Source organism: Raphanus sativus, chromosome 4 (assembly GCF_000801105.2).
Source record: "Raphanus sativus cultivar WK10039 chromosome 4, ASM80110v3, whole genome shotgun sequence".
Classification (NCBI taxonomy): Eukaryota; Viridiplantae; Streptophyta; class Magnoliopsida; order Brassicales; family Brassicaceae; genus Raphanus; species Raphanus sativus.
In genome coordinates, this window is record NC_079514.1 from 49,347,302 (window position 1) to 49,408,249 (window position 60,948).

General features: G+C 34.6%; 6 protein-coding genes, 1 long non-coding RNA gene and 1 pseudogene across 16 annotated transcripts; 3 read left to right on the top strand and 5 right to left on the bottom strand.

Annotated features, from left to right (window-relative positions):
* Positions 1-4,770: 4,770 nt before the first annotated feature.
* On the bottom strand, positions 4,771-6,461 carry LOC130510990 (protein STRICTOSIDINE SYNTHASE-LIKE 8-like). Its single transcript, XM_057007765.1, has 3 exons — positions 6,134-6,461; positions 5,629-5,883; positions 4,771-5,489 (listed from the first exon to the last, which is right to left on the bottom strand). The coding sequence occupies exons 1-3, from the start codon at positions 6,418-6,420 to the stop codon at positions 4,901-4,903; spliced, it is 1,131 nt and encodes a 376-aa protein (XP_056863745.1). The 5' UTR covers positions 6,421-6,461; the 3' UTR covers positions 4,771-4,900.
* A 381-nt stretch (positions 6,462-6,842) lies between these two features.
* Positions 6,843-9,642, bottom strand: LOC108829416 (protein STRICTOSIDINE SYNTHASE-LIKE 10-like; annotated as a pseudogene).
* A 14,905-nt stretch (positions 9,643-24,547) lies between these two features.
* Positions 24,548-27,697, top strand: LOC108836498 (uncharacterized). 5 transcript variants are annotated; one of them, XR_008945285.1, is made up of 8 exons: positions 24,548-25,022; positions 25,288-25,446; positions 25,777-25,832; positions 26,348-26,647; positions 26,735-26,861; positions 26,953-27,031; positions 27,120-27,344; positions 27,386-27,696. It is a non-coding gene; the product is annotated as an uncharacterized LOC108836498 (long non-coding RNA). The 5 variants fall into 5 exon arrangements; XR_008945286.1 differs by having other exon boundaries at positions 24,549-25,022; positions 26,950-27,031; positions 27,120-27,697; XR_008945283.1 differs by having other exon boundaries at positions 24,550-25,022; positions 27,120-27,696.
* A 3,480-nt stretch (positions 27,698-31,177) lies between these two features.
* On the top strand, positions 31,178-32,713 carry LOC130511775 (two-component response regulator ARR9-like). Its single transcript, XM_057009357.1, has 5 exons — positions 31,178-31,581; positions 31,690-31,775; positions 31,849-31,926; positions 32,001-32,071; positions 32,148-32,713. The coding sequence occupies exons 1-5, from the start codon at positions 31,476-31,478 to the stop codon at positions 32,503-32,505; spliced, it is 699 nt and encodes a 232-aa protein (XP_056865337.1). The 5' UTR covers positions 31,178-31,475; the 3' UTR covers positions 32,506-32,713.
* A 322-nt stretch (positions 32,714-33,035) lies between these two features.
* LOC108831221 (cystathionine beta-lyase, chloroplastic) lies at positions 33,036-35,778 on the bottom strand. The gene is made up of 12 exons (XM_018604782.2): positions 35,569-35,778; positions 35,301-35,478; positions 35,084-35,199; positions 34,944-35,014; positions 34,770-34,861; positions 34,574-34,661; positions 34,382-34,493; positions 34,204-34,300; positions 34,026-34,107; positions 33,813-33,930; positions 33,510-33,720; positions 33,036-33,416 (listed from the first exon to the last, which is right to left on the bottom strand). The coding sequence occupies exons 1-12, from the start codon at positions 35,629-35,631 to the stop codon at positions 33,241-33,243; spliced, it is 1,404 nt and encodes a 467-aa protein (XP_018460284.2). The 5' UTR covers positions 35,632-35,778; the 3' UTR covers positions 33,036-33,240.
* A 236-nt stretch (positions 35,779-36,014) lies between these two features.
* LOC108831228 (condensin-1 complex subunit CAP-D2-like) lies at positions 36,015-51,308 on the bottom strand. 6 transcript variants are annotated; one of them, XR_008944519.1, is made up of 8 exons: positions 37,981-45,062; positions 37,691-37,882; positions 37,375-37,504; positions 37,233-37,290; positions 36,994-37,145; positions 36,653-36,880; positions 36,406-36,571; positions 36,015-36,331 (listed from the first exon to the last, which is right to left on the bottom strand). XR_008944519.1 is itself a non-coding variant. In XM_057007394.1 (7 exons), the coding sequence occupies exons 3-7, from the start codon at positions 50,417-50,419 to the stop codon at positions 37,265-37,267; spliced, it is 396 nt and encodes a 131-aa protein (XP_056863374.1). In that variant the 5' UTR covers positions 50,420-50,457; positions 50,540-50,644; positions 51,031-51,308; the 3' UTR covers positions 37,233-37,264. The 6 variants fall into 6 exon arrangements, 1 of the variants encoding a protein (XP_056863374.1); XR_008944520.1 differs by having other exon boundaries at positions 36,406-36,560; positions 37,981-45,061; XR_001946315.2 differs by having other exon boundaries at positions 36,406-36,548; positions 37,981-45,056.
* A 1,934-nt stretch (positions 51,309-53,242) lies between these two features.
* Positions 53,243-54,861, top strand: LOC108831222 (uncharacterized protein At5g39865-like). The gene has a single exon (XM_057010069.1). It carries the CDS (start codon positions 53,440-53,442, stop codon positions 54,496-54,498), a length of 1,059 nt encoding a protein of 352 aa, XP_056866049.1. The 5' UTR covers positions 53,243-53,439; the 3' UTR covers positions 54,499-54,861.
* Positions 54,862-58,187: 3,326 nt separating this feature from the next.
* Positions 58,188-58,763, bottom strand: LOC108831227 (beta-galactosidase 14-like). The gene is made up of 2 exons (XM_018604789.2): positions 58,404-58,763; positions 58,188-58,301 (listed from the first exon to the last, which is right to left on the bottom strand). The coding sequence occupies exons 1-2, from the start codon at positions 58,761-58,763 to the stop codon at positions 58,188-58,190; spliced, it is 474 nt and encodes a 157-aa protein (XP_018460291.2).
* Between the last annotated feature and the right edge of the window lie 2,185 nt (positions 58,764-60,948).

The following is a 60,948-nucleotide window of genomic DNA, read 5'->3' on the forward strand; positions in this document are numbered from 1 at the left end:
CGTGTCTATCCCTACTTATTATGCTTGTCAATAATAGATAAAAATAGTGACTCTATTTTAATAGAAAAAAATGTCATTTTATCAAAAGAGAGCACATAAATTTTCTATACAGTTTTTACTAAAGAGTATGACAAATCCGGATATTCGGGAAATTTGGGGTATTCGGATTTGTTGGATATGTGGATGTAGTATCTGGATTCGGATTCGTAGGCCAGATATTCGGATTCCGGGTATCCGTCTATATATCATATTATCCGCAGATATCTGGATCTGGATTTGTAAAAATAATTAATAAAATATTTTTTTTTTAAATATGAAAATTCTAAAATAATAAATAAGTTAAATATTTGTACAAGATTTATAATATAAATATGAATATAATATAATAATTTAAAATTAAAATATAATATTATAAAACTTGTTTTATGAATAAATATTAATATATCAAATATAATTATTAATAAACTTAAAAAGTCTAAATATACTTTATAAATACGGATCCAGATCTATATATTCGGATTTAAAAATTATGATATCCAAATGCAAATTTGGTTTTGAAAAATTCTTGATTTTATTAGCAAGAGCCGGATCCGAAACGGATCTCGATCAAATTTAGATCCTGGATAATAACTCCTTGATTAGACGTCGTTGTTTTTTGGACAACGTACACTATGATTATTCAAAATACTGTAATTTCATAGCTACTATATTATTTTGAGAAATAAACATGCAAAATATTTATTTACAAAAAAAAAAACATGCAAAATATTTAAAGCTGGAAAAGGGGAAAGGGCTGGGCGCTCCCCCTTATTCCACATGATCACATCAGCGGATCCTCGTACATCTTTTACAGACATGAATCGCATTAAGAAAAAGATCTTTCTCCACTATAAGTTTACAACTAGACGAATGGCCATTTTCATTGTTAATTACAATTTGTTTGGTTTTTGATATATATTAATCCTTCTGTACTAGAATGATATTTTCTTAAAATTTCTTTAAAAATATCTTTTATGTTTGTATATATTTTTATTAGTTAATAATAATAAGTTACAAACTTCAAAAATATTAATTATACTTACTAAAACTATTAACGTAAAATAATAATTACATAAAATTATATATTTGTTATTAATATTTAATCTATTTAATATGTATAAAATCAATTATACATGCATGTTTTAGAAATAGCTAATAGTTAAATAGTCCAAAAAATAGGAACACTAGAAAAATGGGAACATACAAAATTTAAACTGTCATCTTTAGTTTGTTTGCAACCTAGATCTCAGCCAACAATTTATTAACTTTTTCAGACGATGCAGATTTTAAGCAAAGATGCAAACAAGAAGCCTACAAATACTATTCATACGCTGAACGTTTAATTGGTCCGCTAACATCAATCATTATAATCACTTTTGATATGTAATTAGAAGAACATAAGGAAAATGATAAAATCAGTTCAGGTCGTCCAGAACATCGTGGCCCAATGGTAAGGACGGACTCTTTCCTGCATCCAGATTGTGAGTTCGAACCCTGCTAGAGGGAACTAAGTCATGATTTCTGGACACCAACACGGATATGGACCTATGCTTTATGGCTCATTTGCATATCTGGAGAAAGGATCTATCCGTGGGCTGCACCTCCCCTTGGGGATTAGTCTGAGCCCTTCCATAAGTCCGGGATACCCCAGGTTAATCAAAAAAAAGAAAAAAAAAATCAGTTCAGGTCTTCGCATGGGTAAAAATGTCAGAAACAAAACTGACCATCAAAAAGTTGCCAGAAAATTAATTCGACCGTCAAAACCTCAGCCCAACCACTGATTATGTTGTTACTAAGGTTAATAATTAATTCTTTTGAATGTATTGTTTTCTTTCACTGATTATGCAATTTAAAATATACTCTATGTTTTATTATTTAACAATTCCAATGTAAATTATAATTACTTTCAGCTGAAAATTAATTGTAAACTGCATTGATTTTATAAACAATTTACATATATTTATGTCACTTTTTTAATCTGTGTGAAAAATGTCAAAATGAGACTTATTTAGAAACATATGGAATATCAGAGATAGGCTTTAGCATTTAGCATAACTTTTTTTTTTCGAACTTTTAGTGGTCCATTAAATTTAAAAGTGGCAAGAACTTAAGTTGCATTTTAAACTCTAGTACTAATTCATATTTAGCAGGTTAGTCAAACCAAACTTCAGATCAGAAACCAATTGAAGTAGAGTAGTGCTTAATTATAAGATTCCAGCAAAAAAAGAAAAGTTAACCAAGAACCCTAACCAGATGTACATCATAAATGATTGTAAATCATTATATGAAAAATGGTTAAAATGATTAACAATAAGAATATTGTTTAACAAATCTTATATATTAAAACAGAAGCCATGACTTCTTTCATGTGTGATTTTTTTTTTTAATTTAGACCATCCTATAGTTTTTATTAAATGTATTTTATTAACACTAATAATATATATAATATTTTAACTACTTTAATTATAATATCTTTGATATTTTTCATTTTAAATATCAATATATATTTTAAAATTCTAACAAATCTTTTTAAAAGATTTTAACAAGATCTTAACTTTCAAATTGTAAATATTTCCACTAATTTCAAAATTGGTTATGAAATATTATTATACATTAATATATTTTATAAAATTAAAATATAAATTTATTTTTATTGTATAATCATAATCAATCATTGTAAGAAAAAATATTATATCGAGGTAAATATGATAAATTATATTAAATTGTTAAATTGTTAAATTTTATTTTCTTAAGTATTTATGTTCAAAATATAATACGTTGGTAAAATGGGTTAACATTAGTAAACTATATAATACATATATAAAATTAACATGTATTTAATTAAATCTAATAATATAAGATTTTAATCATGATATCTTTTCATTTTAAATATAAATATTTATTTTAAAAATGTGTTGAAAATATTTTAACAAACTCTTAATTTTCAAACATTTATATAAATATTTCAACTAATTTCGTAATTAGAAATGAAATGTTATTATACATTAATATATATTCAGCTATCATTTATAAAATGAAAAAATAAAAATTTTTATCTTATTTTGTCTATTTTATAATTATAATTCATGTTAAAGTAAAATTATTATATTGAACTAAATATGATAAAGTTATATTAAGTTGATAACTTTACAAATATAAATATTTATGTTAAAATATAATATGATTGTATAACGACTTAACGTTCGCAAACTATATAATACATGTATAAAATGAATAAACGTAAAAAATATTATTAATAGGAAATTCAGTTTTGAAGGTTGGCGGATCAAAATAAACATAAATTTCATACAAAATAGTTTTGAATATGTTGTTTAATGCATATATTAATTTGTTTTATAAATAAATGAAAATACAATAAGATAAATATATAATAAGAAGCAACAAATACATGTTACATTTTTAATTAATTGATTAATTATAACATGTAAACTATAAAATTATTGTATTTGAAATAGTTATATAAATATTTAGATATATGATTAATGTTAAAAATATATACCGCTAAAAGTATACAATAAATATATATTTATATAAAACTGAAAACAAACACTCGCGCGGTTGTAAAAATCAAAATCTAGTATATAATTAAATCAAGTAAAATCAAATCAAATATAGCAACTCGTTTTCGTTTTAATCACTTGAAAATTTATAAAATCCCACAAAACTCCATTAAATTACTCAACTGAACCAAATTTCTTACAAACATTTTTTTTTTGGCAGACGGATCTAAGAAAAAGAACATAAGAGAGAGAAGAGAGAGAAAGTAAATCTAGGATTGGCTCCGGCGGTCGGTCGGCGCGTGAGCATCCGTGCCGTCGCCGGAGCCGATCTTTCTCACACAGCAAAAACTTTGGCCTTTGTCTCCTCCTTGTCTCTCCTGACTTCAGCTTGTCGGAGTTCTGTTCAGTCACCAAACGTGGTGGTTCTGTTCGTGGACTCATGACGCGGTTGCGGAAAGGACGGCGCGGTGAAGATGCTAGTAGATCGAGTTCCATCTCCGGGAGATGGAGGCTCCCACAGCTCCGTCGCCGCCGGTCTTTTGTCTCCGTGACGGGGAAACTTCTTCAGTTCCGCCGTGGTCGGCTCTAGTTTCCGGGAAGTGAAGGCGTTCATAGCCTGTCGTCGCCGGATTATGGCCCCTAGTCTTTTAGGGTTTAGTCTATTTTCTTTTTAATTTTTAGATTGCGCTTTTCTTGGTTTGTGTTCTCGTCGGAGGAGAAGGAAGCTCTCCGATGGTAAGGGTGATGTGGGTTGCGAAGCTATCTCTTGGGCGTGTACAAGAAACGGTGGTGGGTGAGATTTTGCCTCGGTGGCGATGGAATCTCTCTCCGGTTTTAGAGTCCCACAGTTTGTAAAGATGCTCGCGGTGAAGATCGACGGAGACATGGAGATCCGGTGTGGTCCGGTGATCTGAAGATTGAGTCTCCGGCGATGAAGAGACTACAAGCGGTGCCGATGTGATGCCTTCGCGACATGTGCCCCCTCGACGTCGAGGATGTCACCACGTGTCCACGCAACGATTAGTCTGATTTGCGAGGCGGCAGTGTGCATGCCGAGTAGAGTCTAGGGTTTTCTCAAGTTGGGCCGCAGGTTTTTAGGCTCAATTGAGTAACTATTTTGGCCTGGTTTTTTGGGCTTCGGTTGTAATAGTCATGGGCTTGGCCCTTTTTCTTTTATCATTAATAAAAAATAACCTTGACGGAAAAAAAAAAAAAGAACCAAATTTCTTCAGAATCAAAGTCCACTCACACAACAAGAAGAAAATACAAAAGAAGATGCACGTCTCCTAAAAAGAAGACCATACCACCAAATTATTACATTTTTGTTAGCAATCGCTAACTCATTTGAGACCGTAAACAGATTTATCAAGCACCCAAACTGCCGGCCAAAACACAGACCCAAACCATAACTTGCCATCTTTTGTCTCATAAGCTTCACTAACATACTTCATCGTCTTCCCTTCACTGTCCTCAAGTATCTCAAGAACCTCTCCTGTCTCTCCAGAGAGTTTCATGACAATTCCATGAGGTTTCCCTCCATTAACGAGATGAACCGCAGTCTCCATCTTCAGCATTTTGATGAAAAACTTCCCAACCAAAGAGTGAGTGAGAAACACACGAGTGAACAAACTGTCTTTAGAATGCAATGCAACCCAAAAATCTCCGGTAGGAGTGCGCCTGATATTGTCCGCAGGACCTGGGACCTTGGCGAAAACCTCGTTGGTTCCGGCTTTGGGACCCTTGACCCATATTCTATGGATAATATTTGTACCACCTTCGCAGGTGAGTACAAACGATCCGTCCTTGCTTAGAGCTAAACCATTAGGTAGATGAAGTTTGTCCATTATAACTGTGGCCTCTTTCTTCTTCATATCGTATCTAATTACTCTTCCCGTCTTCTCCCCGGACATATACACGTAGAACACTTGCCTGTCCAGCAAAACAAACATAAAACATACACGAGTTGGTATCTAATTACTCTTCCCGCTTCCACGTTTTGTTAATGTTACCGACCAGATAAAATATTAAGACCGTGAATTTAAATTAACGAAGGTGTAAATTTAATTACTCGAAGTGGTATTTATCGCTACTATCATTGAAGTAGAAGACCTCTTCCTCTTCGTCTATATCCATTTGGTTCGCAAACATGACTTTGCGACCTTCGGCTTCATCAACAACTACCTCGGCCAAGCCTCCCTTTGGTCCGACCTTCATGACCCCAAAGTAACCATCACAAATGTACAGATCTCCTGTTTTCTTATGGAAGCTAAGTCCCAATGGCCTCCCACAACTTGGAACTACTTTATGCCTCGAACAATTATCTCTTCACGCACCAAAAAAAAACGGGTCAGATTCATTAGCAAGGTTAATGAAAATCAATGTTCTAACAAATCGGTCATAAATAAATTAGGCTTAAGCGAAACAACATCTTAGAACTACTTCTCAAAATCGGTTTAGACAGCTTATATGCGTCCACCTATACACTATTAATCCCATATAAAACGTGTAATTACTATTAAACATAGAACAATGAAAACATAGGAAAGTTGGCAACTTTTTGTTAGGGATTGAACCTGTGAGGAGAAGAGTAGGCGAACTCGACCCAGCCTAGCTCTTCACCGCGCCATTTGAGAATACGACCGTCAGTGACGCCAACGTAAGGGCCTTCACCTTGTGAATCAAATTCTAAGCTCTCTGGCCCATCGCCCGGGAGAGGGATGGTCTTAGCCAGTTTGAGGACATCTTTGGTGCCCTTTAGGCGGTCTGACGCGATGAGCGATGACCAGAAGAAATAGCAAAGGATGGCTACGACAACCGGAGCGACTGCAGCCTGCTTCAAAACTCTCTGGCTAATCGGCATCTCTCTCGTCCCTCAGGAGAAAATGTTATGTGAATGATGATAGTGCACTTGAGCACTCTATTAAATAGATAAACACATACATTCTTTTTCAAGTGTTTCCGACAAAGCACACGTTAGCCACGCTGCACAGGTACATTCTCAGTGTTCTTTTTTTTCATTTTTTTTTTCATTCTCAGTGTTCTCTTTAACCAAAAAGGCGTACATGTATCATTCAATGTTTCTACCTTTTGTCTTTACGTGCCAACTGCCAAGTGCCTTTATACTGTTTCTTTTCTGAACAAATCTTTCTTGATCTTTGACCTTACAATCTTTTCTAGGCCACTAGTCTCGATAATACTAAACTATTCTTCTCAGTTAAACAATCAGAACATGGGACCACTAACTTGGTTTTGTTACTGTCCAAATAGGAAACACTACCGACATGAACTTTGAATACAAACAGGACGTCCCAGAAACAGAGTTAAGGTGCACATGACGTAGTTCACCGCAACTATGTCACATATGCATAGTTCCGACAACGTGATTCACATGTATTTAAAATTATAACGATGGAAAGACAACTACAAATCATAAACACCAAGAAAAAGCATAAGAACAGAACCAATCCAAAGCTTGCCATCTTTCTCCTCCACTTCACTTATAAACCTCAATCTCTTTCCTTCTTTATCCTCAAGCACATCTTAAACCTCTCCTGATTCCCTCAGCTTAAGCTGTTGCATGAGGCCTTCCTCCAGTGAGGAGCGAGTGCAGGTGCTCGCCACTGACAGGAATTCTCAGCACCAAATCTCTGAACCAAGTCTGAGTGAGTGAGAGTTTGACGAAAAGACCTTTCTTTGAGTGTAAAGCGACCCAGAAATCTCCATTTGAGTTTCTTCTGATGTTGTCTGGGAAACCCGGAAGCTGAGCAAACATGTTTTGTGTTCCTGCGTTAGGACCAGAGAGCCAAAGCCTTAGGATCTTGCAAGTGGTTGTTTCAGCTAACAATACAAAAGACCAGTCTTTGCTTAATGCAACGCCGTTGGCAAATGCAATGCCTTGAAGTAAAACCGTCACTTTTTTGCTTGATCTGTCATACTTGATCAACCCTCCCGTCTTGTCAACATTCAAAACAGCAGCCAAGAATTGCCTGAACTCGACAATTGTTTAGAGTTAAAATCAAGGCCAGCTTAACAGTATAAACGGCTTGGCCAAAAAAAAAATTTAGACCCCCTATAATTAATTTATTTTAATTTTCTTATAAAATATTATTAAAATATATACAACAACTTATGTAAATTTATTCATTTGTTTTCATTTTGTAAATGTAAAAATTTTAGACTATTATATTTTTTTTTGTTATTGTGTAAATATGAAACTAAAAATGCTAAAGAAAAGATTAGGCCCTTTATTGCAAAAAGAAAATTAGGCCCTTGACTATTATTCTCTCTTTATCACAATAACTGGATTTAAAGATTTTTGCAAGTCCAAGGAATTACAGATTTTTATTTAGTCTTTTTCATTTTTATAAAAACATCAATAATTATAGTAAATTCAATCAATAAAAATTTAAGCCGCAGAATACAAATGGTCAAAAACATCAAATTACATTTAATTTTTGTATAGAAACTTGAAAACATCATTTAATTTAAAATAAAAAAATTCTTAAAAAATCACTTAAAATAATACGGAAATAATATACTTTTTGTTATTTTGTAAATTTTTTTGACTTTAGGCGGGTCTCGGGCGGGTACACTGCTTGCCCCTGCTACCTAAACCGGCACTGGTTAAAATTTTAAGCATCAGAGTAAGAAAGTTCATAGTCTTTATGAAGAGACAAAGCCACATGATGAGAATTTAGTGTGTCTCTATTTGTGTTACCTTATCTGGAATCTGGTGCTGGTATCAGTGAAGTAAATCACATCTTCATGCTCATTAATGTCCAAATCATTAGTGAAACGAAACGTTTGCCACTTTGCCCCTCAGTTTCTGTAACCAAGGGTTGGGCTTAAACCACCAGCAGGATCAACAACAAGAAGGCTAAAGCAGGCATCCACAGTGTAAAGATCACCGCTCTTTTTATCGAAACATAACCCTAATGGCCTTCACATACATGACATGCTCCAACTCTGGTGCAAACAAACGCACATCTGCCTAAATCATATTCACCAAAATGGTAAAAAATTAGAAGAAAGAATAAAAAAACTAAATGTTCAAATATTCTATAAGAAAAAACAAAACCCTAGATCGAAACCTGAATCCATATATGTAAATAAAAATCCGAACTGATCATGTAGGACGGTATATATAAAACATATATGAACCAAAAATATTATTATTGGAACTGAACTAGAAACCTGAAATATCCCCAAAAAGACTATTGAAAATCCGAATTAGTATCCTATCCATATTATCTATTGAATTGAACACAATGCCACGGATCAAATAAATCCGGTTAAAACTTACATATTTTACCTGATAGAAAAACAGCAACAACGAAACAAATGCAAATCATAAAATACCTAAAAAGTCGTGGATATATTTAATATCCCAGATATCAAGTCTCTGTTTACCTTTATTGTTTAGATTCAGGATAGTGATACAAGCAGAGGCGGATGGCAGGTGCCACATGCTGAATAGCTGGTTTGGTATATGTATGCAGTATGCCTTTTAGTATTTACCTCTTTTGGCTGAAAAGACCACGTTGTGCCCCACTTAACACTGGATCGAGTTCCTAAGATGTGTGTTTTAGTTCTTCTAGATTTACTAAACACTACTATTATATTTTACTTGTCTTTTTCATAGAACATTTTTTACTCTTATCTTTTTGTTTCCTAAAAATGCTTTTTATAATTTGTTTTCTTTTCTTCCTAGATTTTCTAAAATAAAAATATAATTTATTTAAACGTAGTTTCAAATATTTTTTTTATTAAGTCTGTTTTTATTTATTTTAGTACGTATATTAAATAACATATGTCATTTTATAGTATTACAAAACTAAATATTTAGAATATTTAACGTTTTATATATATAATATGTGCCTCATATTAATTTTTTTTGGTCAATCCATGGATACAAGCAACCTATAAAGGTACCACAAAATATGATAAGAGTTCGAACTACATGGTCACATACTCTTTGAAAATATGGAAATATATATTACCTGTTAGCTGATGTGTAAGCGAAGTCTGTCCATCCAAGGGACTCACCGCACCATTTCAAGACCTGACTGTCGGAGACACTCATGTACGTACGGCTTTCCCAGCTGGATCGAAAGTTACACTCTCCAAAGGATTGCTATGATCGCAAGTCGGGGAATTCATGCGGTAGGAAGATACCGTAACTGAATTGGCTACTCGGGACAAGGATTGCTATGATCGCTACAATCACTGTTCTGAACGCTCAGTGAACATCGTCATTGTGGTCATGATGGTAGTTAGTGGGATTTAGATACTACACTGTAAAATTTTTGCACTTTAGAACATTTTCAAATGCACTATACTTTTTATTTATGCCTATTTAGCTCAATATCAAAATTGTGGGTGGTAATTACAGAAGTGTACAATTTTTTTAATAATTAGCGAACCATGTCATTTAAAGCACATCTTCCTTATTATGTCCTTGACAACACACGTGACTGAAAATTATATGTAACCTGCAACCGAAAGTTTTGACGTTATATCAGTTTTTTTTGGCTATTGAGAAGGTAAACATGTTTTCAAAACCGGTTATTTTCGAGATGTCAAGTGAATAGAAAAGAAGAAGATATTTTGATGAGGATAAAATACTTTAGAAAAGGAGAAGATATTTTCGGGTGGGATAAGATATTTTTAAAAAGGAGTTAGAGAAGATTTTGTTGCAGATGGTGGTGAAAAAAAAAAGGATGGAGGAGATGGTGAGGAGCCACGGCGAGCTTGCAAAGGATTGGCGGAGCTTGGCGCCGGAGCGTCGTCGGTATCTGATCGAAATCCAAAACGGTGGCGGAGGAGGAGGGATGATGGAGGAGATGGTGGTGGTGAAAAAAAAAGGGATGGATGAGATGGTGGTGATGGTGGTGATCCGAGTCGCTGGAAATGGTGGTGAAAAAAAAGGATGGATGAGATGGTGAGGAGTCACGGCGAGCTTGCGAAGGATTGGCGGAGCTTGGCACTGAGCATCGTCGGTATCTGACTCGGCTCGTTACTCAAACATCGTATCGTCTTTCTCCATCTCCATGATTATAAGTTAAAGCTTTCGAATCAAGATCTGTGTGGTAGGTGCAAAAAAAATTGTTTTGTATGAGATTCAAAATAACCGGTATTGTAGGGCATTACTGCCAGTTTTTGTGGTCAACCGACGATTATAAGAGAAAACAGATTTTGCAGAAACGTATAAAAACGATAACTGGAAAAAACAGATTTTGTAGAAATTAATAAGACCTGAGATTTTATTTCGAAAAACACATACATTGGAGATCTAAAGTTAAAAGGGAAAAATCCAGGGGTTTTTGCATTTTTAAACAAAAGAGATACTCAACAGTATGTGTTCTTTGCATAATAATTAAACTTTGCGTGTGCAACCGTCTCGACCTGCTGTGACGTCACCTACTTGACAGCCCCTATGCTACGATTTCTTACCCAAAACAGGGACAGTTTTGGACTACCACAAAAGCTACGGTCTTTTTACTACTTACCTAATATTATGTAGAAACTTTGTTATCTAGTGCAAATTCTCTTTTACTTATAATTTACTTTAAAATTTAAAGTAATTATTATAGAGTATCAAAAAATTTAGAATAAAAATGTGAGACATTTCTCTATATTTCAATTTATAATAAAATAATACCATTGAAGTAAACTTTATTTTATTATAGAGTTATTTTATTTTAGAATAAATTATAGAAAAAAATGGAGTATTATTGGATATAGTAGAAGTTTAAAGGTTTTGAGAAATTAAAGAACCGACCTCGTAATTATACTTTAAATTCGAATTTAGCCTTTTTTATTTACTATCAGTTCTCTCCAGCAAAACTGAAATGATGAATATGAAGCTACTTGTCAATAAATTTTACGTAAGCCCTTTACTTAGCCCAAATGTATAATAGATAGTATAATAAGCAGCCCATTAATAGGAAGTGACTCTAGATTCGAGAATGCTCGTGGACTCCTAAATACAGTGCGTCCAAAAACAAAATGATTTAAAACTAACTAGATTTTGATCCGCGCTTTTTAAGCGCGGGATTTTTGAATTATAAATAAACTTTGATACCAATTAATATTTTGAGATTATTGTACATTATTGTGTTCTAAAACCGTATTATATCAAAGAAAATTTTTTTGTTTAAAATAATATAGTTTATGAATTAGTTTATTTGAGATTTTGTATATACATTTATATAATTTTTTCTTAGGTCTTGGTATTTTACCGGACCTGAAAAACCTAACAAAAACGACTTGAAAATACATGTGCAGTTCATATCCGAATCTTTTATAAGTACCTATTTAATATATTTTTTGGATCCGTAGGTCTCTGTTTGAGCTCGGGTCTTCCCCGAAATCCGATTGGGTGCGCAAAGTATCTGAAATATTTTGTATATATTTGGTATGGGTATTTGAGACATGTTTTTGGTATTACATATAAGTTTCAAGTTTGGGTTTTCGGGTAAAATTTAAATTTAAAAATATATTTCAGGTTGGTAAAAATTTTGGGTACTTTTTAGTTTCATCGGTTAGATTACGGGTAAATGTTAGGATATTTTGGGTATTTTTTCGTGTTTCGGATACATTGAGTTTTTTTCTGGGTCCTAAATAGACTAACCAATAGAAAGCCATAACATACCCAAAATTATATTTATTTTACAAATATTTGACCGAACCAACTCAAATATAAAAGAAACCAACATATACAATATGAATATGTTTGCATGTCACGTAATTGCAATAGGAGGTGGACCTGAGATGTTATAATATCTCACGTCTAACTTGTTACATAATTAAGAACATTATAATATTTAATAGTTCTCATGTGATTATTATATATTCTAGATGTCTCACCATTTTGTAATGCAATTGTATCGTGATATTTTTTTTTTTTTTTATAAATTTTTATTTGTTTTCTGTTTTAAGTGGTCTATATTTTTTTTTTATATATTTACAATGCAGATGTATCATGTATTTGTCATAATAAATTTATTAGTAATTCTTTTATTGTTTCCATATTTAAAAGTAAGATATTTTCTCTGGAATTTATTACATGTGTTTGAATTATGGTAACTGAATATATTTGATGAGATATTGATTACAAATCAATTTTTCTTTTTATATTACTAAAAAGCCATAATTGTATTTTAATGCTATCCATGTTTCCATGCTATCCTATAGTCAAACACTCCAAATTTTTTAATTTTTATTCTAGTTTCCAAACAACTCCTTAAAATACTTCAACTTTAATAATATAGATAGATTAGCCATGTTTTTGATATTACTGTATCACGTGATGTTTATTGTTTATAAACCGTGAGAGATATGGCACAAATGGGTTGAAATGAGTTTACTAGCTTTATGATTAAACGAACTTATAGGAACTTATTACCCGATAAATAAAGTATTATAAGAACTGCTGGCAAATAAAGAGAAAAAAAGGCAAAAGGGATTTGGTGTATAATAATGTGGCTCTGTGCTCATCGGAGGGACACTTCCCATATTCTTGAATGTGCCCCAGAAGCTATTGTAAGGGCATTCTAAGTTTTGAGTTTACATTTTCATTTTCTACGTCGAATAAACAAGTAAACAATCTCTAAATTGTTGACACAACCTAGGAAGAAGAAAATGACAATCATCATTACATTTTCAAGTTAACGAAGTAAAATGAATATAGTGTACAATTTTGGCTCGAGTCCCCATACACAAACAATTTTTTCTTCCAATAATTTTATACATATGAAATTAGGAACGTTATTTGCTTTGTGAAACGTCAAAACGTTAGCAACTATGGCTATTAATCCTTAAGCGCTTAGGATGCAATCTCTTCCTGTTCTATGCTTGGACTGCTTTTATAGAGTGGCTTGGTATTCAAGACAATGTATGTCCAACTACTCTTCGTCTGTTAGCTGCTGCCCATGCCACTGTTTATTCCCTGTGGTAGGAGCGGAACAATAAGCTACACAACTCTATCTCAACTCTCTAGATTACCTTCAAGAAGATTGATAGACTTGTTCGGAATGCAATCACTGCACGGAAGGACCGCAAGAAATTCCGCAACCTCATGAGCCTATGGCTGAAACATGAGTAATCATCATATGCATCTGCTTCAAAATTGTAGTCATCCTCTGTTTTTATTTCTTTTTGGCTGCATAGGAAGGCTGGCATGCTTAAACTTTTTGTATTAACAAACTCTCTCATTTTCTAGTGAAATTCACATACTTAGCAATAAAAACGTGAAAACGTGCAACATTGATCGTAAAAACATGCGGTCAGTTAATGCGTATTAACCATTGGTAACACAACATATATACAGAAAGTATTCTTTTATCTGCACGTTTATATATAATCGGTTATACTATCTAAATATTTACCAATCTATATTTGTCTAACACAGTACACAGGTTTGGTCACCGACGACAAGTTACAAGAAGAAGAATAATCATATATAGGGAACCTATCGCCTGGTATTATCAGGAAAAAGGTTGTCGCTAGAAGGTAGCCTTTTCCAGATAAAAAGAATGCAACATCAATAATGTATTTCTTTTCTTATAGATACCAATAATGGAATTTCAAAGGTGAAAGATAAAGACCGAACTCGATTGTTATTTTTAGAATCTCTAACCACTCGTGTCTTCTTGTTCATTAATTCAATACATCTTTTTATAATGAAAAATTCATAGCTGCTAATTAAAGAACTCTTAATTAAACCGTACAAAATCCGAATATATCTATCGATATTCTCAAAACATGTGTTATATATCGTCTCGTTTAAAATAACGGATGGTGTTTGGTTCACTGTATTAAGCCATAACGCTCATTTAGCTTATTTATCATTTGACCTAATCTAATCGTGTGTTTCAAACTATACTCCCTCTGTACAGAGGGAGTATAACATACCGACGGTGCTATATAATGCGAGCATAGCTACATCTAAACAAAATATAGTATGCATTTTGTCAACTACGAGACCGATTGGGTGCAACCACTCAATGTTCACCGTTTGGTCTAGTTTCATGTAACTAAAAGAGTTAGGTTGATTTGAGTTGCAAATCAAAACAATAAAAGGGGTCATCTTATTAACCAAATTAGGTCCAAAGATTATATATCCTCCAAAATAACGTTTCATCGCATAACACTTCGTTAAGCTTAACCTATACGGTTATAGAGCCGGTCCTGAGATTCACATCTAAACTATCTAAACTATTAAAGGTAAAGTACATTTTGTATTTAGCCCTGAATTTTCCTCAAAAATTACATCTTAATGCCACTGTTCTAAACCGTAGTTATACTTAAAACAAACCATCTCAATTCTATTTAATTACTTAACCATACATGACTAAACCATCTTTTAACAACTTTAATAATCTAAACTATCTAAACTATTAAAGGTGAAGTACATTTTGTATTTAGCCCTGAATTTTCCTCAAAAATTACATCTTAATGCCACTATTCTAAATCGTAGTTATACTTAAAACAAACCATCTCAATTCTATTTAATTACTTAACCATACATGACTAAACCATCTTTTAACAACTTTAATAAACCACATTAATGCACCATATCTCTCGCCTTCCCCTTTTCATCATGTTTGTTTAATGCTTTTTTTTCAAAGACATTAGAAACGTAAATGAATAAATGATCCAACATTTTGTATCCTTTCATTACAGCATGTTATGATCAGGATTTCATCTTGTAGTTCATGGAGTAGTTTACGATTGAATTGCTCATTAATTGTGGAACATTTTTTTTTAAAGAAGGCATCAGACGTCTAGACTCTTACATGTAATAGTGAATCAAATATTTAATTTATAATGATTAACAAACAATCTAATCTATTAAAACTAAAGTATATTTTGTATTAACTCTGACTTTTCTCAAAAAATTACCATCTCATGCCACTGGAATTTAAACCATCTATTTTATTAAAAGTGAAGTAGAAATAAAAATTCACCCTTAATTTTTCTTAATATTTACCAACTTGTGCCATTGATATTAAATATTATTTTAATAAAATCGGAAATTAAATATAATGAATGGAATATTTTTTTAAATGTTAGTTACCGAAAAATTCAAAACAAAATCTTAGTAGATATGCACAATCTCTGGCAATAACTAAAATATGGAAAATCATTTTGCTAATGTTAAATCACAATGTATTTTTGTTACGTGCATAAATAAATCATTGATTAAATTGTTGGCTACTAATGATCTGATTGGCTGATTTCACTGCATCTATAGTTATTATTATAAAACGTGATTTCATAACAATATATAGATATTCACTATTTTTAATTTATATTATTAAAATTGAAGTATAAATTAGGTTTGTTTGGAAATATAGATAAAAAATTTTAAAATATGTTTGTTTGAAAACTTGGACAGCAGTTTACAAAAATATGTTTGTTTGAAAACATGAATATCAGTTTTTTAAAAAATTAGTTTATTTGGAAACATGAATAGCAATATAAAAAGATGTAATATTGTCTGAAAACATAGATAACAATATATTAAGAAAAGAATGAATTTATGTTATTAAGAAAAATTGAAAATCTATTATATTACGAGAAATTATATATTTGTGTCAATTTTAAAATATAAGAAAATGAGCTAATCTAATTATTTAAAAATATCATTTGTGTAAAATAATCATAAAATAAAATTTAAACTTTATATACATATTTCAAATAAAAATAATAATTTAAAGTTGATTTATAACAAAAATTGATATAAAAAATACATATATTCAAAATATTATTTTTACTAAAATATTTTCCAATAACCATTATTAAAAATGTTTCAATATATGTGACTATTTATATGATAGTACGTATAAAATACTATTAATTATATGTTTGATGTATTTTTAAAGGAAAAATAGATTGTGAATTAGGGGTGAGCGTTCGGGTACTCATTCGGGTTCAGTTTAGGTCTGTTGGGGTTTCGGGGTCAAAGATTTCAGTACCATTCGGGTATTTCTAAATTTTGGTTCTGGTTCGGATTCAAATTCAGATCTTTGCGGGTTTGTTCAGGTTCGGATAACCCATTTAAATTCATTATATACTTTAAATTTCTCAAAATATATAAACAAAATAATATATTACATATAAATTTGAATAACATATATTAGAATACCTGAACTTAACATATAAATTGGTTTAATTTAAATATTTGGATAGAGAATCAATAACTATGTTAAGTATTTTTGGTGATTTGAGTATACCTTAAATATTTTATATATTTACATTTGACTATTTATATATATTTTCAATGATTTAAACCAACTTATAAATACCATATATATTCTGGATGTTCTTATATACATTAAGTCTAAAAATAATATATATAAATATATAAATCTATTTGGAATACATTCAGGTATCTGAAATACTCCGGTTCGGATCGGATTCGCTTTCAGTTCTCTAAATATCAAAATTTTGATATTTAATCATTTTCGGTCGGATTTTGTACTTCTTTTTAGATCGGAACCGGTTTAATTTTTTAGATTAGAACTTTTTGCCCAACTCTAATATTGACATAAAAAATATATTTTATAAAAATATACACCCGCACGGACGTGCGGGTCAAAATCTAGTATTTACTTAAGGCCACAATCAAAAAGTGAAAAATGGCTAGTTTTGTATATATTTTCAGAAATATGGGCTGTTTTTAAAGGTTATATTTTTATGTGAAATTTGAGGCTGCAAACGAGTGTTTGCTTTGCTTGGCTTGGCCTCAAGACCGCCTCTGGACTTACAGTACGCAAGAAACTCTTAATTTTATAAATAGAATGTTGCTACCAAATTTGATTTAGTTGTTAAAAATTATTTTCTAATTATTGTAGTAACACTCGTTAATTAAACCAGCAGAATTTAGAGTAAAAAACAGGTCAACAGAAGTCATTTGGAACTTACGAGTAAGCATAGACTTATCAGTAATGAGATATTTAGTTAGAATTTCTGATACACTACTCCAGATATCTTAATTATCTAGTTTATTAGTTATTTTGATATTTATTTTAGTTTGTTATAATTATCTAAAGGGTTTTAATAGTTTTAAGATTATTTAGTTTTTGTATAAATAAGTTTATTATGTCTAAAATTGTATTTAGAATTTGATAATTAATAAACAAGGATTTTTTTCTTATTTTCTTGTACGATTTGATTTAATTCATCTAACAAAAAATTGGTGTCGAATAAGTTATTGAAAGAAACTTTTTGATTGATCCAAGAACATATCTCTTGTGATCTTTAGATCCCTTGATCGACAATTTAACTTATTTGTCTGCTGCATCAATTGGTATCAGAATTGAATGTCATGATGAGTGCGAGCATCTATAAATATGTTTCTTATGGATAGAATTGTATTTAGATTTTGATAATTAATAAACAAGAACTTTCTCTTATTTTTTTGTACAATTTGATTTAGATTATCTATCAAAAAAGTTGGTCTCGAATAAATTATCGAAAAACTCATTAATAGATCAAAGAACATGTCTTTCGTGATCTTTAGATCTCTTGATCGACTGTTTAACATATCCTCTGCATAACTATCACTGACTATCTTTTTTGGTCCTCCAGTCTAGAGATTAGGTCAATACTGACCCATGGACCTTTGGGTCCCAGCCACTACCAGAATTAAGATGCTTGTAGTGGTGAAAGGTAGATAATCCCACCTCCTAGTTAGATCAGACCCTGCGCTCCACTTCATATTCACCACAAAAATATGCATGACTACCTCGTAACTGGATGACATTTATAGTTGATATTTTGACTATGTAAAGTGCCATGGCTTCTCATTTAGCAAGAGTACATAAAAAGTCTGTAAGAAATATTTCCTTAGGAAGAAAATATTTCTAATCCATTATGAGGTTTTTTGATAAACTTAATTCTATTGAAATTGTTAACTCCTAAAGACAATTGGTAATCAATAATATGGTGATTAAGGGAGTTTAGTTTCTAATAATGATGGTTAACTAATGGACAATAACTTATTCTAGAAAGTTTCTTCTAGATGACTCATGAAACATATGTTATTGTAGGAAAGTATTTGAAGTAAATTCAATACATCAAAGGAGAACAAGTTCATTGTATTAATGAATGATTCTAGAAGACTAAACACTTGTCATTACTCAACCTTGTTGGATGGTTGAGATTAGAGGATGAAATTTATCAAGAAAGTAAGAAAGACTTGGTGAAAAAGTAATCAAAACTTGACGAGGAAATTAGATCTCTTTTCCCACCTATAAATAGTGGCATTTGGACCATCACAAAGACATATGAAGAAAAACTAAAGAGAAACACATAGAAAAAGAGGTTTGTAGACAAATGAAGATAAAAACTAACTTTCAACTTAAAGATCAAAAGATCATCTTAAAGAAAATAAGCTTAAGTCCAACTTAAAGATCAAGAAATCATCAACCCTGATCAAAACCGTTCAAGAAGATTTCCACACCTATGAATCGAGGTATTCCGCAAATTTTTCTTATAAATCTATTATGTGATTAGTGTAGATGTTAAAGATGTTAGGGTTCATGTAAAATCGTTTTACAAAGTCGGCAAGTTCTGTTTGGTTTAAGGGAGCCACACTGAAATGTGTTCAATGAAATATATATATCTCAGCTAAATAAAAGGTTTTACCTATCCCTTTAAATCGTTTTTGTCTGTCATCAAAATTACGTTAAAATAAGTATTGTCTTGGTTTTAGTTATGGAATGGAGAAGAGGAGGGAACAAAAGAAGCATGCATTATGGAGAAAAGCCCGAAGACAAGGAAAAGAGAGACAGAGGGGCCATTTGTGCAAAGTTTAGAAGGCAAAGAGTGCCCCTTTCACATCACTCTGATTCACTATTATTTTTCCCTTCTTTTACATTTTATCTTCACTTTTTTTTTGAGCAAAGTGTATCTTCACTTATGATCTTCAATATCATAGCATATAAGTCTTTATCGTGTGTTTCTAAAAAAAAAAGACATTATCCAAGACAGCATCTTTCACTACGTATTGCAAGACCATCTTCAATAGATCATTCTACTTTTTTGTTTGAAATATAGTGATTTTATAATGAAATTGAGTTATACTATGTAGCGTGATTTTTTAGATTATTTATATATAGCATCGTATTCAAACATTAATATGATAAACCCGTATTAAGCTAATTAACTAAAACCTATACCGACCATTCCTGTCTCATATATATATATATAGTTTAGTCAAATTTATTGTTTACAAATAACTGAGCAATATTTATTTATAATATTATTTGCGAAGTGATTTTTTGCGACAAAGCTTTCACGTTAAAAATTAGAGTGGTTAATATTGATATTATCCTTAATGAATATATCTCTATAATATTATTTGAGAAGTCAGTTTCATATGTGTCGCGCTCACGTTAATTCTCACGATGGTTGATTACATTGATACCATTAATGAATTAAAAATATTACATTTAAATACTATTATTGTTTTTTAGTTAGTTTCCTTTTTAAAATTTTCCATAAACATATATATTAAAAAGGAAACATTTATAAATTTTTAAAAATCGAAAATATATATATGTATATATAATATGATTTCATTAAAAAGGAAATGTCACAAAATAGTAATATTCTATTTTAAAAGTATTTTTAAATAACATAAAATATACTTTTGAAGTAATAAAATACTTGCTTTATATCTATTGTTTCTTAGATGAAAAATATATATATTTTATATAATGTGATTTCATAAAAACAAATTTCAGAAAGATAATCTTGATATTAGAAAAAGAAATATTATTTATTTTAAAACATAATTTTAAACAATACAATATATATATTTTCAAAGTAATAGAAATATTTTGATATATCTATCTAATTCTTAGATGATTACATAAAACAATTAAGTAACATAAACTGATATAGGTTTAATTTACTAAAAATAGTTTATAATTAGTATTATTGAAATTTTTTATTTATTTTTCATATATTTAGTTGACTATAATATCTTTCAGTTACAGCAAAAATATCTATAAATTTTATTTTACTTATATAATATGATTTCTCAAATACAATCACAATTTTTATTGCTTATTCTTAAGAGATATTAAAAAACTCATTTTAACAATAAACATCTTTTGATCAAATAATTATAAAATATTTTAAATAACATAACACTATATACTTTAACGAGGTAGATATATTATATTTTCATTATTACAATTATATGTTTTTAATATTAAATTTGCTTTTAAATTTTATGTTTTTATGTTTGTGGAGTTTAATATAACCATAATTAAAATACAAAAGTAAATATGACTTCTCACTTTTAGTTTACCTTTCAATAAATCTAATAACTTTTAGAATTTATAAAATATTTTAATTATTGTAAATATTGATATGTGTTCATGAGCTTCCAAAAATGTATCAGTTACTTTTTTTTATCAAAGTATCAGTTACTTATGTATGTAACTCAATATATAAAATATTTTAATTATTGTATATTATATATTAATTATCAATTGGAGTTTTGCTAAACGGAACCTGGATATTTAGTTCTATTAGTCCGACCACGTAAACCATAAAAATAATTATATTTCAGTTTGAATTTGAAAGAATATATGTAACTCAATATACTCACAATATGAGGGATTCGACTAATCAACTTTATATCTAAAATAATAGATTATATTAAAATTAAGGTAGACAACAACCAACATAAATGCAAATAAGAAAATCAATCAAAATTTAATATATTTAGAATAAAAAATATTATAGTTGAATTCAGAGAAATAAATGTAATCCAATATACTTAAATGATAACTAAATCAACTGTAAAAAAATCGAATAGATATAACATATCTAAAATCATATTTCTAATTAAAATATTGTAATATTATTAATATAAATTATGCATAAAATTATAAATTAATTTAAAAGTTAAAATATATAGCGATCAATTACTATAGTATATTTATTTTATAAATATTTATATCCGTGCATGAGCACGGGAAAATCACCTAGTATATATATAATTAAAAAGAATTTATATTAATCAGATTATTTTCTTATTTAAATAAGATAATTTTTATATATTGTGTTGTTATCTTAAAATAATAATTCTGTTATAAAAGTTAAAAAATAAAATACAAAACAATTTATCTATATCTATACTATTATTTCTGTATGTTATATAGTTAAAACGAATTATGTTAATAATATTAATTATTTTAAATTAAGATAATTCTTATATTGTGTTGTTATCTTAAAATAATTATTTCTATCATAAAAATTTAATTAAGATATAAAAATCTATCTAGTTATTATACTATTATTTGAGAAGTGAATTTGCTTATTTGTCATAATCTTCATAATTATAGGTTTAATCATATTTTATACTTAATTATTAATATTAGTTAATGAATAATTTTAGTGATTTAACTTATAGTTTATCATTATTTTGAAAATAATTAAAATACGCTAAAGACAATATCATAGGCAAACCTATACAATATGATTCAGTAATATTAAAATATTACATATATACTTATATTATATTTTGGTTTAGTAATATTAAACCGAATCTATTTTAGTATATATATATATATATATATATATATCATATAAGATAGAATAATAATTTATATTTTACGATAAATTTTTGAGGATAATCTTTTTTTTTTAAAGCTCCAGAACCTGTTATGACATCTAAGAACTACCAACACCAGTTGACAATTTTTTTTTTTTGAGGACGATCAAAATCACTTATTGTGATAATTTCTGAAAAAGTTGGCAGAAGATTCAAAATTGTTTATACTATTTTTTGCAAAATAATTTGTTCGCTCTCACGTTTACATTTAGAGTGTTAAAAATATTTATTAATCTTAATAAATAAATTATATTTGTTAATATATAATTACTTATAAATTAAGAACAAAACTCTTTAGTTTGGCATTCATCATTATCTAAAAGATTCTATTTTATATTATCTAAACATATTTTACATCATATATTTTAAAAATAAATATACTTATGTATATATTAATATTTTAATTTTATTTTACGTAACAAATATACTTTATTAAAATAAAAGTATTGAATATAAAAACAATATTTGACTAATTATTAAATATTTCAAAAACATGTGAATAATTTTATTCTAAGGTTTTTGAATTTATAGTATATATGTTTATAATTTTTAAAAAACTATTAAGCCCGTAAATGCGAGCAAAACATCTAGTATATTTGTATGCAATATTCAACTTTCATATATTCTAATATTTAAAGTTACCTCGACAGATATATTTCAAGATATAAGGGCATTTTCAACTCAGTTATATATTTATCCCAATAACAACTCATCATTATTTTTTCATCTAAAATAGAGATTACTATTTTTTATTTTATTTACAGAATGAAAAGATAGCATTATTCTATATTTTACTTTATATGTTAATAATTTATCTATATATACTACTTTTATGAAGTGATTTTGTTTATATGTCAACTTCTCAATTGTTTTAAGTTTTTTGGCATATCTGTCAATATTTTCAGTAATTTCAACTAGTAGTTTCAGTATTCTTTTGATTTATCATGATATCCATAATTTTAGGATGAATCATATTTTATGTTCAATTATTAATTTTAATAAATAATTTTAATGATTTAACTGATAATTTATCATCATCACTATTTTGAGTATAATTAAAAAGTTCTAATGACAATATTATAATTAAATTTATATTATATTTATTATAATAACATTAAAATATTATATATATATATATATATATTATATTTGGTTTAGTATTATTAAATGATTATATTTTAATATATATTATATCACATAAGATAGAATAAATCATATGTTTAAGATAAATTTCTTAGCACAATCAAAATCACTCATTGTGATAATTTTGAAAATATTTCGTAAAGAATTCAAAAATATTTTTATTATTATTTGTAAAATGGTTGTTTCGTTCTCGCATTAAAAATTAGAGCGATTAAAGTCTTTATCACACTTAGTAAATAATTAGATTAAATCTGTTAATATATAATTACCTATAAAATAAAAATGAATTTTATTAATTTAATAATCATTATTATCTAAAAAATTACTCCATCCGTTTCTAAGAGATGTATGTTTTAAATTTTCGCACTTATTAAGAAAAACATAAAATTTTAGTTACCAATGCATTGTTTTTCTTAATAAATTATTCCCCATAATTTTTAACCAATGAAATTTTAATAAATACAATTATATTTTTTAAATGTACAATTTATCATTAATCAATGTATTGAAAATACAAAAATGTATCTTTTTGAAACAAATTTTTTTTTTAGAATGTGTTCTATATGAATGTTTTTGTGTTTTAAAAAGAGGAGGGATCTGATGAAAAAAAAAAGAGGAGGGGTCTTCAGAGAGAGAGAGAGAGAGAGAGAGAGAGAGAGAGAGAGAGAGAGAGAGAGAGAGAGAGAGAGAGGATATATGATTAAATGAAGATCAAGTAAACTGTTTTTTTTTCAAATTAAAATGTTGTGGTTTAAAAGTATATCTTCCTGACGCTGTGGATCAATAGACAGCTCGATCGACCCATATCTTTTTGGTCAATTCCACCATCCTTTTTATTCGCTTTCTCAATTCTTCACTTACACTTTCTTTGAATTACTTGAGTGCCTTACTCTTTCATGTCTATTATTTGGTCCACTCGTGTGTGGAATCATCATGTTGAACAATTGAATTCACGACTGATTTGGACTGGCATTTTTTTTATTAACATAAATCTTCATTTGTCGCAGCTTGCATGAAACTCATTTGTTAGACTTTGGGGGTATGATCATATTTTAATATGCATTTAAAATTTTTCATGAAACTTATTAATTTTGATATGAATTTAAAACTGATGATTTGAATCTTGAAGTATAAAGTGCACCAAAAAAGAATCTTGAAGTATAAACTGACGTATATAAAATGCACAAAATCTAATACTATAAAGAAAAGGTGTCTCTCTTTTCCTGCTGCCACCTCAGATAATAGGGCAAGGAGAGTTTGCCACGTGTCTTTTAAATGATGTTCTGCGTTTCGCTTTCGGCCTTTCTTTAGATTTTGTGGGCTTTCTACTCAATCCCGTTATCCAGCCCGATACACAGCAAGACCACAAGTTTTAAGGTTCCGGTTCTTCTTCCACAATGAATTAGACGTTCTCTTCGTTTTCTTATACATCTATGGAGTTTTAAGATGTTGAATCGCTTTGTCAATCGTCAATCCTTACGTTTTTTTTCCTCTTCTAATCAATGGAAACGTTTCGGGATCGGAGATCTATTCAAGACGAATCGCGATGACTATGATGATGATTCCCTGGATCGAGAAGTCTTGGTGTTGTTTCATCTCCGGTTCTTCTCCCCGGAAGTGGTGATTTCACATTCAATGAATCTTCCCTCTGTTCAAGGCGGTGCATCTGGAGCTATAAAAAGGTTAGTCTACATACCGTAAGCATCATCCTCACAAATCCAGATAACACTTGCAAATTTTTCCCAGTAGAATAGGGTCGTCTCGAGGCAGATCCGTAGGTGTCTTAGTTATAGATTTAAATTCCATGAGAGCTTTGAGAAACAATGCCCGAGTTCTCTGAACATGTATTATGAATCATGTTTCTTAGTAAAAACCTTAAATTGTTTGTCTTTGATGTGTTTGATGTGTTCTGCTCAAGTTTAGTGTTCAACATTTTTTTTCTTACAGAATGAAACAGATACCATGAATGGTAATTCAAGGACAGAATCAGACACTGAGTCTTCATCAAGTCTTGCGTCCCAAGACCTCCTTGCAGATTATTTGCTTCAGAGGTTCTAGAAATCTGCAGCTTGATAGAAAAACTCGGAACCTAACATCACTTAGGAGGTAAAGCTTCCATGGCTCTATTATATATTAATGTTTGATTGGTTTAGTTGCGATCTTCGAATGTGTGGGATAGAACAAGTGAAGAAGAATGAAAAGATATATATATGTGTGTGTGTGTTTGTGATTCTGTGTGTTTGTTTATAGTTTCAAATGTTCACAACTGGGTTTCTTTATATTTTAATTTGTTTGTCTTTGCAAAAATAAGTTGTTTGAGAAGTGAATGTAATGTTCCCTTCTCTCTTTTCCCTCTACAAAATATTTTTTTATAGCTTGCTCTGTTGCTTAACATTTCATGGTTGCTGACTCTTTTTCCCGGATTGTGTCTATCAGAGGTGGTAACAGCAGACTCTTATGACATTACTGATGCTGTGGAAACATGATTAAAGGTGTGATTCCTTGGTTTCTTCAGTTTAGAGTCCACGGAATTTTTGTTCTATCAACTTTGTGTTCTACTTTTGAATCTTAAAGTTGTAAAAAGGAAGAACAAATATAGCAATTGGCTTATTTTTTAGTGAATGAAGCTATTTTATTTATGTTTCTTAATATTGTCTTTCTTTTTTTTGTAAAGATATAGCTCAAAACTGGTCTCTGGATTACTTTTACGGTTTTACCAAGGTGTGCAACTTACATGTTTGCTACAGAACAAACATGAGGAACGCAACTTATGGATCCTTCTCACAGTTGATTTTTCAACAAAGAAATCTCAATCTTTACTGTTAATAGAAGTTTTCGATGTTATTACATCAGTATTCTACTTCAAAACTGAGATATGGATGAGATTGAGAAGACCATTTGAGTCAAATATCATATGTAATTTTTTTGCTTGAGTCAATTTTAGTGTTCAACAATGTTTTTGTTTTAAAAAAATAGATTATTGTATTATAGTTTAAGCAATCTGCAGGATATTACTGAAGAAAACAAATCTCATCCTTGCCCAACAGAGTGGTTATTCCGTGTTGATATTGTAATTAAATGGAAAGAGTCTTCAACGGTTTCAGTGCTGCTCAGATTTTTAGAGAATATCAAGATGTCTGATACGGCCTTACTGGGGAGAAGAGCATTGTATTTAAGCCAATATACTTTGTTTTGGATCTTCTGGAGATTCCTTTGTGAAAAAAAGGAATATAATTCTTTTGGTTCAATGGAAATTAGCTCAGAAGTACAGTGAGAAAGTGTTGAAGGATGAAACCACCACAAAACAGTAAGTAAATTTATAAGTTTCTGACAAAAACTCTGTTTGAATCAAGAATAAAACTAAATATCTTTATGATTATATATGATGCATCAGGTTCTGCTTATAGTGCTGTTCTTTTCACGGACGCAAGCGTCAGCGGCTGCGGCCAAAAATTATCAAACAAGAGTTGAAAGCTGGCGTCGAACTGAATCTAACCGCATTTTGACAAGTCTTCTAAACGGTACCGTTTATCTTTAAGCTTATGTTTAAGTTCTTCTTGATTATGAAGAGTTGATGGACGCTCTGTTTTTTGAAATGGTATGATCCAGCAGTAGAAGAGCAATCAATCACATGAGAATTAATCGCGTAGGGCAGAAAAGAATGTCATGTGGAAGAAGTTTCATTGTAAAAGTAATACTATAAATTGCATTCTGATTGAGTTTCTTGCATCGTAAGTAATCTATTTCTCAGTATCATGGTCCGTTTTTGGATGATCCAGACCAGGTCATCTTCTACACTCATGGGCGTAACAAGAAAAAGAAGAAGAAGAAGAAACCGGAACGTTATCTTCTTGATGGACACAGAAAGTTTATTTAACCGAACTGTTTTTTCTAAGAAACAAGATGAGAAGAAGGTGGTCAAGTAAGGTGATGGAATAAACAAGATGAGAAGACCGAACTGTTTTTTCTAAGAAACAAGATGAGAAGAAGGTGGTCAAGTAAAGGTGATGGAAGAAACAAGATGAGAAGAAGGTGGTCAAGTAAGGTGATGGAAGATCTAACTCCCATTTTGGAGCTAGAATAGGAGGAAGCTTTATGCTTGGATCAACAAGTTCTGCAACCAAGTCTCCACCCATAACTGTAAACAAGACAATCAGTTTTTCTGTTTTTTTTTTCATTTATTATTTGATCCTAATAGTCCAGCAACTGCCGTTGCTATTGACAAAACCTTTTCTTTTGTATTTCTCATTCACTATAAATTAAAAAAAAAACAAATTTCTTCTTGATTTTTCCTTGATGTTACAGATTAAAACAGAAGATTTGTTCTGCTATGTACAAGCAACTGTTACTTTTATGTTAGTTTCGACTGCGATTAGTGTTTGATGTTCTTTGAAATGTCCATTAATCTCTTCCTTTTGCCAGTGGTGCAGCTGAGAAATTTCTTGCAGGAATAAAAATATTCAAATGTACTTTAAAATTTGTGGCCAATATAGTGGATACTTACTCTTGGGTCTCAATAGCTACTGTGATTCTCGATATTGTTTGCGAAGGGAACGGTGGTACATGATCAAGCAACGGGTTATTGGTGGTCACGAGCCACATGAGCCACGATAGTTGCATCAGTGATTTTACATGTTTTTTTTTTTGAAGTGTGGTTCTACATGTTTTTCCGAAGATTAATATTACGTTTGAATCATTGAAAAAAAAATTTTCCATGAGATTAACAGAGCATAAACCCATTTGAAATTAAGTTGTGAGGGTTTTAGGAAAATTGGATATTTAGTTCCAAAATAGAGCAACAATATTAAGATTTTTTTTTTGTTAAATAACAATTATAAAATTTGTTATCATATAAATATATGTACTAATAGTGTTGTCATATAGACATATGTGCTTATAGCAAACCAGTACATATTTATTCGTGTACGTACATACTTTTATCGTATCTCTCTTCAAAATTATAGTATGCAATAATGCTGACTTTCATTTTATTATTGTCATTGAACACATTTCTAAGATACGTTCCAACTAAAAACTCTAACAATGTAAATTTAAAACAAACTCTTGGAAGACCACAACCAAAAATTTGTACATAATCAAAACTAAGAGTTTAAAAATAGTAGAAAAGACAAGCAACAAAAATATAAAACAATAAATTTGTGCTAAGAACAGAAAATGAACGATGCAAATTGATGAATAAGTGTTGGTATGTCAAAATGTAGATTCTAATGTCATGTTGTTGAAATCTTATAAGAGATCATACTCCCATTAATTTGGCTTTAAATATTTTCCTAACCTATATAAATATTTTTTTTTAAATGATCAAACATGAAAATTTCTTTGCAACAAAATTTGACTATTACAAATATACAGAAATGTGCAAAATAATTACTCACGATCCAATTCTTCTAAAACCAAAATATAATAAAAACAACAAAGAATACACCCAACATGAAAGATAACTAGAAGATCATTTGAAACCCCCACATCATTTCAATGCCACATCTCTTTAATATAGAGACAATTATTACTTTTAGACAATATAAACAACTATTGTAAACAAACAAAACATAACTTTTCAAATATAATCCTTCCTCGCTTAAAATTTTCTAAAAGACAAAAATTCATTACCATACTAAATTCTTGCAAATGCAAATCTAAAACACAAACCACAAAATCATATAGAAAATAAAAACTTAAATCACAAATAAAGTATATCCCGCCCGAAGGGCGGGCGTACCCTAGTTAAGTATAATATAATCAGGGTCTTTAAAATAACTTACATATTAAGATAATCAGGGTTTCACAACCATTCAGTTTATAAATTAATCAGGTTCTTTAAATACATTATATTTATTTACCATCGAATTGTACGGATTGAATAACTTTTTAAGGATTTATAATTTGTTGTGTGAACCACTACATGGTGGTCTAGTGGTAAGCGATAAAGATAAAGCGCATTGGATTCGACATGCGGTGGTCACCGGAGCTAGCGTTAAATCGCAAAAATACGTGGATTGCCGTCGGTCTCGTGAGATTAGTCTGGGCGAAGTATAGAACCCCCACGGTTATTAAAAAAAATTGTTGTGTGTTTTATTTCTTTAACTTTCGTTATTGGCAAATCGAAATGTGGATAATCCCTAATCAGAATAGAGTGACAAACTGGAACCCACTAGACGAGAGAGAGAGATTACGTTTCAGTGGAGGGCCTTTAACGTGTGTCCCCAAGAGTTCGATACGTAGTTGATATAGTCTGTTGGTAAATGCAAATCTTGATGATGATAATGGGACATGGTCTGATGACCATAGGAAACAGATCTTTGGAAGAGAATCATCAAAAAAAGTATTATCTAGTCATGGCCACCAACACCATTACAAACCCCTCCCACCCAACTACTCAATATGCGGTAAACGCCACCATTATTCACGTTTCGCTTAATAAATCATGTTATATATATATAGCTCATAATATAATATATGTATTTTCTTATAATAACTTAAAAACACAAGTAAGTAATCGTTTGATGATGATAAATAAAAAGGGGCATCTTTGAAAACGTCACCTAAATCTCTAAAGATTTTGGCGGGGCCCATTTCTGTATTTATTTCTTGCGATAAATTTTATACACGAAGACTTGAAGGTCAGGAAAGGTTACATACATTGAGGAAAACTAGGAGAAAATATTATTTAGCAGAATACCCTTGATTTTTTTAGTCAAAAAAATCCTTGAATTAATATCCTTGAATTTTGCATGAATTTTCATAGATAAGATAACTTCCCAAAACTGGGAATTCTATAAATATACTGAAATATTATTTTAAATTTTTGATGAATAGAAAACATTAAGATTTTCAAATAATAAAAGTAACATAGTGAATAATTCAGGTAAACAAGTAATAGTATTGTTTTTTTTTCCACTTGCAAACACCAATGAAAAAACAAAACTAATGTATCTACCTGTGATATGTAATAGTTACAGAAGTTATTTTTTATATAACCAAAATTTTATCTTTCTTATAAAATCTACCTATTAAGTTTTTATTCAAAAAGATTACTATTTAAATCCAAAATATTCAAAATTTAATTAATGTGTTAGTTTTCATTCACAAATCCTTTTTATCTTTGTAGTGACTCACATCATTTCAAAACAATCATACTAACTTTTACGAATAGCTTCAAACTATTCTCAATCTTTTAAATCAAAAATTAGTTTCAATTAACATTTGATACTGCAGACGGATAAATAAATATAAAATTATTTTTAAAAGTATTTTAAAATTTTAGATTAAAAATAAAAATATAAGTATTATAAATAAAAATATATACATATTTTATATATTAATTTAAATTCACAAAATATCATAATTTTTTTTATAAAACTTTAAACCAACTATTCATTAGAACTTTTAAAATTAATATACATACATATATAAATATACACATATACAAAATGAAACAAAATATTATTTTAAAAGTTGTGATATAATCTTCAAAAATAAATTTATTAAAATTATAGCTTTAACTAATTAAAAATTAAATAAATAATCATTATATTATTATTAATCATATTATTAAGAATTATTATATTTTATCACAATAGTATGTTTTAATATTTTTATAATGTTATAATATGTTAATATTGATAATTTATTATTAACCGTTATAATATCTCATAATCAACTAATCATAAATATTTTGTAAATGCAAAAAAATTCAAATATTATGTTAATCATTCAAAATACTTAATAACTCTTAAAATTGCAACTACTAATATTCGCAAGCATCTTCAACCATAACAGTTGTGTTTAAACCGGTCAGGCTCTTAAACAAAGCGGTTGTGGTAGTAGAGTAGTATATAAAAGCCAGAATCAAAGCTGATCCTCCCTCTTTTATCTAATCCTTAAAAATCCCCATAAAGATTTGTTTTGATTATTTTATTTTCTTTGGTAAACTTTGTTTCTCTCTTCCCTCTGCGTTGTATTCTTCAGGAAAAAAACAAAACATTTTTCTACCAAAACTTGCTTTCTCCACAATTCAAAGCTACTTGAATCTTTCTGGTAAAGAACAAGTAACAAAAAAGTCAAAGACTTTACATCTGGGTTCGTCGTTTTAAGCTTTCTTTTCTTTTTCTGCAATGGGCATGACAGCAGCGGAATCGCAGTTTCATGTTTTAGCTGTTGATGATAGTTCATTCGACCGGAAATTTATAGAGAAACTGCTTCAAAAGTCTTCGTGTCAAGGTGAAAACAAAGTGCTAAAAGAACATGAATAATTAAGTCTTTTTTGTTGTTTGTAAGAAGCCAAGAAAGATGTCAGCTTTTTTAATGTTTTTGTATGGGTGTTTGCAGTAACAACCGTTGATTCTGGCTATAAGGCTTTAGAGTTTCTTGGTTTAAGACAAGGTATTGATGACAGTAACAACCCAAATGCTCAGGTTCGTAAAGTTTGATCCTTTTTAACATCTTAAAGTTACTTGAGTGTTTGTCTTAATAGAGGGCTTTTGACAGGAGGTTGAAGTGAATCTTATCATTACAGACTATTGTATGCCAGGCATGACTGGTTATGATTTACTCAAGAAAGTCAAGGTACTTTTTCTCTTGTGATTTGTTTGTTAAAACTCCTATGCTATTGATAGGGTATTTTGATTTCAATTTTGTAGGAGTCATCAGCTTTTAAGAACATACCAGTAGTGATAATGTCCTCAGAGAACGTTCCTGCAAGGATCAGCAGGTAAAGAACTTTAAAAGTCTGATGAGCTTTGTGCCCCCCTTTCAAAGACTCTTATGTTACTTAATCATATTAACAGATGTTTAGAAGAAGGAGCTGAGGAGTTTTTCTTGAAACCAGTAAGACTGGCTGATCTCAACAAGTTGAAACCTCATATGATGAAAACAAAGTTGAACAACGAGAAGCTGCAAGAGATTGAAAGACCTTCTAAGGATGAAAATGGAACCGTGGCATCAGCAGTTCAACCAGAGATTAAAGATTCAACAGAAGTTGGAAGCAAAATCTTGACTCTTCAGTCTGAACTAGAAACGAAGCAAGTACATCCGCAAGTAATACAACAAGAGGAGCAAACATTGAGTAACAACAACAAGAGGAAGACAATGGAAGAAACAGATATATCACGTCCTAGATTCAAGTGTATCACAACCGCTGTCTGATTCTAGCCGCCTTGATGGTTCTTTTTCTTTAGTTTCTAATTTTTGAGTTTTGTAGGAATGCTTCTGCTAGTATTAATACATGGTTCCAGTAGGGAATATAGATGGATGATAATGAATAAATGATGATGATGTTGATGATGTATGGGGATAATGTTTATATGTACATCAGTAAATCTTTTCATGGTGAATAATTACCAATTTTGTTTCACTCTTTTCTTAGGGTTTGCTTTAAAGAAACTCAACTTATCTATCTGAAAATGGTAAATGGAGGATCTACAGATCTTTCACTTTATTTGCAGACTGTAGTTTTAGTTCAATTCACAAGTGGTCCTTTGTCATTGTATAGACAAGTACCTGTCCTAGTGAACAAATAGGTAAATATTTGGTATATTCTGGTGCAGATGTGTCATGGTTTGTTCCATGTACTTGTTCATACCTAACCTGAAAACAGAGAATTTAAGCACAAGTTGCTCCCTGGGTCCTCTCTGTTCTTCACAGATCAAGATGTTTATTTGAAGAAAGATCTGTACTTGCATGACAGTAATGTTTTCACTGCTTATGTTGGATTTGAAGTCTATTACAAACTCAGAATACAGATTTAAACAATAACGATTTTATTTGTTTGATGTGTTCTCTCAAACACCAAACCATGTTTTCTGGTTACTAATACAGATTCTTCTTTCAAGAACCAAACTGCGATTAGAAAAACTGTTTTATTTTTTGCTGAGGGTGGAGCTAGATGGGACCGGTTCTGAAGGCGATATCAAGATCAGAGATCAAATCATCAGCATCCTCAATGCCTGCGGATATACGAACAAGATCTTCAGTCAAGCCTCTGGCCTCGCGAACTTCTGCAGGTATGCTTGCATGTGACATGAAGCATGGCATGCTTATAAGCGACTTAACACTCCCTAACAAAGAGAAAAGAAAGTGAATGAAAATCAGAATCCAAATATTACTAACACAGCTTCTTCAAGAAGAAAAGAGTGTTAGTTGGCTCTCACCAAAACTGACAGCAATGCTGAAGTACTTGGTGGTTTCCACAAGATGCTTAGATAGCGCGACAGATCCTGTTATGAAGCTAAAAACTGATCCTGCACCCTTTGCCTGAGAGAAGTGGAGATGGTGGCCAGGATGATCTGGTAGACCAGCATAGTACACTTGCTTCACTCTTGGATGGGTAGACAAGTACATTGCGATCTTCCGTGCGTTTTCCTGAATAATATTTTTCCCCATCTAATGTTTAAGTACAACTCCATAGTCTATATACGTAAACTAGAGGTGGTTTAAAAAAAGAGCCAAGAGACCTGTTGCTTCTCTATACGTAAAGCCATTGTCTTGATTCCTCGTAGGCAAAGCCAACAGTCGAAAGGAGCTAATCCAGAACCTTCCGAGTTTTGGAGGAAGTACAACTCCTTTGCCAATCTTGAATTTTTTTTAAACAAATAGAGTATGAGAATGTAAATAGAGAAATATTATTATCTCAAACACTTGAAAGTAGGCAGAAAAGAAGTACATACTGTTCGCCTTTTACAGAAAGCACACCCGCCATCAAATCACTGTGTCCGGCTATAAACTTAGTAGCCGAGTGCATCACGATATCTAGATAGCCAGACCAAGTTCAATTACGAGTGTACTAAGAAGTAGTTCTTAGAATTATAACGAGCAGTAAGCAAAGTATGAAATTTTTGAACATACCAGCTCCAAGTTCTAATGGCCGAGAGAGCACCGGGGACATAATACTGTTGTCCACTAACAAAAGTGCACCTTGAGCATGAGCCATCTCAGCTATTTTCTACAAACAAAGCAAAGCCAAGATCTCAATTCAACATTGTATAAAAGCTATGGAGTTTCTGAATTCTAAGAGAGAGTTTACTCGTATATCAGAGATCTGTTGTCTGGGGTTGGTTGGAGACTCAAGCCACACAAGTTTTGTCCTGGGACCAATGGCAGCAGCAACCTCCTCTAAACTAGTTGTGTTTACTCGTCTACAATTTACCATCAAAACAGAATCATCAATTTATAGTACTGCTAAACTTCCAAATAATCAATAGGTAGTAACACTTACTTGACCACAACGCCAGATCTTGGAACTACATTGGATAGTAATCTGTCTGAGCCACCATATAAATCATCCCCAGCCACAAGCTCGTCGCCTACGGAAACAAAGTTAAATAATACTACAATGAGAGCAAGTCTATGCAACAAACCTAATGGATAAAATACACAGTTGAGGAAGAGAGTGGTCAATATGGGAGAAGTACCAGATTTGAGAAGGTGGGTAACAGCAGCAAGAGCAGCCATTCCACTAGTAAAGCAAAATGCTCTATCCGCCTTGTCAAGCTTCGCAAGGAGACTTAACACACAAGAAACATAAACAAAAAGATGATTTTTTAATAATGATATTGGAATCAGAGAAGAAACAATATAAAAACTACCTTTCAAGTGCATCACGTGTAGGATTCCCACTTCTTGTGTAATCATATGGACCATTTTCTATAGCAGAAGGCTGCAAAAGTAACCAAACAATTAAAAAAACCTAAGCATGAAAGTGACAACCACAAATTCAATTCAGTACCTGCTTAAACGTAGCAGTCTGGTAAAGGGGAGTGCTCATTGCATCAAAGGGATCAAATTTATTATCCAAGTTCATCAGTAACGTAGCGACGCTAGCTTCTTCTCTGACATTAACATCTGCAAACAAAAAGAACATGGAGCACCCCCCACAATCAACACAAAAAAAACTACAAACTATTAAGAAAAAAAAAGAGAGTGAGGGAGAAGCTTTAATGAACCATTTAAGCAATCTTGGGTGGTGTCAACTACAGAATGAGTGTTTCCGTCGATGCTCTTCTCCATCACGCAGCTCAGCTTGAAGAGGTTCCGATTCGAGATCTGATTCTTCTTCTTCTTCTCCCAAGTTGGAAACTTGGTAACTGAAACAGTTGTCGGAGAGTTTTTACTGACCAAACCCTTCAGAGAGAAACAACACAAGAGTCAGCAAGCAGAGCAATGATCACTAAGTTTGGTGAAAAAAAAAAATACGAATAATGAGGATTATACACGGTCGTGGAGATCAGCGAAGGAAGGTACGAAGGAGGAGTGAAGTGATAGAGAAGATGCCATTTTGTTATATGAGAGAGATAAAAGAGATTAATTGCTTCTCTCTCTCTCTCTCCTCCGGCGTCGATTTCTGGTTTGAGAGAATGGCGGCGACGGAGGTTTGTTGTGTTGCTGAAGTGAAGAGTTTAAGACAAGAAGAGAGAATCCGAAAGGGTATCTATCGCTTTTAAGTATCTGGTTCGGTCTATTTGGATTTTGTTTCGGTTTACTTAGATACTAAAAGTCTAAACCGAATATTATCTGGTCCAGATGTTTAATCCACTATGGTTTAGTGCAATTTGATAAAGATAAAACGTGGAGAAAGTAGGTAAGCACCTACTCTAAAGCTCATAAAGGCCATAACGCCAATAATAGTGTGGCCATGGCCAAGACTACACAAAAAGAACTTGCTACAAAAAACAATTCAGGACGTAGTCGCTACAAGTTTATCACAGCTGAACATTTATCGTATTACCATAGACAAATAGATATGATTGATTCTTCAATGTCTACAGCATCATAGAGCAAAAAAAAACGAAAACGAAAGCAGTGACCAAAAACAGACCTAGTTGTAACTTAACCACACACTCTCTCTGCCCTGCCCTGCCCTGAACACAGTTTCTTTGCGTTCTACTTGATGACCTCAGGCTTCTTCTGAGGTGTCTCGATGATTCTGTACGGTTTCCTCTCTTGACGTTCCTGCTTTCTGATTCGCTTTCTTCCCCTAGAAAACCAAAGAACTTTACTCAACTTTTTCTTAAATGGATTCATGTACCTAAAGTCGAAGTTTTCACATACCGCCACTGGTGTTTTGGTTTAAGGAATGAGAGGATTCGTGGTATGACTTCGCTCAGAATCTGTCTCTTCCTCGGAGTTGGATGCTTTCAAATTATTCCCTGCTTCTTCCATAGCTGGATCCACAATTTCACTGTCTGAAGCATCTAAGAACCACACTAAAAGGGTGCTTTAGAAAGAGAGGAGAGAGATAAAGATTATCCGTCTGGTACAATGAACTATGCTATAGCCATGATGCAACATTACTAACCTTCATCTTGATCATATTCTTGTACAGGTTCTTCTTTCACTTTGTTGGGGACAAGAAGAGATTCCATTGCCCTTTTCTCAAAAAAAAAAAAAAAAAAAACAAGAGATTCCATATTCTTGGCTTTCTCTACATGAACCTGAGCGTTTCTTGCGGTTTCTTCTTTTTCTTTCTTTTCCATGAGGAACTTGTTGAGCTTCTCCTCAAACTCTTCCATGCACGCTTTAAGTTCTGTTTCGCAAACTTTTCCCCATGTTCAGATTCACAACCAGATGGCAAACTCACAAACAACACTAGAAACATGAAGAGAATGGCATGAGTGAAGCAAACCAGAGAAATGTTACCTTATTGATTATGCTTCTACAATTTTCTGTCACTAGATCCTCTGCTAGAGCGTACTCGTAGGATTGGAATGACTCGATAAGCTTTTTGATTCCCTTCTCGGTGAACGTCAGCAACGCAAGAGAATACAAAATGTATTCCCACTGTTTTGTTTCTGAAAGCGTAGGTGTAGACTTATAAGGGATATACTTTCTATTAAATCCACAACAGGTGTAAGAATACATCATCGGTACAAGCATACTTGTGACTCCGCTAAATCTATTGCCAAGCTTCTCAACCAGAGCCTCCATCAGTTTGTCCTGGAGATTGTTGAGGAAACATAGTTATGGTTAGACAAGACCGAACACAAGTCAATGTAAATTCAATATCCAAAAGCTATATACCTTTTTGATGGAATCCAAGAATCCTAGAGGACGACTTTGCAGCCATGCAAAGGATAGATAGAGCCGCACGACTTTGCTCAGCAGTTGTCCCATTGATGTTAAACCAAAAGAAGTACCACAGAGCCGAAGTCTACAAAGACAAAAACCATAGACGCACTATTTATCCTCTTGAGGTGGAAGCTTTTTAACTCGAGAAATAATGAACCAGTAACCAATAACAACGCTCACTATTTCTTAATTTTTCTTGACCGTGCATCACTACATGTATTGACTGGTCATAATTTCAAAGCGACAGAGAGTCAGAGAAGGAACCTACCATGCTGCTAGAAATTTCACCTTTGGACACTAAAGCATTAACAATAAACTCTAATGCTGCTTGATCTCCTATATTCGAATCTATGGCAAGGTTCAACAACTGTTTGGCCATTTCAACTGGATTTTTCCTTATGTAGATTAAAATGAAGGCATTCTCCACAGCCTCATAGATGGACTTATCCTGAGAGAAGGCCTGCAGAGACAACACAAAACAAGGTAGTTAGCACCATGTATGGAGGGGATATTGTTAACTCATAAAGTGTCAGAAGAATGGTTTATTTGTGACAATACATGAAAAGAGCAAGGACAGGTTGATCTCAAGAGAGTTTGCAATCAAAATTAAGCATCGTCCCCCTCTGAGGCTCCCAGTTCCATGACTGAACAATCTGCTTCTTCCTCCTTTGTTTGAACCGAGTTCGGTCGGAAACTAGCAGAAAGAGAGACAAAACTCGTTTGTGGATTTAACAAAGACGTTTTATTGTAAAGAAAGAGTTTGGCGGTTACAAAGGGAGAGTAAACGGTGAGAACAAGCCGGTACTCGAAGAACTGACCGGAAAACAATACAAGGTAGCGGATAGAGAGAGATGAAACCCTAGTTGTAGCCGCCTAGTGAGTGTGTAAAAGTGTCAATCCCTTGCTTCGTTCCTCTCCCTTCTCCTTTTATAGTTCCTTCTCTCCTGTGATTCGCCCTAACGAGTGTGTGACCTCATGGGCTTCGACATGGGCCGAGCTACAGGATCATTGGGTCGGATGGTTGGGTATGATGCTCCTGTTCGGCCCATCTGGTGACCAAGAGCACGACAACGTCATTGTTCGCCCTAATCTAACTGGATTTCAGTGATCTGGCGGGCCGGATCTATCTATTCAATGGGTCTTGTAGATGATGGAATCTATCCTCTACAGTAAGTTCCCCCAGTTCATTTGGAGTGATGCCACCAACTCTGAATGAAGTAGATGTGAGTGGCTCAACGGATAGAAGATCCGTTTAACCCGGTAATGCAGAAATCTTGCCACAAATGCTTCACGCTTGTTTGTTCGTTTAGACGCGCTTTACTCGCAACGTCCGAGGTGCCGAAGGGAATGAAACTTACTCGGCCATCAATGCGAATTCTGCTCGCTTCTTCAAACGGGTTGAAAGAAGAGATTCATTTGCCTGGTATCGCGAGTTCTACTCGCCTCCTTTCGACGCATTGAATGGCGAAGTTTGCTCGCTTAATGCTGGGAATCCTTCTCACCTCCTTTGACGAGTAGGGACCTAGACGAAGTTAGCTTGCATCCAAAAGAAAACCTGCACGCCTCTTCAAACACGTTGACAAAAGGAATTTTGCTCGCTTAATGCTGCGATTTCTTCTCGTCTCCTTCGACGAGTAAGGTCGCGGACGATGTAGATTTGCATTCAAAAGGGGAATATGCTCGCCTCTTCAAACGCGTTGATAAAAGGAATTTTGCTCGCTTAATGCTGCGACTTCTTCTCGTCTCTTTCGACGAGTAAGGTCGCAGACGATGTAGACCCGCATCCAAAAGGGAAATCTGCTCGCCTCTTCAAACGCGCTGACAAAATGAATTTTACTTGCTTAATGTTGTGACTTCTGCTCGTCTCCTTTCGACTCGTTGAATGGCGAAATTTTACTCGCTTCTCTCCTTAGTTTGTCGAAGCACGAACGTTGTTTTTCGCATCGGGGGACGTGGTTTAGTCGCATAATACGACCAATCTTGTCTGCCTCTCTTTTGTTTGACCTTTTTCTCTAGTTATCGAATTCATATGAATATGATTGCATACCAAACCTATATCGGTCTACTCCAGTTAGCTTGGTTTAGTCGGTTATCTCTGATTGGACTCCGGTTCTTCGAGAAGCGGAACCGTCGCGAATGGAGAAGATCTTTGGGGTTTTAGGCCCACTTAGGCGCTCCTAAATCCTTTTAGGTGTAATTATTGCACTTCGAGATGTGTGTCCTAGTCTTTGCTATAAATAGATGGACTTTTTCTGCGGTGGCTAACTTTTCTGCATTTCCTCAGGTAGCTTCTCTCTCTCTTCTCTCTAGATTTATTTCTCTCTCTAAGTCCGCCATAGTGTGTTCTCTGTTCCTTCATCGCGAATTATGCCGCCGAATAATTGTCTGTCTCGTGAGGAAAAAGGGAAAGCTGTCGTCTTTAGCAACGATCTAGATAAGGATGTGACAACGAACAGTAGTCCTCTAGACAACTTCAGTTTGCTTCATCGCGATGCGATGAGGGACACCGATAACAAGACGTTGGCTCATAGGTTCAGGAAATGATGGGCCGAGTGAATCGCATCCTTTAAAGAGAAGGAGACTCGTTCAATTGAGAATTCCTCGGATGTGGCGTCCCGAGTTGCAAAACTGCAGGCCAACGTGCTATCACGAAGGCGACTTATTAGAAGAACTTCATGCTTTTCCTCCTGAAGCTCTTCACGATCCATATGCTGAAGGGCAAGATTGGGAGAAAGTAGTCGAGACGTGTTCTACTCACAGCAGCGTCAGGAAGGTGTTGCGAGAAAGCAGAGGGGTTGGAGTAACCTACATTATCCCTTTTAGCCAGCAGAGACTATGGTCCTCTCCAGTTGGCTATCACTGCCTCTATGAATCGTACTTCCGGGAGGATACAAAACGGTGGTTCCCGATCCCACGACTGGTGACGTCCTATGCTTTTCGGCGAGACGTTGCCATATGTCAATTCATGAACAGATCGTACCGAATCGCTGTTGCGCTAATGGTGATCGCTGCTGAGGTCAATATCTCGCTGAGTGTAAGGTCGTTCGAAGAGTTAACCTCTGGAAAGTTCTGCGGCCTGGGTTGTTCTCGCTGAAGATGTGTCCTAGTTATAACATTCTGACTGGTCATCCGAACAAGACGAAGCGCTGGCAGCGTTTCTACTTCTACGTCAAGTCGGATGAATATGCTTTTGCGGAGCCTCCAACAGAGAACTTTCGCGTAATTTGGAACCGTAGAATTAGTAGATAGTGATTCGTCGCGTAAGGTTCTATCTTTTACTTGCCAATCTAATCGTTTCCTTGTTCTGTTTTGCAGTCTGCCATCCTAATACGATCGCGTACCCAAAGAACTTCTTTGAAGACGCGCAGACTCTCTCTACGTTAAGTCACCGTCTTTGGCCTGATCTCAATCTCGAGTGGATACATCGTTTTCAGGATCATATCTCAAGAGGAGAAGGTTGCGTTGCCTAAGGTTGGTTGCGTTGCCTAAGGTTCCTTTGGAGGTGGATCCTCCACTTGTGATTTCTGATGGGCCTTCGGACGAAGAGGGAGACGAGATCGGCGACTCGCTCTCTCCTATCCTTGTTAATCAAGGAGACGAATTAGGAGAGAAATCAAAAGAGGCAGATACCGATGTTGAGAGTAAAAAGGTGAACGCAGCTGCTACTCGCCCTAAGTCTGCTGAGGCAAAGGAGGCAACCGTTCTAGAAGGACGTACCGAACATCCTTGATCTCTCTTGTCTGTCGTAATCCTATTTTCGTTTTTACTTTTCCCAATGGGGCCTTGTTGTAATATATTCGAACGCTTCTTATGCGGATCTTTGTTTTTTCCATTTTCGGAATCAAATGCAGGGCTTTGGCCGTTTTTCCCTAGTGATTTCTCGACGATCCCGTTTAGGACTTAAGCTATTTCGTCTTTGAAAAGGATCAAGCCATTAATGGTTCGCTCATGTTCGATCCTGAGACTGCAGCTCGCCTCCAACGTTCGGAAAGCGAACAACTTAACTCTGAGACTGAGCCCCCAACTAAGGTCGCTGGGGATGTTGATCAATTGGGACAGACTCTACCACTTCCGGAGAAGGTTGCATTGCCTAAGGTTCCTTTGGAGGGGGATCCTCCACTTGTAATTTCTGATGGGCCTTCGGACGAAGAGGGAGACGAGATTGGCGACTCGCTCCCTCCTATCCTTGTTAATCAAGGAGACGAATTAGGAGAGAAATAAAAGGAGGCAGATACCAATGTTGAGAGTAAAAAGGTGGATGCAGCTGCTACTCGCCCTGAGTCTGCTGAGGCAAAGGAGGCAACCGTTCCAGAAGGACGTACCGAACACCCTTTATCTCTCTTGTCTCTCGTAATCCTATTTTCGTTTTTACTTTTCCCAATGGGGCCTTGTTGTAATATATTCGGACGCTTCTTATGCAGATCTATGTTTTTTCCATTTTCGGAATCAAATGCGGGGCTTTGGCAGTTTTTCCCTAGTGATTTCTCGACGATCCCGTTTAGGACTTAAGCTATTTCGTCTTTGAAAAGGATCAAGCCATTAATGGTTCGCTTGGATCGAGTAAGAGTGACCCAGAAGGTGCACTTGCTCAATCCTTTTTTTGTATGTTTTAGATGCACCAGTTAAGGCTGCTTACATACCTTGAAAAAGGATCAAGTCGTTCGTAGTTCGTTTTGGTTGAGTAAGAGTGACTCTGGGAGTGCACTTACTCGATGTGAGTTTTTGTTTGTTATAGCTGCACCGGTTAAGGCTGCCTACGTACCTGAAAGGGATCAAGCCATTCGTAGTTCGCCGAAGTCGAGTAAGAGTGACCCGGGAGGTGCACTTACTCAACTTTTTTTTTTTGCATAATCGGGTACGAGTGACTCGAGGGGTGCACTTACTCGATTATGTGATTATTGGAACATCGTTGCCTGCTTGCTCGCATAGAACCTAAGGGGAGTAACGCTTGAGATGCATGGAGTTCCATGCCTGTGGGACTGCTTCGCTAGTTGAAGTTTCGAGGCGGTACACTCCGGGTTTAATCACTTGGGTGATCTTGTACAGTCCTTCCTAATTAGTGTTCTCGAAGACGTTCCTGAGAACGAGAACGCCTTGTTCAAGAGGATGCGATTTGACTTCCTTGTTGTAATAGCTCTCGTTTTGGTGCTTGTAGTTTTGTACGGTCCTTCCCAGTTAGTCCCGAGTTTGCCGGCCTTCCATTCCCTAGTGTTCTCGAAGACCTTCCTGAGAACGAGATCGCATTGTTCAAGAGGACGCACTTGACTTTCTTGTTGTAATAGCTCTTGATTTGGTGCTGGTAGTTCTGGATGCGGAGCAATGCTTGGTCGCGATGTTCCTCTATCGCATCGAGAGCGTCGATTAACATGCTTTGGTTGAGTTCGACGTGCTGAGGCATCCAAGACCTACGGAGGCTGGTGACGTTAACTTCTGCGGGATTCATTGCTTCGACTCCGTAAGCCATTGAAAATTGGGTGCATTTAGTCGCCGAGTGGGGCGTGGTGCGATGAGACCAAAGGACGCCGTCTAACTCGTCAGCTCAGCAACCTTATTTAAGTTTCTTGAGTCTTTCGATGATCGTGTGGTTAAAAGACTCGGCTTGACCGTTACTTTGCGGGTAGCATGGTGCCGGCGTTTTGAGGCGGATCCTCCACATGTCGCAAAATTCCCAAAACTTGTGCGAGATGAACTGTGAACCATTGACGGCAGATGATGTTACGCCAGATGAACTTCTGAACCTCATTGTCTGTAACGTTAGTGAAAGCTTATGCCTCGATCCACTTCGTGAAGTAATCAGTAAGGACAAGGAAAAAACGTTTCTGGCGTGAATTTAGCTTTGGCCCGGTGATGTTCATTGCCCAGCGCATGAATGGATACGGCGCCGTGAGTGTACGCAGTTGTTGCTCGGTAGGACAATGGATCGTAGGTGCGTGTCTTTGACATTTGTCGCAGCGTTTGGCATAAGATTCACAGTCATCGTTAAAGGTAGGCCAGTAGAAGCTTTGGCTTTGGACTTTGAGAGCTAGAGCTCGTTTTCCGGAGTGGTTACCCGCCACACCCTCGTGGTTTTCAGCCATGACCAGGCGCATTTCGTCACCATGGATGCACTTGAGGAGGACCTTGTTAGCTTTCCAGCGATGGAGTTCGCCGTCGATAACGACGTAATGGGCACTACGTGCCTTCAATCTTCGTGCTAGCCATTTGTCGTCTAAAACGGTGTCGTGCGCCAATTACTTGATGAGATCAGTACGCCAGTCAGGAGCTTCGTCTGTGGTGGAGTCAAGTTCTATGTCGGTTGCAGTTGTCACTGAAGCGACAAATGTGTTCTTCTCGGTCGGTATTGTAACGCAGGGGCTCTCGATTTTGCGGATGGGAATCGTCTGTTTTACTTGGTCGTGTAGTTTGCATGCAAAGGCTGCCAGAGCATCGACGCAGACATTTTCTCCTCGTGGACGAGCTTCGAAGAATTCAAAGTCTTTGATGAAGTCTTGGACGAGCTTAAGATATGCATACATACGTTTGTTGTGAGTACTCGCCATTGTACTGGCTGGCGACGAGCTGAAAGTCCCAATAGGCGCTTAGTCGCTTGGCCTTGACGGTTTTGGCGAGGAGCAGACCGGGGAGGAGAGACTCATACTCAGCCTCATTATTGGAAACAACAAAACCAAAGTTAAAAGATTGCCTTATTACCTCGCCTGTTGAGGACTGGAGTTGAACTCTTGCTCCTGAACCTTTGTTTGTGGAGGAACCGTCGACATGCATAATCCAGTTGCGAGTTGGGACGACGAGATCTTGTTTGAGTTCTGGTGTGAGCTCAATTAGGAAATCAGCAAGCACTTGGGATTTAGCTGTTGTCCTATTTTTGTACACGATGTCGTGTTCGCTAAGTCATATCGCCCACTTCATTAGTCGTTTAGAATGGTTGGCGTTTTGCATGACCGTCCGGAGGGGCTTGTTAGAGAGGACTTTAATCGTGTGTGATTGAAAGTAAAGGCGGAGTTTTCTCGGTGAGTGCACCACCGTAAGTGCCATTTTCTCGAGGGTCGGGCAACGGGTTTTGGGCTCGGTCATGCGTTTACTTGTGTAAAAGATAGGTTTCTGCTCGCCACGATTTTCGCGGATAAGGACGCTACTGACGGCGATGGATGTGATCGCAATGTAGAGAGTGAGTATGTCGTCTGCTTCCAATTTCGAGAGGATCGGCGTGATAGTAAGGTAATGCTTGAGTTGGTTGAATGCATTTTCCCACTTGTCGTCCGAGATGAATCTCTTATTTCCTCGCAGTAACTCGAAGAAGGGAAATGCATTTGTCGGTTGAACGCGAGTAAACCTGTTAAGTGCTGCAATTCGACCGGTGAGGCGCTGGACTTCACGACTGTGCTTTGGGTTCGGGAGATCGAGGATGGCCGAGATCCTCTTGGGATTCGCTTCAATGCCTCTTTGATTTACGATGTATCCCAGAAATTCGCATGACATAACCCTGAAAGTGCATTTTGCTGGGTTAAGCTGCATTCCGTGTTCGTTCAACGTCTTGAAGCAGTCTTGCAAGTGGGCGAAATGGTCCTCGGCATGCAGTGACTTGACGAGCATATCGTCGATGTAGACTTCCATTGTAGATCCGAGTTTGTCAGTGAATATACGATTGACAAGGCGTTGGTAAGTCGCCCCTGCATTTTTGAGGCCGAATGTGTAACAGTAAGTTCCTTTGTCTGTGATGAACGCAGTTTTTTCTCGGTCGTCGGGACGCATCATTATCTGATTGTATCCCGAGAATGCATCCATGAATGTCAGCAGCGCATTCCCGGCCGTTGATTCGACCAGGCGATCAATGTGCGGGAGCTGGAAGCTGTCTTTCGGACAGGCTTTGTTGAGGTAAGTGAAGTCAACGCATACGCGCCACTTGTTGTTATTCTTTTACACTACCACTGGGTTGGCGAGCCAATCTGGGTACTTCACCTCGGTAATGGAACCGACGGCGAGCAAGCGTTCCACTTCTTCGTTGACCGCTTTCGAGCGTTCATGACCCAACTGTCGGCGTTTTTAGCGGATCGTTTTAAAGATAGGATCGACGTTTAACTCGTGGGAAGTAATTACCGGTCAATCCCCTTCATATCTGACGTGGTCCAAGCGAAAGTTGAGATGTTTCGTCGGAGAAAGGCGATAATCCCCGTCATGGCTGCATTCGATGAAGGCAATTCCGTCAAAGTACCATCAATGCGTCAAATTCCCCAGATCCGACGGAAAGATTAGGACTCTTCGAGGGGATCAACAAGCCGCTCGAGACCTGTTGATCGCAACAATCAAGCTGCAACGACCAACGTCGCACGTCAACTCCGTCTCGTATCCAATACAGAAGGTATTTCCTCAAACAGAGAGGTCTTCGAAGTCCCCATCAACGACACAGATCCCAGCAAAGTGATCAGAGTCGGCGCCTTTTTGGCGGATGATATACATCTGACTATTTATCGCTTTTCTCCGACAAAACATCTCAACTTTCGCTTGGACCACGTCAGATATGAAGGGGATTGACCTGCAATTATTTCCCACGAGTTGAACATTGATCCTACCTTCAACCGATCCGCTAAAAATAACAGAAGTTGGGTTTTCAACGCTCGAAAGCGGTCAACGAAGAAGTGGAACGCTTGCTCGCCGCCGGTTCCATTACCGAGGAGAAGTACGCAGATTGGCTCGCCAAACCCAATTGTCTCGCCAACCCAGTGGTAATAACAAGAAGAACAGCAAGTGGCGCGTATGCGTTGACTTCACTGACCTCAACAAAGCCTGTTCAAAAGACAGCTTCCCGCTCCCGCACATTGATCGCCTAGTCGAGTCAACGGCCGGGAATGCGCTGCTGACATTCATGGATGCATTCTCGGAATACAATCAATTAATGATGCATCCCGACGACCGAGAAAAAACCGCGTTCATCACAGATAGAGGAACTTACTGTTACAAAGTGATGTCATTCGGCCTCAAAAATGCAGGGGTGACTTACCAACGCCTTGTCAATCATATATTCTCTGATAAACTCGGATCTACAATGGAAGTCTACATCAACGATATGCTCGTCAAGTCACTGCATGCCGAGGACCATCTCGCCCATTTGCAAGACTACTTCATGACGCTAAACGAATACATAATGAAGCTTAACCCAACAAAATGCACTTTCGGGGTTATGTCAGACGAATTTCTGGGATACATCGTAACTCAAAGAGGCATTGAAGTGAATCCCAAGCAGATCTCAGCCATCCTCGATCTCCCGAGCCCAAAAAACCAGTCGTGAAGTCCAACGCCTCACCGGTCGAATTGCAGCGCTTAACAGGTTTATCTCGCGTTCGACCGACAAATGCCTTCCCTTCTTCGAGTTAATGCGAGGAAATAGAAGATTCATCTGGGACGACAAGTGCGAAGAGGCATTCAACCAACTCAAGCATTATCTTACTACCCCGCCGGTCCTCTCGAAACCGGAAGCAGGCGACATACTCACTCTCAACATTGCGGTCACATCCATCATCGTCAGTAGCGTCCTTATCCGTGAACATTGTAGCGAGCAGAAACCTATCTTTTACACAAGTAAATACATGATCGAGCCCGAAACCCGTTACCCGACCCTCGAGAAAATGGCACTCGCGGTAGTGCACTCAGCGAGAAAACTCTGCCCTTACTTTCAATCGCACACGATTGAAATCCTCTCTAACCAGCCCCTCCGGAAGGTCATGCCAAACGCCAACCATTCTAGATGACTAACGAAGTGGGCGATAGAACTTAGCGAACACGACATCGTGTACAAAAATAGGACAGCAGCTAAATCCCAAGTGCTTGCTGATTTCCTTATTGAGCTCACACCAGAACTCGAACAAGATCTCGTCGTCCCAAATCGCAATTGGATTCTGCACGTCGACGGTTCCTCCCCAAACAAAGGTTCAGGAGCAAGAGTTCAACTCCAGTCCTTAACAGGCGAGTTAATAAGGCAGTCTTTTAGCTATGGTTTTGCCGCCTCCAATAATGAGGCCGAGTACGAGTCTCTCCTCGCCGGTATGCGCCTTGCCAAAGACCGTCAAGGTCAAGCGACTAAGCGCCTATTGTGACTCTTAACTCGTCGCCAGCCAGTACAATGGCGAGTACGATGCTTACAACGACCGTATGGATGCATATCTTAAGCTCATCCAAGACCTCACCAAAAACTTTGAATTCTTCGAACTTACTAAAGTCCGACAAGGAGAAAATGTCTGCGTCGATGCTCTGGCAGCCCTTGGAAGCAAACTACAAGACCAAGTCAAACGGACGATTCCCAGAATCCACAGAATCGAGAGCCCCAGCATTACAATACCGGCCGAGAAGATCCCCTCCGCCGCTTCAGTGACAACAGCAACCGACATGGAACTTGACTCCACCACAGACGAAGCTCCTGACTGGCGTACTGATCTCATCAACTACCTGGCGCACGTCACCCTTCCAGACGACAAATGGGTAGCACGAAGATTGAAGGCACGTAGTGCCCATTACGTCGTTATCAACGGCGAACTCCATCGCTGGAACGCCAACAAGGTCCTCCTGAAGTGCATCCACAGCGACGAAACACACCTCTTCATGGCTGAAAACCACGAGGGTGCAGCGGGTAACCACTCTGGAGGACAAGCTCGAGCCCTCAAAGTCCAAAGCCAAGGCTTCTACTGGCCTACCCTTAACGCCGACTGCAAATCTTATGCCAAACTCTACGACAAGTGTCAAAGACACGCACCTACGATCCATTGTCCTACTGAGCACTACTGAGCAACTGCGTACACTCACGACGCCGTATCCATTCATGCGCTGGACAATGGACATCATAGGGCCAATGCAAAAGTGACGCCAGAGAAGTTTTGTCCTTGTCCTTACTGATTACTTCACAAAATGGATCGAGGCAGAAGCTTTCGCTAACGTTACAGACAATGAGGTTCAGAAGTTCATCTGGCGTAACATCATCTGCCGTCACGGTCTCCCTACGAGATAGTGACATACAATGGTTCGTAGTTCATCTCGCACAAGTTTCGCGAATTTTGCGATAGGTGGAGAATCCGCCTCAACACGGCGACACCACGCTACCCACAAAGTAACAGTCAAGCCGAGTCTTCTAACCGCACGATCATAGACAGACTCAAGAAATGCCTCGACTTAAAAAAAGGTTTATGAGCTGACGAGTTAGACGGCGTCCTCTGGTCTCATTGCACCACGCCATGCTCGGTGACTAAATGCACCCCATTTTCAATGGCCTACGGAGTCGAAGCAATGGTCACCAGCCTCCGTAGGTCTCGGATGCCTCAACACGTTGAACTCAACCAAAGCATGTTACTTGACGCTCTCGATGCGATAGAGGAACATCGCGATCAAGCATTGCTCCGCATCCAGAACTACCAGCACCAAATCAAGAGCTATTACAACAAGAAAGTCAAGTGCGTCCTCTTGAACAATGTGATCTCGTTCTCAGGAAGGTCTTCGAGAACACTAGGGAATGGAAGGCCGGCAAACTCGGGACTAACTGGGAAGGACCGTACAAAATCACCCAGGTGATTAAACCCGAAGTGTACCGCCTCGAAACTTCAACTGGCGAAGCAGTCCCACGGGCATGGAACTCCATGCACCTCAAGCGTTATTCCCCTTTGCTTCTATGCAAGCAAGCAGGCAACAATGCTCCAATAATCACATAATCGAGTAAGTGCACCCCTCGAGTCACTTTTACCCGATTAAGCAAAAAAAAAGTCAAGTAAGTGCACCTCCCGGGTCACTCTTACTTGACTTCAGCGAACTACGAATGGCTTGATCCCTTTCGGGTACGTAGGAAGCCTTAACCGGTGCAGCTATAACAAACAAAAACTCACATCGAGTAAGTGCACTCCCAGAGTCACTCTTACTCGACCAAAACGAATTACGAACGGCTTTATTCTTTTTAAAGGTACGTAGGCAGCCTTAACCGGTGCAACTACAACATACCAAAAAAAAAAGGATCGAGCAAGTGTACCTTTCGGGTCACTCTGCACACTGTTAAGAGGTCCCACTGTATCTTTCTTCTTCTTACTGGCGCTTCCTCTTGATTGCTCTGGGTCTACTGCAGCATCCCTCTTAAAAGGAACTTCGTCACGACGAGGAGAAGCGGAATGAACAGCATCCCTCTGAAAAGGAAGGCTCCTTCGGGCGTTCTTCAGCCGGACCTCCGGAAGAAGGTTCGATAGCGTCATCTCGCGACGCAATAGGGTCCTCAGCGCCCTTCTTCTTCCTCCTCTTCTTCTTATCAAGGGACTCAGACGGAGCAGCCTCTTCAGATTGATCGGGAACGGATCGGTTCAGTGCGTCATACCCAACCATCCGGCCCAATGATCCTGTAGCTCGGCCCATCTCGAAGCCCATGAGGTCACACACTCGTTAGGGTGAATCACGGGAGAGAAGGAGATATAAAAGGAGAAGGGAGAGAACGAAGCAAGGGATCGACATTTTTACACACTCACTAGGCGGCTAGAACGAGGGTTTCATTTCTCTCTATCCGCTACCTTGTACTGTTTTCAGGCCAGCTCTTCGAGCACTAGCTTGTTCTCATCGTTTACTCTCCCTTTGTAACCGCCAAACTCTTTCTTTACAATAAAACCTCTTCGTTAAACCCACAGGCGAGTTTCATCTCTCTTTCTACTAGTTTCCGACCGAACTCGATTCAAACAGTTCATCTTCTTGGAACACCTTTTAAACAATTCATCTTTTTGGAACTCGGTTCAAACAGTTGACAGAGTGCGAAGAAAGAAGGCATTCTCAACAGCCTCATAGATGGACTTATCCTGAGAGAAGGCCAGCAGAGACAACACAAAACAAGGTAGTTAGCACCATGTATGGAGGGGATATTGTTAACTCATAAAGTGTCAGAAGAATGGTTTATTTGTGACAGTACATGAAAAGAGCAAGGACAGGTTGATCTCAAGAGAGTTTGCAATCAAAATTAAGCATCGTCCCCCTCTGAGGCTCCCAGTTCCATGACTGAACAATCTGCTTCTTCCTCCCTCTTGCTGCAACCTGTTCATCCACAACATCACTATACCAAAATGCAAGCTAAAAGAGAAGAACTCTCCTCTGTAACCTTGAAAAAATAACTCACCTTGGTGCTGTGAACAGAGATAACATGTGATGCTTCAGTCATGACAATAAGGATGAGAAAGAAAATGTATATCTTCAATTCAAGGCATTGCGATGAGATGTGATCCTATAAATGATTGGAAATGCATGAACCTTTTAAACCGATCCATAAAATTATAATTGTTAATATCAATGTTCAAGAAATATCTGAGCGACAGTTAGACGAAGATTATTGATTAAGCAGGTGTCCGGACTGATCTAAAAAAAATAGTTTTATTTGCTGATTAGGCGGACACTTAGGCGTGACCTAGACCAATCACTGGTTAACATAATATGTATAGATTATTCCGTTCCCAAATTAGTTAAGAAATATATTTGTATTAAGCATATAACCTTTTAATCTGTGATTGTTTAAAGCTTGGTAAATCTCAGAACCGGCTATGAATCAATGCAACGCAAATGAAGCCTAAACCATCTCGGAGTGAACTATTACTGTAGTTCAACGGCTTTTACCTCTGACGAATTCTTCGAGATCGGAAGGGCGAAGAGAGGTCACCGTCGACGGGATTCTGGGCGAACAAGCTGTGATTGTCTTCCGGATCTTCTGCTAGGGCTCGTATAATTTGGGGGAAAACAAAGGGAGGAGCCATTTTTTAGAGAAAGAGACGTTGTTCGGAGGAGAGAGAGAGAGCTTTTGGCAAAAATATAATTTCAAAATCAAAATTGGAAATGACGACGGAGCGGGAAGTCATGGGCACAGTGTCGGGTCGGGTTCAGGATAATTATTCGGGTCGGAGTGTATTAGTTTCCGTGATTTTTTTCATTTTTGTTATTAAAATGTCGACACTAAAATTATCCGAGCATCGATGAGTGACGATGGGTATCTTGGTGGCTTTGCTGGCCCAAATGGGGAAGCAATTGTTAATGAAATTATTTTTGGCGCATGGGTTAATTTTTATTTATAGTTTAATGTATCTTTATTTGCAAAAAGTAAACTCAATTATTTTAAACTGAAAATTTTCTCAATTAGTTTTATATTTTCTCCAACACGGTTTTAAGTTGATTCACACTGGACAACATATTATTAATCATAATATTACATGTAAGTATGTAACAGCAAAGCATTTGACCCTAAAAAGAACAGCAAAGCACCATATAACTTTCTCGTGGTGGGATTTGGATCTACAGATAAATAAGTCATTTTATTGTACCAGACAGCATACCACACCATGTCAATAAACTAAAAAGTTATGTGCACATAAAAAATTAGATTAGGACCCGCCCTAAATGGCGGAAATTGATTTGTCAAATTTCAATTAATAATATATGGTATATATAATATGTGTATATAATATTATATATATTTTGTGTAACATTTATATATATATACATATTAGACATATATATAATATTTTATTAAATATATATAGAATTTAATAGTGTTATAATTTGTGTTGTACTTGTTATTAGTTTGTATTTAATCTTCTTTCATTTTTAGTATAATAATTTGCTTTGTCACACCTTTTATCTTTTAACTTATACACATAGTTATACTTTTTTCAAAAAAAAAAACTTATACACATAGTCTCATAAAATGTAATATATAAAAAAACATATTTAAAAAAATCTAGTGACCATATGCCACCATTATTTGGTTGTTTGAACAAAAAAAAATCATGTTAACTGTGTATGTTGTGATATGATGTAAGTGAAGAGTAAATATATGGAAGTAAAGTTAGTGATACGAACATGAGCCTATGTTGGTCTATGCCACAATTATTTGGTTTTTGGAAGATCAATGAGCATAAGCATACACGGTCTTTGTATGCTTATGTTGTAAATGAGTCGGATATTTTTTCTCTTATGTCTGGAATGATATGGAACTCGTTGATTTAAGAGTGGTTCAGTTTTATATGATCTAATTATATTAAGAGATTAACCAAAAATATTATAAAAGTGTTACTGGTTAGGTTTAACTAATCTATGTTGGTTAAGATTTGGTTTAATTTAAGTTGGTAGGTTGCATTGTATAGGAGCATGATATATTTTAGCAACAACTATGAAAGAGTCCAAAATTTAAATGAGAACTTCAAATAGTAGATAATCCCTAAATTAATAGATTAGATGGCAAAATTAATCAAACAAGATTAAGAAATTAAGCAAGATATCCATAACAAGTCAGATACAGAAGCTTTCCCCTAAAGTCATTGATTAAATTTTCACATTAATACTATATCCAAGTCGTATCTTGAAATTTATTATTGGAATCACTAATTTTATATAGTACTATATTTTTCTTTTTAAAAAACATGTATAGAGAGGCTTAATCATTTTGTTTTATACTTTATCAAAGAAAAAACAATTAAATACATTCTCTGATTTTTTTAAACCCATATTTCTCTTTTTTTTGGGCAAGTATGGAAAATCAAGAATAAAAGCTAAATTTACTTAATATTATATTATATATTTTTGAACATATATATCGTTAAAAACTGAAAATGACATGTCAATATTTCATTTGATGAATTTTATTTTTCTTCCTCCTATTGGTTTAGTACTAACAAAAATGATAAAGATTATGGTTACGTGTTGACAAAAAAAAAGAAAAGAAAAAAGATTACGGTTACGTAGATAATGACATTTTTAGTTTAATTTATCTTTTCTGTTATGGCCTCTAATCTTAATTAATCAGATCATAAAATATTTTGCCCAACTTTATAGACAACTTCTTCTTCTTACAGAATCAAAATCAAATCGAAGATTAGTTGTAGACATTACCATCTTTCTTCCGCCATTAAATATTTTCACCCTCTTCCTTCTCCCAACTGCCATAGACAGCTATTCTCCACCTCCCTCTCTTCTCTTCTCTATCAATCAAGAACCTCAGAAACTAACTTTCAAACCTCAGCGAATCACTCAAAAATGGGCTCTTCTCCTTCAAAACCCGCTTCTTCTACTTCTCCGGCGATCCACCGAGCTTTCTCTTTCCCGACGCCGTCAGTTCACCATCCTCCGGCAAGAAAAGGCGACACTCACCACCTCGTCTCCCTCACATCCACCTCGTACGGTTCTCTCCTCCTCGTCGATCTCGACGGATCCAAAACCGTCTCCGATCCTATCTCAATCTCCGGTCCAGACTCGGTCTCACGCGACTCGCTCTCTCCTGACTCGGTCATCAACACATGGGAGCTTATGGACGGCTTGGACGACGACGAATTCGAATTCGAAAGCCCTAATCTCGGTAACCCTATCTTGGATCTTTGCCCTAAACCCGACCCGGATCGGAATGTGTCGGTTTTGAAACTAGACGGATCTTACGAACTCGTGAGAATCGAACAAGAAGACGAAGGTTGGGTCCCGTTGTCTTATAAACCAAAGCAACCTCTTTGGAAGCATTTGTCTGAAGAATCATTCTTGTCTGGTTTAGATCCTAGCATTGTCTCTTCTTACAATAAAGCTGTGTCTTCTGAGCAATTAAGCAATGATAGTATCAATGTCGAGGCTATAAGTACACAGGCCAAAGAAGAAGACAAGATTGTGCTCTACTTCACAACCCTCAGAGGGATTCGAAAGACGTACGAGGATTGCTGTTGCGTTAGAACGATACTGAGAGGGTTTCAGGTGACGGTAGACGAGCGTGACATCTCCATGGATTCGAAATACAGGAAAGAGCTACGAAGCATGCTCGGAGATGCGGACAAACCGGTTTGTTTGCCTCAGGTGTTTATCGGGGATACTTACATTGGTGGTATAGAGGAGATTATGAAGCTAAACGATAGTGGCGAGTTATCTGAGATGTTGATAGGTTTCCCTGCTTGTGAATCCTTGGGGACATGCAGGAGCTGTGGTGATGCAAGGTTTGTGCCTTGTAGTAACTGTGATGGTAGTACCAAAGTGTTCGAGGAGCGAGACGAAATGTTCAAGCGGTGTTCGAAGTGTAATGAGAATGGATTGTTGCGTTGTCGTGAGTGTTGTCTCTAAGTAAAGAGCTGTGTGGGTGGGGTGAAATGGTATTAGATTGATTGTGTGAATTGTGAAGGGAGTAAGATTACTAAGATGGTATTGGTTTAGTATCTATATTATTAAAGTTGAAGTACAAAATGGAGATGTTTGGAAACAAAGATAATAGAATAAATGAGATATGTTTGGTAATATGAATAGTAGAATAAATGAGATATGTTTGGCAATACGGATAGTAGAGATGGATAGTAGAGATGTGTACTTTCTTTTATTTACATATTTAGCCATTGTATTTTCAGTAAATTAATAACAAATGAAAATTAATTGGAAACATGAATAACATAATTAATACTTCTTTTTGTTTAAACATTTAGCTATTGTTTTTATAATAAATTAAACAACCTTCTTTCTATATTTTTTTTATTTAAAATTATGTCACTATATTTATAATTGTTTTTATTTAACATTCTTTATGGTGAAAATAAAAACACAAATTGAAATATAAATAGTATATTATGTAAAACAACAGTATTATTACCTTATTTAGTTTAGTCAAATATAAAATTTCAAGAGTTCAATTTTCAAAAAAAATATCATAAAATTAATAATAACTCATAGAAAACTAATGCAAAAAAAATTAAAACTTTGAAACATAGATAAAAGTATGTCAAGAAGAAAAAATAAGAAGAAAAAATAATGGCTTATGTTATTAATAAAAATTGGAAATCCATTATATCAGTTTTAAAAAATATACAAAATAGACTAATCTAATTACCTAAAAACATTGTTTTGACTAAAATAATCATAAAATAAAATTTAAATTTTATATACATATTTCAAATCAAAATAATAATTTAAAGTTCATTTATATAAATTTTTCTAAAAACTATTCATATATTCAAAAATTATTTTACTAAAATATTTTCCAATAACCATTATTAAAAAATGTTTTCATTATATATAAGAAAATACAACAAAAAGATTAATTTTATATACCAACTTAAATTATGGTTTTTATATTTCAAATTAAACTTTAAGAATATAATATATATGATTATTTATAAGATGATACATATAAAATACTATTACTTATATGATTATTTATATGATGGACCAATTTTTTTTTTGACGTCGAAAGACTATTCTATTATTTATATGATGGACCAATACAATTAATTATATGATGACATATACATGATACATAATAGTGACTAGGGCTGGACGTTCAGGTATCTATTCTGGTTTGTTTCGGATCTGTTTGAGTTTTGGGTTTCTAGGGTCAAAGATTTCAGCCCCATTCATATATTTCTAAATTTTAGTTCGAATTATAACTAGGGCTGGGCGTTCAGGTATCCGTTCGGGTTCGTTTCAGATCTGCTTGGGTTTTGGGTTTCGGAGGTCGAAGAATTCAGCTCCATTCAGATATTTCTAAATTTTATTTCGAATTATATTCGGATCTTTGCGGGTTCACTTCGGGTTCGGATAACTCATTTAAATTATTTTTTAAAATTCATTATATATTTTGAATTTCTTAAAATCTATAAATAAAATAATATATTGTATATAAATCTGAATAACATATGTCAGAATATCTAAACTTAACATATAAATCGGTTTGAAATATACACCCGCACGGGCGTGCGGGTCAAAATTTAGTTTAAATTACAATGTAAATATTTAATTAATATAAAAATATGTCACATTGTTTAAACAAAATATCAATGTAAAAGTATTGTATAGTTTTCGTCTTAAAATCATTTATTTTTAACAACAAGTCAAATAAATATGTTGATTGGAGAGAGAATAAAACAAAACGAGAGAAACATATAGTTTACCAGAGACACTCTATGTGTCGAATTTATTATAAAGAAAATTTCACTATGATAAATACATTCAATAACTACAAAAAAATAATATATTTCATAAAACTGAAAAATAATACCCGCGCTTTCGAAGCGCGGGTCAAAATCTAGTTTGTATATTAAAATAAGAAATGAGCTTAATGCAAGCTAATTACTATTTACTAAGATGGTATTGGTTTTAATATCCTTTGCTTTAAATTATGGGTGTTCAATCCCGTATATAACCGAACCAAAATAGAGAAATTGATTTGGAAAAAAAAAACACTTTAAGATAATTATATGTAATATAAACCGATCAATTACAATATAATTATATAATTATATGTAAATTATATAAGATAATTAAGAATATGTATATAATTTAATTTATTGATATGATCTTCATAATTAAATTTTGATTTTAGTAATTTAATATTTTATTTTAAGTTAAAAGATTATATTCATTTTTATTAAATTAAATAAAACATAAATTTTACCTTTTTGTTAACAAATATATTTGCTAATATTTTAGTTATTTATAATATTATGGACTACTAATTGTTATTAATTTTATTCTATAAAAACTATTATAATTATTAACTTAATATGTTTACTAATTATTTTAAATAGTAAAATAAAAAGAAAAAAAGGCTATTAAAAACCGAAATATGATAGTCTAGTCTATTGTTGTAAAAAAAACCGAAACATTTTCATGTTATATAAAAGCCAATATCTAATCATATAAAATAAAATAAATAAAATAGTTTAAAAGATAAATAAATTGGTGAGTTTTAATTTGGTATAAAATTGAATAAACCGAACCAAATCAAAATAAATCTATTCTATTAAATTAGAATCATGATCAATTGATATATATTTAGTCAAATTTAATTATTTTATAACTACATCTAAATAACCACTTTCTAAATAACCACTTTTAAATTAAAATAAAAATATACCTGCCCTTTGAAAGGGCGGATGAAAATTTAGTACGGTTTTAATATGATAACTATTTTTAATAAACCAAAATATTGAAAAACTAAAAAACAATGTCCAGATTGAAAATCCTTACTTTAAAAGACAAGAAATGTAAAAGATCATTTGTTTGATCTTGACAACATTTTCTCTTCTGTCCTTTAAAAAGAACAGTCTCACTAAGTATTCATCAGAGCACAAGCAAAAGCCAAGGATACTCCACTATTTGTTCGTTGATGGATCGGTTAGAACGGTTGAGGCTCACCTCAACAATGTTTGGCATGGTCGGAGCCTGTTTAAATGAGAGAGATATTCAGCGTCTGAAGTTTCCCTCATGATGGTGACACCAGATGCCATCACTACAAAAAAACACGGCTCTAACAACGAAAATTTACGAGGAAAATATTTTTTCGTAAATTTACGAAGTATTTATGACGAAATTACGTCCAAAAATATTTCTATCGTAAACCAGTTGTAAAGTTACAAAGAAAATATATTTGTAGTATAATTGAGAGGTAAAAAAACTATTTACATGAGAATATATGCTTGTTCCACAAGGTAAATATAAAGTAGGGCTGTTCATGGATTTCGGTCCGGTTTCGGTCCGATTCATGGATTTGGGTATTGCGAAATAATATTAATGCGGTTATATCAAAAGATACAAAAATCGCATAGAACTGTCACATATTATATATGATTCATTTAGTTAAGAAAAGTGATCAAATTGTGACTAGTTTTTTCTATATTTACTTATTGATTTTTAATATCAACCTTTGTTGGAAAAAAAAACTTGTTGGAAAATAACAAATAAAATCAACAAGAACTTTGATCCATACAAGGAAACAAACCAGAATTATTTTTTCAAAGGCTTTAATTAAGGAGCAAATAAAAAACCTAAGCTTTTGTGCACGTGTATTCAACAGTGAGTTTAATATCTTTCTTGCAGTGACTCGGACCAAACATCTCGTCCGAAATACGAATGTAACACATGTGTTTTCCAAGACAATTCTGCACAAATAATATTTAACTATAAGATTCATCGAGAGAATTATTATTTACTAATGTAACTAATCCACAACATATTGTCAATATTTTTTTAATTTTTCTAACCTTTTTGACGAGCCTCAAGGTAGCTGGTGCACCGCACTTTCCGTGTCTACTATCTTTATTGTCTTCACAATCGGTAGGATTGCCATAATCAGCGAAATTGATCTTTGTAATAATATCTTTAGATTCATCACATGAAACTCTCATCATCTCCATATCTGCTTCTAGACTTATACATTGTTTATTTTCCTTGCCATGTTGATGATTAGAATTAGAGAGAAAACGTTTCAGGTTACTATCGGTTTTGATGCCTCTTGCATCACTAAAAATGTACGTACTTGAAGCTAAATCAAGCATAGATGAATAAAATAGAACTAGAAGCAAGATGTAGTAGTCTCGATAACAGAAATATGAAGTATCCATTTTCTTATGTCCTCGTAATCAAAGATAACAAGAATGTATATACGTACTTATAGACGTACATATATTGTCTTAGGAAAATTCGTGTGTAGATGTGGCCACGCAATTTTCTCTCAACTTGTAATTCTATTTCTCGATCCTATTTTTTCTTGGTTTTGGAATGAATTTGCTTCTGACTTTTCCACCGTTACTTTTTAATAAATTTATATTTCCAGTTTAAAAGAGAAAAATAAGAAAAAGAAACATTTGTTCCCTATTGTTCCTTCCCAAATTTTACAAGGAATGATTTTGTTTTGTAATTTCTTAAATTAAAAGTAATGAGAAGAAACATTGAAAAAAACAATATTTTTTATAAATGGTGTCAACTTAAAGAGTAAAAAGGCATTTTTTGTGCACTGAAAATTCAAAAAAAAAGCAAATAGAGTTTGACGATCTTAAAGGTCCATTACAAAGATAGCATTTGATAAAGTCCTTTTGGCCTGTTCGTCTATGTCAGGTCGGATAAACAGTTTCGAGGAAGATACGAGAAAGAAATTGAATCAAAAGCAGACGAGATCTTGCAGATGTCACCGATGATCTCATTTGTGTGATGATTACTGGAAATTGATCTCATGAGTGTTTTGTTGTCGGAGTACACATACAAGTAAGGAAACTCCAGATTCGCTGCCAAGGAGAGAGCCTCTCTCATCGTTACTGCTACAGCTATCAGGACCGAACAAATGTAAGGCTGAGATGCGGATCCATAGATCGGCATCTGGAGTGAAGGTCCCGAGAAACCCCAGGCCAATCCCGCCATTTTCCGATCCGCTCGCCAAGCTGCGTCCGTTTTGTATCTCATTGTTCTGACTTCTAGAGCCATCCTCTTCTCAGCGTTTACATTCTGCTCTCCTCCCATAGGTAAATCTGCTTTAGCTTTTGTTTTTGTATCTTCCTGAGCATTAATCCATTCTAGAGCGAGACTAATCGCCTTTGTTGTTGTATTCTCTAGAGGGATGGTGCGATTCTCGAAGACTGGGTGTTTCTATCTTTCCAAAGCATTCAGAAAATCCACGGCACTATTGTTTTTGTGACCCCCGACGGAGGGAGACATAGTGTTTGCCTTAAACTCCTCAGTGCCTCCTTCAAATTTGCATCTCTCAGCTATGTGAACCGATTTCAGTAAAAGTATCAGATCTCAAACTTTTATCGCATAGGAGCAGTTAAAGAAAATGTGAGTTGGATACTCTTGAGCTTTGCATCTAGGGCATAACACTTCCGCTCCCACTCTCCTTTTTTGCAGGTTCTCCCCTTGGCAAATGATCCAGTACTGTCTCAATGGCAGATGCACCCATAATGACCTTGGAGGAGGGAGATCAATCCCCAGTTTTAATGGCATTCTGAAATGACGCCAGAATGTAAACAAAAATGGGGCAAAAGTAATGGCATTTATGACAAATGAAGCAGAGACTATTAAATCTAAACTATTAAAACTGAAGTACATTTGGTACTTAATCCTTATTTTTCCTAAATAATTACTACTAAATGCCACTGATATAAAACACTGCGTTTGACAAATATGTTTGCTTCGATATAGTCAACTAATCAGTATATGGGCTTCGGTAAACATTAAAATGTGGAAATAAAACATGAAGCAGACATCTCTTTGTTGCTCCTTTCACAAATCATATATGCTACAGTCAATCACCATATCAATTTTGCTAAAATTGACTATACGGCGAGTATATGGTACAGTCAATCACCGTATCAATTTTGGTAAAATCGATCAATAAATCGTGAAATTCGGAATAATTATAAATTTTGGGTTTAAAATGGTTTAAATCAGATGTTTTGTTATGAATCTACAAGATTATATCTTTAATAAACAAGAAAATAAGAAAATCGATGAACTGTATAAAATTGGCGGCCACTCAAAAGTTACAGAAACCCTTGAAGAAAATGAAAGAAATTACAGAAATGCCACTCATCTAAAAAAGAAACAAAAATAATTTTTAGTGCCTTGAACATGTGTTATTGGAGTTAATACGAGAGACCACATACCAACACAACAATATACTGTAGTTTCTTTGTATCTTTAATTAAACACTAACTACACAACTGTATGTATTGAAAATAAGAAAATCACTTAAACAAATGTATAAATTTTTGAATATAGAATAATAACTATAAAAAAATTTCCGATTAATCCCCG

Coding starts and splice junctions, on each gene's coding strand:
- LOC130510990 (XM_057007765.1), bottom strand. CDS start 6,420: ATGCCGATTAGCCAGAGAGTTTTGAAGCAGGCTGCAGTCGCTCCGGTT. Junction 5,884..6,133: donor GCCTACTCTTCTCCTCACAG/GTTCAATCCCTA, acceptor TGGTGCGTGAAG/AGATAATTGTTCGAGGCATA. Junction 5,490..5,628: donor AGCGATAAATACCACTTCGA/GTAATTAAATTT, acceptor TTTGCTGGACAG/GCAAGTGTTCTACGTGTATA.
- LOC130511775 (XM_057009357.1), top strand. CDS start 31,476: ATGGGCATGACAGCAGCGGAATCGCAGTTTCATGTTTTAGCTGTTGAT. Junction 31,776..31,848: donor GTAACAACCCAAATGCTCAG/GTTCGTAAAGTT, acceptor GGCTTTTGACAG/GAGGTTGAAGTGAATCTTAT. Junction 31,927..32,000: donor ATTTACTCAAGAAAGTCAAG/GTACTTTTTCTC, acceptor TCAATTTTGTAG/GAGTCATCAGCTTTTAAGAA.
- LOC108831221 (XM_018604782.2), bottom strand. CDS start 35,631: ATGGCATCTTCTCTATCACTTCACTCCTCCTTCGTACCTTCCTTCGCT. Junction 35,479..35,568: donor TCGCTGATCTCCACGACCGT/GTATAATCCTCA, acceptor TTCTCTCTGAAG/GGTTTGGTCAGTAAAAACTC. Junction 33,931..34,025: donor CTTTCTGTAAAAGGCGAACA/GTATGTACTTCT, acceptor AAAAAATTCAAG/ATTGGCAAAGGAGTTGTACT.
- LOC108831228 (XM_057007394.1), bottom strand. Junction 37,883..50,335: donor CCTGTCCTTGCTCTTTTCAT/GTACTGTCACAA, acceptor TTGTCTCTGCAG/GCCTTCTCTCAGGATAAGTC. Junction 37,291..37,374: donor TCTTGGATTCCATCAAAAAG/GTATATAGCTTT, acceptor AACAATCTCCAG/GACAAACTGATGGAGGCTCT.
- LOC108831222 (XM_057010069.1), top strand. CDS start 53,440: ATGGGCTCTTCTCCTTCAAAACCCGCTTCTTCTACTTCTCCGGCGATC.
- LOC108831227 (XM_018604789.2), bottom strand. CDS start 58,763: ATGGATACTTCATATTTCTGTTATCGAGACTACTACATCTTGCTTCTA. Junction 58,302..58,403: donor CCTTGAGGCTCGTCAAAAAG/GTTAGAAAAATT, acceptor TTATTTGTGCAG/AATTGTCTTGGAAAACACAT.